This window comes from Furipterus horrens, unplaced genomic scaffold (assembly GCF_987537825.1).
Source record: "Furipterus horrens unplaced genomic scaffold, mFurHor1.1.pri manual_scaffold_36, whole genome shotgun sequence".
NCBI classification, from domain to species: Eukaryota; Metazoa; Chordata; class Mammalia; order Chiroptera; family Furipteridae; genus Furipterus; species Furipterus horrens.
The window spans coordinates 514,074-586,162 of record NW_028327206.1 but is presented as its reverse complement, the minus strand read 5'-3'; the positions used below and the strand labels follow the sequence as shown (position 1 = coordinate 586,162).

At 41.8% G+C, this 72,089-nt stretch overlaps 1 pseudogene; it reads left to right on the top strand.

The window, feature by feature from the left end:
• The first annotated feature begins 16,595 nt into the window (after nucleotides 1–16,595).
• Nucleotides 16,596–55,647, top strand: LOC149990036 (ribosome biogenesis protein NSA2 homolog pseudogene; annotated as a pseudogene).
• The last annotated feature ends 16,442 nt before the right edge of the window (nucleotides 55,648–72,089 follow it).

Sequence of the window (72,089 nt, the reverse complement as noted above, 5' to 3'; positions counted from 1 at the left end):
GAAGTTCTCAGTTTGATTCCCTCACTCTTTGGGCTACAGCAAGTGAGCTGTTTGGTATACTCATTGTGAAGTGAACTCCGCTGAGGGATCAAAAACTGGTTCCAATTTGAATTGAAAATGAAAAGCGAAAGGGAGAAGAAAACCAATGTTCACATGACAGAGAAAGGGCAGGTATATACCTTATGTACATACATAGCAAATTGACTTCTAGAAATTTATTCTAAAGAATTGACAATGAATGTGCCTAAAGATTTACTATAAGAATAATAATTGCAGTTAGTTTATTATAAACCCCTAACTATCTCACTGCATGGATATAGTTAAATAAACAACAATGGAGCCAAATATTTTTATATAAAAACAGGTAATAAAACTGTATTAAAATATAAATTGTAAGTAAAATAATCCAGAAACAAAAAGACAAATAGTAAATGATTCATTTATATGAGGTACCAAAGGTAGTAAAACCCATGGAGGAACAGTAGAATGGTGGTTGTGAGAGGCCAAGGGGAGGCAGGACGGGAGAGTTGATGTTTAATGGGCACAGGTTCCATTAGGAAAGATGAAAATGTCCTGGAGATGGGTTGCACAATAATGTGAATGTACGCACCACTACTGAACTGTACACTTAGAGACAGATGGTCAAGGTGGTAAATTTTTATATTATGTATATTTACCACAGTTAAAATTTTTATTAAGGTATTAGGAGTAGTTTCATTTTCTTTATTAAACTGTCTGCAATTTCTAAATATTTTCTATAAATGTATTTTGTTTATAATAAAGGGGGGGCCTAATTATATTAAGAAAGGAAAACTCATTCTATTTTAGTTAATATTGTTTTTAGTGGCTAACAATTTTGTGTGACAATAATTAGGGATTTTGGTCATTATTTCTGCTAAACATATTTTCTTTTCCCAGAATACTCTCCCTACCACACACTCCCACATTTGTCTACAGAAGATGCACACACTCTTTGAGACCAAATTTGAGCTCAACTTCCCTAGGAAATCTTCCTGTATAACCTCAGTGAGAATTATTCTCATTCTCATTCACAGCATCTGTAATAAGAATAATAACACTTACTGTTATTAGGTAATTCATATGTAGCTAGTACTAAAATTAACAAACTAATTTAAGTAGGTATTATCATCCCCAGTAGACAGATGAGAACAATAAGGAAGAAATACAAAATACCTTGAACTGCAAAAGAGATTACAATCAAGGTTTGTCTACTCCAGAACCCATATCCCTATATTACCTATGATATCCTGCAAGACTATAAAGAATGCTGTGCTGGCTTCACTTAGTTTCAGAAACAGAATATTAGGCAGGACAATATTTTTGAAAATATTTTTCTTCCTCCCAGTATTTCCCATCCCATTTGCAATATACTAAGTTCTGAGCCCCTTGACACTGGGTGGGATATGGTAGATGCAAGAGTAGAATAGAGCTAAAGAGGCTCTTCCTGACTGTGATTTCTGAGGGGTCCAGGATACACAAGACGTCTGCGAGAGGCTTTGTGAAAAAGAGCAGGTCTATCCTCCATCAGCAACCCTATGCACCCACTCTCCCATGTTTTAACAAAGGGAACCGAGGAAGGAGCCTCTGGACAGAAGCACGGAGAGCAGTGACCTCGGTGGGTATCTGGGACTGGCCCTACATTCCACTTCCCAGGTTGGAGGTGGGGCGAGTGAATTAGGTGCCTATATAAGTAACACATAGACCACAGAGAATTTTGGGAAAAAATACTGTGCCCCAGAGGATGATGAACACCTCAAAGTTCTAAAGGAAAGAGAGACTTTGGTCCTAAAGGGGACAGAGAAGGAGCTTCCTGGTGGAGACCAACATGCAACCAGGCCCATCTCTTGGGCAACTGCCTGGACCTTGCACTAGGAGGGAGTCATGGGACACTGCCTCTTACCCGTTTTCTGAACAGCATTAAAATGCAGTGTTATTGTCTATTGTCTGGGATTTGCTTCAAAATAATCTGGTGTAGTGGGAATATAGGTAAAATAAAAATGTATGATTATTGTACCTGGATAATGAATACTTGTGGGTTTACTGCTCTCTGTTTTTTGTAGGTGCTTAATAATATCCCCAAGACCCTAGAAGATGCCAGCAATGTAGTTTCACTTCAACTGCGATTATCTTGGGCCTGTCTGCCCAAGATAGACTGGTTGAGTTGTCCTAGGCCTTAGAGACTTCTAAGGAAGGCCCTGCCAGCACAGATCAATGCAAGAACTGAAGGGACAGTGGACACCTGCATGATATGGAGGATTCATTGTTCTCCTTTCTCTCTTTTCAGTGCCTTGAACCTCATTATATAAGCCCCCTGGTACTTACTAGGTATATTCTAGGAGGAAGGTAGGAACCACAGATTGACTAAGACTGTGTGTTTACATAACTGAAGCATAGCTGGAAAGAAATAGTTATAGTTCTAATACCTAAGCCTATTCTTTGAAATTTTTACTTGCTACAAATATTTCCAAAGTAGACACTATGCACTGCCACTGTATAGTAAGCTAGCCAATATCTGATTCCATTGGCTCCAATCAAATATATGTAGAAGTATACATGTGCATACTTTATATACAAGATAAGGTTATTGACATATCATCCAAAATGGTATCGTGTTAGGAGGCATTTCTGGTTTCTGGAAAAATTCTTATTAGCACTTAAGCTCCACCAAACAAAAACAACCTTGTAATGATGCTTGCCTTCACCTTTGTCATCTGGCTGTTCACCAAATTGGCTTAACTTTTAAGCCTTACTTGTAAAGCTGTTTGATGCAATCTGATAGTAACCCAACAATCTGATTTCAAGCACCAAGATTTTGAAACGAAAGAACAAGATTGGGTTTTTAGCTCTATAATTTAAAAGATGGATGGTTCATGTTTGCCTGGGCAGCCCAGATTCTAAATGCCAGACTGCTCTTGATATGTCAGGACTATGCGAGCTTACCCGAAATAGAAATCTTTCCAGAGCAGCCTGGGGCAACAGGGCACATACTCAGGGCTTGTGGCTGCTGTTGTACCTACTATAAGACCCAAGACCCACTGGAAGAAGAGCTGCTTTTCCTGACAAAATGAGGACTGACGGTCTTCCTTGGACCCCTACCAGGAACCTTTCCAACATCCCCTCTTCCACTGTGTGCAGGTGGTGGTATCTAAGGAGGAGGAACCACAGCCCTTTACTCCTATTGCTAAATCCTTGCTCTTTCCTCCCCACAAGCCTAGAGAGGATAAGAGGACAGCGCTACGGCTTGCTTTTGTTTCACCCGTAACTTGTAAATCCGTTTCCTCTAAGGCCCACTCTGGAATTCTAACCAAACACAGATAGATTTCAAATTGTGTCTCTGGTAGTGGTCATGAGCTACACCCATTCACAAGTATATTTATTTCTTTATTTTCCATGTGAGCAGTAGACTGTATTTACAGGGGTACCAGTGCAAGGTTGGGGCTTTCATCCTTCACAATGAACAAAAATAAAGCTGATTCATGATAGGGTTTTTTGACTAAGAGTATAGGATTTGTAGCCATACCAGCCTAAATTTGAACTCGCATGCTACCACTTTCTAGTCCTATGACCCCTGATAGGTTTTTAATCAGTTGAGGCCTTGGTGATGTAGATATAATACTACCCACATTACTATAAATGTATTTAGAGTACTTAACATACTGTCTAGTTTATAGTAAGTGCTTAATAAATGCTAGCCCTAATAAATAAATATGCCCAGAAAGCTAAAGGATCCAAACCAAAATAAAACCCCACATCTCAGAACATGGTCAAAAAATAATCTCAGGTGGAGAAATGCCATATTCTTTGTATTATTCCTGACTGACATGGTAGGAGGCAGCCTGGAGAGAGGGCAGAATAAGGAGCATCAGTTGGCTTGAGAGTTGAAGATAAACTTTTACACAGAATCTATCATGAAAGATGTACTCCTTTTATGAAAATCTAGGAGAACAGCAAAAACCCTGCATTGAATTGGGCTAGAGTGTGTGTATGAAGCTAAAATGAGTTTTGTATTAATTCTGATGCTTTATATATAACACATCCAACATATATTTTAAAACCCTTTCAACACCAACATCCTCAAAGAGGGAGAGCTGGGATACAAACCGTTGAAGTCGGGGACTTGAACTCACACTCTAAGGGAGCTTCCTGCCATAGTGTTTTGCCTTATCATTCTTAGTAACTTCTAACTCCCAAATCTTATGCGTCAACCTACATCCAGCTAACAATCTAAGAACTTGGCTTCTACCTCAGTATTGCAAATTTAGAAGACACCCACGCAACTCTAGGGTGCCCTTAGTTGTTTCACTCTGGAGGCCAATGACATCATCTTCTAGACATACAGAATGACATGGGAAAAACTTGAAGACAAAGCAACAGTCACAGAACCTATTTTCCACTTGGAAGAAACACAGGGGCCCCTCTTCTTTTTATCAGCTGGCAAAAGCTATATTCTTTTTATCCAAAGAAGAAAAATAGCTATTGAATTCCAACCCCTGTGTCTTTTATATGGAAATGATTGAGGTATTCTGCTCTCTTTGAAAGTTTCTGGTTGCAGTATCTGGAGACTCTTCTTTTTCAAGCACTGAATAGCATATGTCTGACCTATCTTTTTACTCAAAATCAAGTTCTGTTTGCCACTTTCCATTTATGCACAAAATGCACCAATCTTCCAATTTCAGTTGGAAAAAGGGGTGTATGGAAACAACTGTGTATTAAATAAAGACATTTTTATTTCAACTTAAGCATGTATCCTAGTGCTATAGTGTTGGTAACAACAAATTTTCACTGTAAAATATTATTGCACTTGAAAGATGAATAATATATTATCAGTTGACTTTGTTGCCAGTAAATTTTTGTAGTAAATTTTTTATTGAAAGAGCAGGTTCTGGTGTCAAATCCTGGACTCACTAGGGTGTGCATGACATTAGGTAAGATTCACTTTACCCATCTGTAAAATGGGATCTTGATGATGAAGAATATTTTTAATGCATTAAGTTCAAATGAGGATTAAACAAAATCCTCCATGTACATGGCCTAATATAATGTCTGCACTTAGTATATTAGCCATTATGATTAATCATTTGAGAAAAATTACCAAAAGATTCTGACTTTATTTCTCTTTCAGTTAAATCTATTGTAGGTTCTGTGAGATGCTCAGAGTACATATCCTTCATTCAGACTCTTCTTCAGTTAATGTGTTCTGACTCCAAAATCATAGCCTTATTCATTACTGAAGGTGTGCTTTGTCTGTGGGCTTTGAACAATAATTGGTAAAATAGGATCCTTAGTGACTGTAATATAGTGAATTAAATTTTCTCATCTGGAAAAATTATTTCCTTTTTAAATTAAATTTATTTGGGTGACATTGTTAATAAGCTTATATAAGTTTCAAGTACACAATTCTATACTACATCATCTATACGTTGCATTGTGTGCTCACCATTTAAAGTCTAGTCTCCTTTCATCATATGTTTGACCCCCTTTACCCTCTTCAACCTCCCCACACCCATTTCCCCTCTGGTAGACTCTGGTACTATTGCTGTGTCTATGATTTTCTTTGCTTTGGTTTTTAGTTTGTTGCTTTCTGTTTTATGTCCCATATATGAGTGAAATCATATGGTTCTTGTCCTTTTCCCTCTGACTTATTTCACTTAGCAAGATGTTGCAAATGGCAACATTTCATTATGACTTATGTGTGGGTAGTATTCCATTTTATATATGTACCACGCCTTCTTTATCCAATCATCCATCAAAGGACATTTAGGATGTCTTGGCTACTGTGAATAATGTTGCAATGAACATAAGGGTATATATATCTTTACAAATGAGTGTTTTCATATTTTTCAGGTAGATACCCAGAAGAAGGATTGCTGGGTCATATGGTAACTCTATTCTTAAGTTTTTGAGAAACCTCCATACTGGTTTTTATAGTGATTGTACCAATTTACATTCCCACCAGCAGTGTATGAGGGTTCCTTTTTGTCCACATCTTCTCCAACACTTATTTCTTGTCTTATTGATACTAGCCATTCTAACATGCGTGAGGTGGTAGGTACCTCATTGTGGTTTTGATTTTCATTTCCCTTATAGCTAGTGAAGTCAAACATTTTTTCATATATCTGTTGGCCATTTGTATGTCTTCTTGGAAAAAGTATCTGTTCAGGTCCTCTGCCCATTTTTAAATTGGATTATTTGGTGGTTGTTTTTGTTGTTTGTTTTTTTTCTTTGCTGTTGAGTTGTACTAGTTCTTTATATATTTTGGAATATTAGCCCCTTATTGAAGGTATTATTTGTACATATCTTCTCCCACTTGTTTAGTTGTTGGAAAATTATTTCTGTTTCTACCCATGTGGCTTAAAACTTTTCTGAGGTATATATGTTTTGGTTTTATTTTTAATACTTATGGTGTGCATAAGATAATTGGAAAGAGCAAATATTCGAGTGACACAGACCTGGATTTAAGTCCTGTGCCCATAATTTAACAGCTATATGACTTCAGATATGCTGCCTCTCTGATCTTTAGTCTCTTTACCTACAAACTACAGAATAAAAACAATTACCCATTTTTAAAAATGAATCTTTATGAGTTATTTAGTGTTTTAAATAGCACTCTCACTGTAAAATACAAAGAAATAAGTTTAGAAGGTATTGAAAATTATAGCCAGGCCTAAAATATTCATCTTTAAAGATGGTTGTCATCATCAAAGGTATTTTTCACAGAAATTCCGGGAAGATTTTTTATTATAAAATGAAAATGACAGGGAAAAGATATGTCACTTTTGATTCACAGTTAAGTCTTTCTAATAATGGAAAAAGTAATCAGTACCCAAGGCCACAGGCATCTCACTGATAAGCTCACAATGATCATTATTACTGGAAAGGCTCCCTTCTCTGGAGCCATGAAGGCTCTGAGAATTGGAGCCAGCCTTCATCCACTACTTAAAGTTTTAAGAAGCATCTCTTCTTTCTGCCTCTTCCCTGCTCTCTGTGGCCTGGATCATTCACAGACAAGCTTTCTACCATCTCTCTCCTTTCCAGGCAGCCTCCTGGCAGGTCACTGTCTTTAAATACATCCACCTTTCAACTTCAAAAAGCCAGCTTCTTTCCTTTGCTTTTTGTAATAAGGAGCTGTATTCACATTTGCTTACTTAACACAGAAAGGCTCGGTTATTATGGAACTTTATTAGCAACCACATTTCTGTCATTGAAAAAACTCCATTTTTCATCAAAGACCTCCAGTTTCAAGGGACACGTCTGAGTTCTAACTTCATTGGCAAGTGTTGAAGGAACAACATGTGAGCCTTTGGAGGTGGGAGAGCAGAATCTCGTTCCAAAGCTGAAGGGGATGAGCTCATCCCGGGGTAGTGAGAACCGGTGCTTCAGCTGCTCCTCCCTCCACCATCCTGGTCCCCAGAGTGAACTTTGGGAAACACTGTCGTAAGTGTCAGATCATTTTGGCTGGAGAACACCCCTGAATGAGCATTACACTGGAACAATCATCCTCGTTAGGCATATAAGCAATCTTTGGCACAGAATGATGTTCCAGGCATTTCTTCAGAATAGCTGGACCACCGTGGTCACCCTAGAGGTAACCCAGGCCTCTTCTCTCCCGAGCCCTGAGATGTGGCTGAAAACAATGGAAGCCAGGGCCCAGGCTCTTCCAGAGGCTACAGCTCAGGAAACTGACCTCCAGGGTGTTTCTAAATTCAACAGTTCAGACCAAGGAGCAAAGGCAAACAAATAGAAGACTGGTTCATGGCTCCTTAGGAATATTTGGAGAGGAAAACCCTGAGGAAATCCTCAAGTTCTTGCTAAGCCCAGCAGTTGGAAGTCTATAAATCATTGCCATTTGAATACTAATGATTTATAGACTTCCAACTGCTGGGCTTAGCAAGAACTTGAGGATTTATAAATCATTGCCATTTGAATACTAAAAGCCCTGGCTGGTTTGGCTCAGTGGATTGAGCGTCGGCCTGCGAGCTAAGTGTCGCTGGTTCGATCTTCCAGTCAGGGTACATCAGAGAAGGAAAACTCTGACTCCAAAAAACTTCCACTGCCTTGCGGCATACCTCTTCAGGGGAAAGGCTAAGGGAGTAAACCCCGACAGAAAATCCGGAGCCGGAGTCCCTAAGGCGGTTTGACGTTGTAGTCAACACCGGCAACTCCTGCGGCACACCTGAAGCCAAGCTGTATTGACTCCGTCTTTCCCTTGGACCCTTCAGCTGTGAAGAGAGGGGGGGTCTGCTGCATGGGCAACAGCAGACCCTCCATATCACCCTGCCCAGGCTCTGTAGCTTCAGCTTCACTGGAGAGGACACTCCAGCGTCATCGCAAGATGTCGATTCAACACGGGAGGAGACAGATACCGTGTCACTCCCGAGTCAGACTGCACAGCCATTCTCGGCGGTGCAGATAGACTCTTAAGAAGCTACACCATCGTCTCTCAAGACGGACGGCTGCCGACGATGATGAATACTAAAGACAAAGTAACATATTCCCTGCCCTCAAACTAGTAAAGGAAGACATCTCAATTATACTCTTAATGCCTAGATTTAGTTTCTGATAATAATACTTACTCTGTTTTTCTGTGTTTATGTATCAATTCAGAAACTGAATTACATAAACATTTTTGGAGCAACCACTAAATACATTTTGCTAGGTTTTCATCTGTCTGCTCATTCAGGCGCCAACAATTTGCCCATCATTACTCCAGGTGTTACAAATACAAATACTCAAAGAATGGGGAGACAAGTCAATATACACTTATAAGAGGTAATAAAAATTAATACTTAGAGCATTACATAGGATTTGGTGGGATTACAGAAGAGGAACTCATGAACCCTATGTGTGCAGGTAAGAAAAAACTTCTCAGAGCTGAGACTTGAAAAATGAATGAAATGTTGAAGTGAGGAAGCAAAAAGAAGGTGTAAAGAACACCACATGTGGAAACATAAAAGTGTTAGAGAAGAACTGTGAGAGGAAAAATAAGTCAATTCAATACATAGCAGAAACAGCAACAACGGTAGACGGGAAGACCACATTGCAAGGAATCACAAGGTCATGCTCCCTAACACCTTTCCCTCCCTACACTCCAGCTCCAGCCCTACCATCAGTACTAGAAGCTGCCCTGCTTTCTGGTACAGAGCTGTTGAGCATTCTCACTCATTGAGGACAGTGGTGTGGAGAACCACCGTGTTCACAGAATGGTCCAATTGATGCAGGTGTTGATCCAGGGCCCAGAGTGTCCATAATCCACTGTAACTTCCTGGCTTTGCACAAGGAAGAATTCAGACACACGTGAGCCAGCAGAGAGTTTAAGGTTCGAATTCATTGGTGAAGCAGTGAGGCCGGGTGTGCTACTCCACAGACAGAGCAGCCCCCCTTCAGGGAAATTTGCTTCCTTTATTGAAGTTCATTTAATTGAAGGGTAGGGTGTGCAATGAAGGGAAGGAATATTCAGGATCTTCCCAGGAAAAGGGTGGAGATTTCTCAGAGGCACTCCTGCAGCCATTCTGTGTGTACTTTCCATTTCCAGTCATAGTGGCACAGGTGTGTCATTTGGCATGCTTATGTTTACTGGTAGGTGAAATTAGTTGCCATGTTGGATGCAGCTGGTCTCTGCCAGTTCTAAAACATAAATCCGGCAGCAGGTGGTTTTCCTTCTTCTTGACAGTTTCTATAGCTTTTATCGATTACAGCTGTTCTGCTATATACACTATCTCACAGTGAGTTTCAGTTCATTAGAAGAAATTTCTGTTTGTTGCTCTGTCCTACAATCTGGGGCCAAAACAATACATACATATAAGAATAAGTGCATCTTTTCAAAACCAAGTAATCTATTCAATTTGAGGGAGTTGGAGAAAGCAGTGCCTTGCAAGATACAGTGGGAGACAAGGACAGACCCAGAACAGGGTGGATGGAGATCTAGCTGAGCCAACAGCAGGGGGTATTGAGCTAGTCTGTTTCCTTTTCTGAAGTTCTCTTCCCTCACCTATAAACAATCCAGAATTTGAGAGGCAGCTGCCAACTTTCTTCAAGGAAAGGTAATAAAGCCAAAAGAAATATCTCAATTTTAGAGGCTTATGTTTTATTTTAACTTCCAAAATGAAATACAGATCTATCTATAAGTATAAGTAAGGTAGAATATGATTCCAAAAACATCAAAAAAATAAAGGTAACATACTCAAAAGTGTTACAGAGAAACTATGTGGAATAGTCCAGATTTTAAGAACAAACATTCTGCATAAGAATGAATAATTTTGTGGCAAAAATATTTACAGCTTAACAAATAAGCTCTTCCTATTCCTTACATCATTAAAGGGACATTTTCCAACCTTTTTTCCATGCACTCTGAAAAATGTACCATATAAGATGCTAACCTGACTGCAAAATGTATTTCAATGATGGTGAAGGAGCCAAGAAAAATAATTAAACAAGCAAAGACACAAACAAATAAATAAAATTACTTCTTGAGTTCTGAGGCTCCACTCTCATGAATGGAATTGGTGCCCTTATAAAGGAGGCTCCAAGGATCTCGTTCATTCACTTCCTCCATGTGAGGATGCAGCAAGAAGTTAGCAATGCAGACAAGGGACTCTGCCAGCCCCTGGCCTTGCTGGCGCCACTGTGGACCTCCGAGCTTCCAGAACTGTGAGAAATACCAGTCAGGTTTTTGCATATTGTAAGAGCCCAAATGGACTAAGAAATATTGTTAAGTACTCTTTTGTATCTGATGTCGTTCTTTTAGTGTGCTGTTTCTGAGATCATGCATGTTGTATGTATCAGTAGTTTACTTTTATTATTGAATAAGAATGCCTAGATTTTATTAGTCCATTTATCAGTTGATGGGCATTCAGTTGTTACTAATTCAAGGCTATTATTAAGGCAGGATAGTAAGAAGCTAGAAAAATTTCTTAACAAGTGGAATCGGGAAACTGAAACAGATCGCTACACAAACTGGCAGAGCAATTTACAGTCAGATACAAAAGGTCACCTCCCCAGAGAAAACATCTAGGCCTCAGTTGTATTTCAGCTCCAGGCCCAGAAAAACAGCAAAACCTGGACCAACTGCAGCAACTGATGATCCCCCCGCCCTGTCACTAACCCTGTGGAGACCACAACCTGAAAGGGCACTTCTGAAGAACTATTGAATATTCTACTGAAACCTTCCCCTAAGTCCTCCCCTGAAATTCCTGCGTATAGGAGAGAAATAAAAGCCTCAAACACCATATGCTCTCCCTCTGGGAGGAAACAACGTAATTTCTTTTCCTTTACCCTTTTCCTCCCTCACAGGCATGCATCACCTAAACTCTAAGGGTCCCTGCAGACTTGCAGTCAGGGGAGCAATGGGCAGTGGCAACTCATCTCAGGCTAACCCCTGACCTTGTCTCTGACTCCCCAGTGAGCTAAGGCAGCCCAGCCTAGGCTTTCCTGTTGCTTTAATAATGTACCTTCATAGTCACCTAGACTCATGTTGTAAAATCTTTCCTACATGAAGTCAAGAACCCAATACCACTAGCTGGCCCTAGGCAGACTCACTCAGGGCCAGGTCTCCTGTCTGATAACATTATGAATAATACCGCCATGAACATCCACAAATACCTACCAGTGTATATGTAGACATATGTTTTTATTTCTCTTAGGTAGACACTAAGTTAGGGAATGGCTGGATTATGGGAGCCTTATGTTTACCTTTTTAAGAAAACTGCTAAACTTTTCTAAGTGACTGTAGCATTTTGCATTACTAGACTAATTTTTAATTCAGCATATTTTAATTGTCTTTATTTATTGTTTGTTTATAAATGAAATTCTACATTTGGAGCTGTTCTGCATTCTGTAATTTTTCTGAGAGTCTGCTTCTCAGTCTTTCTCTCTCTCTCTCTCTCTCTCTCTCTCTCACATACACACGCACACATTCACACATATGCACACACAGCAGAGCCATGCAAAAATTCCTTACACACATCTGCTCTTGATTTGGAGTATTACAGCCAGTCTAAGCAGTGGAGAAATGAACAATATATTGGATTTAGCCAATGAGTATAATTGATTATTCTTACTTATGTGATTAGCTTCCTTTGCAGACTCAGCCCTAGGACAAAGAACAAAATCTCTTTCTGGACAAACAAATAAAATAGCCAACAAATCTATAAGAAAATGGAAAATGGCCTGAAGCAGCTTGGTCTTATGTGAACCACAATATGATACCAGAGAAGAAGCTCTTTTCAAGAAGAGAGAAAACAAAACAACAAAAGAATTCTTCCTCTGGAGAAAATATTCGCTAACTACACATTTCACCATTTTAGAAAATGCCTTCATAACTGATTGTCATTCTCCTGAAAAACTGTCTTGTAGACTCTTCAGACAGACATGAAAAAGAATATTGAACTGACAAACATTCACCCCAAAGCAAGAGAATGGATTCCTAATGTTTTAAGAAATGCTTGTTCCTTTATATAATAATAAATATAACAATTTCAACCATAGTCTCTTACAATAAAAAGGCTTTTCTCTGGAAGAAAGATTAAAATAGGAATATACAAGCCAACATTTGCAAATTTATGAGCTTCTCAAAGCTTTTTTTTCTCTTTTAGATCAATCTGCGAGTTTGATTTGCTACACTATTTTTAAAAACTAGATGGGAATCATAGGGGATAAAAAAGAATTCTAAGAAGAATTAGCAAAACTGGCACCCTGTCTCATTCTATTACTTTACCTTTAGCCTGATCTTTACTCCTAGTTCTGTCTTATGTTATTTAAGAAGCTACAATCTTCCTTAAGCCAATAGTAACATGTGCTAATAAAAATTTATTTTGTTAATAAGAGAATTTAGGATTACCCCAAATTTTCAATTCTTACCCAAGAATAAAAACATGCCTGTCTTTTCGTGTTTGATAGCTTTTAAAGAGATTTAGATTATTATAAAAGTAACATTAATGACATAATCATATTAGATTAATCCACAATAAGTAAACTACCTTGAAAAATGTCCTTAATAGGAGACTTCCAGCCAAGACGGAGGCATAGCCAGACAGGCTGCCTCTCCCTCCACAACGAAGAAGGAATACAACTACCTCAAAACTGGAAACAACCAGAAGTTCCAAAAAATCAAACTACATGGAAGTCCAGCAAACAAAGATATAAAGAAGAAATACTCATCCACACAGATAGGCGGGATGGAGCTGGGGTGGAGAGGACACGGTATGGTGGTGGCACCAGCAGTGGCAGCAGAAGGCTGGCAGAAAGCACAGTCACACATTTTTAAAAGTCAGGAGGGACACCTGGGGAGTGTTCCCAGCTCCTCACTGGACCTTGAAGCTCATGGTCCCAGCACCAGGGAAAATCAAGCCTCATTGCTTCTGACTGTGCAAACCAGTGGGGGGTTGGGGTAGAGGCAGAACCTGCCGGTCTCTCAGCAGAGTCTGCTTGTTTAAAGGGTACCCATGGTCCTGGAGTGTCCCCAGTCCCACCCACTCTGGGAACAACGGCCAGGGCAGCAGCTAGAGAGGCGCCAGTCCCATACAGAAGTGGAAGAGGTGCCTGAAAAAGGGGCAAGTGCTGGGCAGGCAGCGTTGTTACCACTTGGACCCCTCCCCCACACGGCGCCACAATGTGGTGAAACAAGTCGCCCTGTACTAACGATTCCCTAAGGCTTCGCCCCTTATCACGTAACAGGAGCGACAGTTCTACCTGGGACATGAAGGCAAACAAACACAGGAGCCTGTCAGAATGAGGAGACAGAGAAGTATGGCCCAAAAGGGGGAATGCATCAAGGTTCCAGGGGCAGAACTAAGCAACGAGGAAATAGCCAACCTCACAGATGAGACAGACAACCTAACAGATGCAGAATTCAAAACACTAGTGATGAAGATGCTCACAGGCTTGACAGATATGCTTGAGTATGGGAAAAACATAAGAGAAGTGAAGGCTATGCTAAGTGAAATGGAGGAAAATCTACACAAAACCAATGGTGAAGGGAAGGAAACTGGGGTTCAAATCAATAATTTGGAACATAAGGAAGAAAATAAAACAGTCAACCAGTGCAAAATGAGAAAGCAAGAACTGAAAAAAAGTGAGGAAAACTTCCCAAATTTTGGGAAGGAGATGGACATACAGGTCTATGAAGCACGGAAGGTCCCAGGCGAGCTGGACCCAGAGGGAACCACAATAGGAAGCATCATGATTGCAAGTCCAAAGGGGAAAGATAAGGAGAGAGTCCTAAGGGCAGCAAGAGAGAGGCAGAGAGTTGCCTACAGGGGGGTGCCTATAGGACTATCAGCTGATTTCTCAGAGGACACTTTGCAGGCAGGAAGGGACTGGCAAGAAGTATTCAATGTGATGAAAAGCAACCTACAACCAGGACTACTCTATCCAGCGAGGCTATCATTTGAAGTGGAAGGGCAGATGAAGCGCTTCCCAGACAAGGTAAAGCTAAAGGAGTTCATCGTCACCAAGCCATTATTATATGAAATGTCTGAGGGACTCACTTAACGAAATAGAAGATCAAAACTATGAACACTGAAGTGACAACACACTCACAACTATCAACAACTGAATCTAAAAAATAAAAACAAAACTCAACTAAGCAAACCAGAATAGGAACAGAATCATAGGTATGGGGATCATTTGGAGGGTTATCAGCTGGGAGGGGGAGTGGGAGAAATGACGATATTGTGCAGGAATTAAGAAGTACAATCGGTTGGTACAAAATAGACAGGGGGAAGTTAAGAATAATATAGGAAAGGTTGAAGCCAAAGAACTTATATGCACAACCCATGGACATGAACTAAGGGTGGTGGGACTGCTGGAGGGAAGGGGGGTACTGGGTAGAGGGGAGCAATTGGGAAAAAATGGAAATACTGTAACAACATAATCAATAAAATATACTTTTTTTAAAAGACAGTATAGGAAAGGAACTAGCCAAAAAACATATGTACAACCCATGGACGTGAACTAAGTGGGAATTCTGGAGGGAACTGAGAGTACCAGGTGGAGGGGAGCAAAATATTGGGACAACTGTAGTAGTGAAATAAATAAAATATATATATATTTTTTAAATGTCCTTGGTGTACATTTTAGGCATGGTGGCTAAATGTCCATCTCACTTGTTTTAGGCCATTTGCTCTTTGTTATGAGGGATAACATAACTCCCATCAATTGCACATGTGCTTTTCTGGGTTTTCTATGAGTTGGATGACTTTGACTTGACCCAGTTCTACTCACCAAGCTCTTATGACAAGTATCAGTCATTTATAGAATTCACTTACAATTCAATTACAAATTTTATAGGTATCATCAACAAAGAATTTAGACTTTCTATTTAAGATTATATTGTATATAATACACCTAGAAGTTCTTCTGAATCCATATCATATTCAAGGCAGAATTTAGAAATGTGTTTTGGGCCTCTTGCCCCTCCCTCAGCTATCTTTTCTCAGGACATACCCATGTTTGCAGCTGCTGTGGCCTTATTGTTGCCTCATGACCTCTCCAGAGCCCAGTTCCAGCCTCATCACCAAGTTATTGGATAAAATTAGACACTTGACTAGAGGAATTTAATCCATTGGCTGAACAATAACTATGATTCCCTCTCCAGAGAATTTGAATCAAGAAGCAAAATGCCTATTGGAAAATGGTACAGAGATCTAGCACTGAAAGCTCATGTAGAGGTAAAGCCAGATTTAGGGCAATGTCACACACTGACATTATGAAAGTTTGCAAAATATGAGTGAGCAGAGGAGGGTAACCTACCAAAAGTAAAACAAAACAGAGATAAGAGACCAAACAGAAGGAGAAAAAGAAATAAGAGAGAAGGTAGAATTGATCTAATCCTGACATTGCAATTCTTTTTAGTTTGCAAAATGTTTGGCTATATGTTATTTTCAGATTTCTAGATCACAGATGACTTTAGGATTATTTATCAAGGTCTTATATGCAATGCGTGTACTAATCAAACATAACTCTCAGGAATTAATTGTAACTTAATTTTTTTCTCCTGCTTCCCCCCTACATTTTATTTGGGGTGGGAGAGTTCCTTACTATCTCAGTTTGAAATATCTTTCCTGCTCCTTTTTATATAATATAACATCTTATAGTCAACTCAAATAGTAAACAAAAGTCTCAAATATTGCTATTTAGAAAGTCCTGTTCCAAGTGAGGGACAAAGCTTCCAACTCACTCAAAGTTTTATAGCTGCCTCCTGTGTGATGAGGAAATGGTTCTTCTCCGTGGGCCTCCCATGTTTCTGCATATCTTGCTAGAGGGGCACTGACTTTCCTTTGTTCTGTACTATCTTTTCAAGAATCTTTGTCTAGTGAACAGACTTCAAAGACTGAGATAGTGTCTCCCTGAAGAAGAGCAGACTGATGGCTATCCAGTATAATAAAGATAATGTCTACCTCTGGAGAAAAGGGCAGGCATGTTTGCTGCCTATGAGAAAATATTCAGGCTCCTTCAATTTAGAGTTTTTCTTCTATAATCTACTACATGTTCAGGTGAAATCGGCCCTCTTTGCATCACCCTGTGGAAACTAAGGCTCAGCGAACTATCATAAAAGTACCATTACTGTAAAGAGTAAGTTGTGTGTCACCTTTGGTGCTATGGATATTGTTTAGATTACCACGAGAAAAACAGAAAGAAGGAAAGTTGAGAGGCTCATGAACATTCAAAGAAGGCAAAAAAGATGATCGGTTTGAAGGCTAAGCTCTACCATAAACAACACCATGCTGAGAAAATGCAAATGAAAAAGACCAAGATGCATGAAAATCAAAAGAACAATGAAAAGACTCCACAGGGAGCAGTACCTGCATATCTATTGGACAGAGAGGGCCAGTCCTGAGCTGAAGTACTTTCCAATATGATTAAACACAAACAAAAAGAGAAAGCATGAAAATGGCAAGTCCCTCTGCCCAAAGTTCATGCCCAGGGAGAAATAGAGGTACTAAAAGTTATTCAAACAGGGAAGAGAAGGAAGAGAAGTATGGAAGAGATGGTTACTAAAGTCTGTTCTACTGGAAACCCACCTAAATAAGATTCATTAGAAGACTGGGCTTACATTTCAAGAAGGCCCATGTCACACATCCTGAACTAAAAGCCACCTTTTCCTGCCAAGACTTGGTGTAAAGGAGAGCCCCCAACCCCCACTTTATACAACTTCATGGGTTATTACCAAAGGTACTAACAAGTTGGGCCTTGTGACACAAGGAGGCAAGGTTATTTGGGGAAAATGTGCCCAGCTTACTAATTCTGAAAATGGTAGATGCATAAATGCAGTCTTACTGGTTAGACAGCAGTTTCATACAAGTAACTCCTTATAATTATTGAAGACTACACATCGATCAGGAAAACTCCTTTACTGTGATGTTTCTGAGTGCTATCAAGCAGCTTACGTATCTGCAGTTATCAAGAGAACTATTTATTGTATTGTAGAGAGCATTAAAATGGCCCGGTTTTACCAAAAAAAAAAAAAAAAAAGCTGGACAGTTAGACAGCTCTTCCTGCAGTTTCTCTGATTCAGATAAATGCATCTCTCAACAGGATTACACCACTACTTTTTTTTCTCAGCTCCAAAGTATCCTGTTGTCCACCTTTAGCCTCTACCCACTGCAATCCTATCTCCCATTGTGATGGTCCTGCTGAACAGAACCTAATCCAACATCACACTGCCTCTCGTCTGTGTAGGGTTCACCCTTGACCCTCAGAAGACATGTGTGCACCTTTGCCCTGGCAAATTTGTAGAGTGCAGACTAACACCAGAACAACTAACTGCCTCTCATTCTGCTCTGGCACTAGTCAGTCCAGACACCAATGGTCAGTGTCCTGCTCTATCAGTTAATCCTGTTGAAACTGCCTGTCCTAGGCTTGAAGGGAGAAGCAGAAACCACCTACTTCTATCCTTAGTGGGGCAAGAGGAACAAAGCACATAGCACAGCTCTAAGGAACACTTTTCACAAATTCTGGCTCCTGAATTTTCAGCACCTTAAACTTTATATCCTGTAGTGTTTGGAATTTTTATTTTAATTTACTGTTATATTTGCAATGTCTCATCTTTTCACTTGAGTCAGTTTTAGTGGGTTTCTGATAACCAAATGATCCTTAAAAAACAGATCAACTGTGATAATTTAATTTTTTTGTTTTTGTCCTCACAAACAGTAGGATTTATTTTGCGATGACAGCCCATGGACTTTCATGTGATTTTGATTCATTTTATAAAATGTGTGTTGATAAAAAGTTGTATCTAAATAATAAAATGTAAAAATTGTATGCCAAAATATTAGATACCTGGATGAAAGGAATACTGTAAATTCCTAGAAAGAAAAAAACTACTGAAATGGACTAAAGAAGTAAAAGAAAATTTGAATTGACCTTTAATAGGTAAAGAGATTAAATTAATAATCAAAAAATTCACCGGAAATAAAAGTCCAGGACCAGTTGGATTTACTAGTGAATTTTAACAAACTTTTAAAAAGTAAGTAACACCTTTTTTTTTTTTTACAAATTCTTCCCAAAAATAGAAGGGGGAACACAAGAAAAAAATATATAGTCCAATATCCCCTATGAATATAGACGCAAAAACCCATATCATATCACTAGCAAAATGAATCCAGCAACATATGAAAAGAATGATGCACCATAACTGTATGAAGTATGCCTTTTTATCCTGATTCTTTGACATCTGAGGATTTGCTGACTCTGGAAAGGCTGTCCTTCCCAGAGCTAGCCAAATCCTAGAGATAGTAAACAACACATCTGTTAGTGCTCCTTTGACATACAAACCAAGGAACCCAGGCTACATGTCTACCACCTCCTTTATCCAGCTCTCACAGGGCTCTGTACTCTGGGCCACTATTCACCTACCCCAAATACTCAGCCTGGTACTAACAATAGACTCTACACCCCAGGCCCACTAAATTATTCAAATTAGCCAGCCCTAAACCTGCTTGCCCTGCCTTTTCCATTCCTTCCCATGGAAACCTCAATATAGAGTCTTGCCCACATTTTCCCCTTTTTCTATCTCCTGACTCACCGTGGTGCTTCCCCCATGTGCCATCCCTCCCCCCATGGCATAGCACGCTGCTTCTAACTGGGAAAACTACCTTTTCAATGGCAATTGTCTCCTGGTCTATTGGTCTTATCACCCTGAATAATAAAACCTATGTTTTAAAACAGTGACAAGTATTGGTACTTACAAAATAGTCATGGGGTGATAAAGTACAGCATAAGGAATATACTCAATAATTTTGTAATAACTATGTATGGTGCCAGGTAGGTACTGAAAATATCAAGGGGAACACTTTGTAAAGTATATGATTATCTAACCACTATTTTATACACCTGAAACTAACATAAAATAATATTCAACATAAACTGTAATTTTAAAATAAAATTTAAAATATTTTAAATAATAATAAAAATAATGACAAGTAGAACTTACCCAGGAATGTAAGATTGGGACAACATTCAAAAACCAATCAATGTATAATAATATACAATGTTAGTAGAATAAAGAACAAAAATTACATTATTGTATCAATAGTCATAGAAAATGCACTTGATGAACTCCAACACTCTTTCATCATAAAAAACACTCAGCCAACTTGTAAGAGAAGAGAGTTTTCTCAACCTGATCAAAGGCATGTACAAAAATCCCACAGCTAACACTGTATTTAAGGGTGAAAGATTGAAAATTCTCTCCCTAAGATCAAAGACAAGAATGTTCCATCTTAACACTTCTATTTGCCATTACACCAGAGGTTCTAGACACAGCGATTAGGCAAGATTAAGAAATAAAAATCTAAGGCAGACTTAGAAGCCTAAGGTTAAAGATGGAGAGGCCACAAAATGGAAGGACTCTGGGTCCCTAAATCATTGCTTGAAAGAGGCAATCCATGAGAGCTTCCACCCAGAAACACCCCCGTTAGGGAGTTTAGCAAGGAGGAAATAATCTTTTATAATTTTAAGCCTTTGAAATTGGGGGATATGTATATTTTACAGCAGTTAGTGATAAAGATACAAATGCAATTGAGAATGAAGTATAGATTATACTCCACAACTAAGAAGGAATACAACTACCTCAAAACTAGAGACAATCAGAAGTTCCAGAAAATTGAGCTGTATGGAAGACCAACAAACAAAGATATAAAGAGAAATAGTCATCCAGGCAGGTAAGAGGGATCGAGCCAGGGCAGAGAGGATGCGGTGTGGTAGTGGCAGCAGCACAGCAGCGGCAGGCTAGTGGAAAGTGCAGTCACACATTTTAAAAAGTGGGAAGAGACACCTGGGGAGCACTCCCAGTGCCAGACCAGACCCCACAGCTCACAGTTCAGCTCTGGAGAAAAAAAAACCTCATTGCTTCTGACTGTGAAAACCAGTGGGGGTTGGAGTGGAGGAAGAAAATGCTGGTCTCTCAGCAGAGTCCACTTGTTTAAAGGGCCCCCATGTCCTAGAACATCTGCAGACCCACCCACCCTGGGAACAAAAGCCAGGGCAACAACTAGAGGGGCACCAGTCCCATACAAAAGTGGGAGAAGCTCCTGGAATAGGGGCAAGTGCTGAGCAAGTGGCATTGTTTCCTCAGACCACTCCCACACACAGTGCCACAACATGGTGAAATGGGTCACCCAGTACTGACGAATACCTAAGGCTCTTCCCCCCTTAACTGTATCAGGTGCACACAGCTCTATCTAAAACACAGAGGCAAACAAACACAGTAGCCTGTCAAGATGAGGAGACAGAGAAGTATGGCCCAAAAGGGGGAACAGATCAAGATTCCAGTGGGAGAACTAAGCAACAAGAAGATAGCCAACCTAACAGATGTAGAGTTCAAAACACTGCTGATAAAGATGCTCACAGGCTTGACAGATATGCTTAAGTATGGCAGATGCATAAAGGAAGAAGTGAAGGCTATGCTAAATGAAATGAAGGAAAATCCACACAAAACCAATGGTGAAGGGAAGAAAACCAAGGTTCAAATCAATGATTTGGAACATAAGGAAGAAAAAACGAGTCAAACAGTACAGAGTGAGGAAACAAAAATTGAAAAAAATGAGAGGCTTAGGAACCTCTGGGACAACTTTAAACATACCAATATCCGAATCATAGGGGTGCCAGAAGGAGAAGAGGAAGAGCAAGAAATTGAAAGCTTAAGTGAAAAAATAATGAAGGAAAGCTTCCTAAATTTGGTAAAGGAAATAGACATACAAGTCCCAGAAGCACAGAGTCCCAAACAAGCTAGACCCAAAGAGGACCACACCAAGACACATCATAATTAAAATGCCAAAGGTTAAGATAAAGAGAGAAACTTAAAAGCAGCAAGAAAAAAGCAGAGAGTTACCTACAAAGGGGTGCCTATAAGACTGTCAGCTAATTTCTCAAAAGAAACTTTGCAGGCAAGAAGGGACTGGCAAGAAGTATTCAAAGTGGTGAAAAGCAGGGGCCTACAACCAAGATTACCCTATCCATCAAAACTATCATTTAGAATGGAAGGGCAGGTGAAGTGCTTCCTAGGCAAGGTAAAGCTAAAGGAGTTCATCATCACCAAGTTATTATTATATGAAATGTCAAAGGAACTTACTTAAGAAAAAGAAGATCAAAATTATGAACATTAAAATGACAACATAGTCACAATTATCAATAACTGAATCTAAAAAATAAAAATGAAATCCAACTAAGCAAACCAGACTAGGAACAGATTCATAGGTATGGGGATCATTTAGAGGGTTATCAGCTGGGAGGGGGAAGAGGAAGAAATGGGGCAATGGTACAGGGATTAAGAAGCATAATTGGTTAATACAAAATAGACAGGAGGGAGTTAACCCTTTCAGTGCCAACATCGCTGTGAACAGTGCTAACAAATTTTCCCAAAAGTGCCAGCGTTGCTTCCAGCGACTCTTTTTTCAGTGCCTATAAATGTAAATAACAATGGAATAATTCATATTTTATGTTTTGTTCTCTTTTTTTTGTACCTCAGGTTATATATTGATATAACTTTTTCTCATGTTGATCCAAATTTCAAATTACACATGGCACTCAAAGTGGTAAGAATAATATAGGAAAGGGTGAAGCCAAAGAACTCATATGCACAACACATGGACATGAACTACGGGGGTGGGGTTGCTAGAGGGAAGAGGGGTACTGGGCAGAGGGGAGCAAAGGGAAAAAAATTGGGACTACTCTAACAATATAGTCAATAAAATATATTTAAAAAATAAAAAGAAATTAATGAGGCAATTAATATATGTAAAGTGATTAGCTTTACAGTGTCTAACAGGTACTGTGTTCAATAAATATGTTCAAATAATCTCTATGATTAATATAAATTAATGATGTGATTTTTTTTTTGCCAAAAAAGAAAAATGAATAGATTATAAAATTAATTTTGGCTATTTAACTGTCTAGCCATTAAGGAGAAATAAAATTAGACCCTTATGTCATACACAGTAGTGAATTGCAGGTGGATTAAAGAGTTGGTTTTAAAGCAACAAATCTTGTAAGAAGTGTTGGTGAGTATATACGCAAATTTACTTTTTAATCAAGACTTGAAACTCTGAAGATATTTTAAATGTAGCCAATTACAAGTAAATATGAGAAAATTTAAAACTTTAATGTTATAAAGATTAGAGACTGGGTCATTAAATATTCTGCAACTTCCTCCTCTCCATCTCTCAGGTCACTCACTCTGAGGGCCTTCGCTGCCACGCTGTGAGAGACCCACATGGAGAGGAACTGCAGACTTCCACCCAGCCAGTTCATACATATGTATGTGAGCAGGTGACAGACGCTCTTCTAAGAGCTTTACCTACTTCAGTTCATCTAATTCTCATACCTCTTTGAGATAAGTTTGATGATCTTCTTTTTATAGATAAAAAACTGAGTCACAGAAAGCTTATAAAACTCCCCCAACATCACACAGCTGATATTGCCTCTTATATTCATGCTCTAAATTATACACATGACTAGGTTATTAATATGATTTGGAGGTGAAAGCAGAGAGCTGGAGGGTGGAAGGAGGAAGAAGTTAAATGAATTTAGAAAAAAATGGCTGAATGAAGAAAATATTATAATATCATCAAATTTACACATTTGTAATATTAGTGTATGTATATAAAGCCATTTTTACTAGTAAAAATAAATAAATACTAAAGAATATACCAGAAAAATTTTAAACTGTTTAATCCCACACAAAGAGAAAATTGTCATAATTATAATGAATTCGCCACGGTTCCTATTTTTATTGACATTTCACTCATTTAACAAATATTTAAGGAGCACCTACTGTATGCCAGGCAGTATACTACATGCTGTGAATAAGATATGGCCTCTGTCTACCCAAGGCATTGACAGTAGTGGGAAATGGAGACTAGCAAATGTGCTATACAATGAAGTAATGTGACTCTCCACACATCTGTAATCCCAACAAGACAGACATAATTTGTTTTCAAGTAGCACTAAAAAAATTAATTAAGTGCACATTGATATCTGCAAATCCAGTGTGATAATCAATCAGCTATGCTAACCTTCCTCACCTCCTCCTAGCAAACCTTCCCATGCAGCTAGGCTAAAATAATATAGGTGCAGCTAGCATTACCCCCATGGGCTCAAGCGAACATAAAATCTAAACCAAAAAGGAATGGAACAAGAAGCAAATATTTGATTTGTCAGCTTTTTTGAGATTTCTGAATTTTAGTACATGACCAATGCTTTGACCATAGCAAAAATAAGACGTCATATGTATCCTTTGATCCAAGATTTAAGTTAAGTGGTTTGAATTTATACACAGAAACTAATTCCATAAATGCACAAGTATATGCTGATTCCATTTGGATGGACACTTTCTGCAGTATCATTTCTCAGGATTCACACAGAGAGTGGTTGGAGTCTTTTTCCAGAACCACTCTTCAAATTACTTTATACATCGAAGTCTATTATACTAATAAAGCATTTGCTGAATGAGTATTTTAGAACATCAAATCTGATTTGGCAAAAAAATCCTCCCAATTAAAATCCTCGTGTAGAAACCAAAATATCCCAAGTAAGGGAACATTTGATTATTAGAGACTCACTGGAACAAAGTGTGCTGGTATTTATTCCTATTTCATAAACTACCTTAAAAACAGACATGGAATATGTTTTTTCCTATGAAAGTACATTAAGGCAAAAGAAGGGCATTAAGCACCTCACTGCAAAACAGGCAGGCGAGAAACAAGAGACTAAGGCCCACTGGGCAGGGCATTGTCTCTCTTCAATTTTATAATTCTGGGAATCTTGCAAAAAGAGCCTACAAAAAGGTGTAGAACTTTCCTCTGAAGCACCACCTAGTGCACTGACATGTAGTATTCAACCTTTTTTGAATGAATGAATGAATGAATGAATGGTTCTCCAACTGATTTTTCTACAACTCACCCTTTCTCCTTACAATCCAGTCACACTGGTTTCTTTTGGCCTTTCATGTTCCTCCCTCAGGGCCTTTGCACTTCCAGACTCTGCACCAAAAATCTGTTCCCAATTTGCCCACAGGTCTCCACTCACTATTTCGCATTTTAAAATTTCCTTCCCTGGCTCCCTTATCCAAAGAAACCCCACCTTCCAGACTCACATTCTTTAGTTTTTTCTTGTTCCATTTCCTTTAGCATACATCACTCCCTGGTATTCTCTTTTTCATTTATTTTTTACTTGTATATTGACTGTCTCCTTCCCTGTAGATGGTGAGCTCCATGAGAACAGAACCTTGCCTTGTTCAGTCACTGCTATTAGTGCCTAGCACTTTGCCCGGCACACAACAGGCACTCAATCAATATTTGTTGAATGAATGAATGAATGAATGAATGAGAGAGAGAGAGAGAGAACACTAACATAGAAAGACTGAAAATGCCTGTTGAAGCTCAAGTTAGACACTTCCATGGAATTTTCTTTGAAAATTCACTGAAATACTGGAATAGACTCAGTATTCTATTCTTTTAAAGATTATTAAGTGACTAAATCATGCTGGATTTTTCTACTGGAATATCACAAGGCCAACAGCAGTTTTTGCCTCAGTGCATTCTCTTTTATTTCCTGCCCAATCTGGGTCAAGGTTGAAAAACCAGAAGAAAAGATGAGAGAGACCACTCATTAAATCAACAGTTCCAGTTTTATTTCCCTGTTGTCTAGTCCATTCATGCCGCAGACCAGCCTCTTAGACACCCCACTACTCCACTTTCTTCTTCTCAAGTTGTAGCATTGATACGGCTATTAAGAGTGTTAATGACATCATGTTTCTATAATGCTGACAGGTACCATATAATTTTTTAAAACATAATGAAAATATTGTTTTCTTTTCTTCTTGTTTGTTTTTTTTTTCTTCTTTGTTATTGTTTCTAATACAGGGTCCAGGGTTTCATCTCCTCCCTCCCACAAATGACAGAAAATCACCACCATTATATAATTGCAATGTCAATGGGTCTTGGAGGTAAGTGCCTGTTTTGTAAACCACAGCTCTCCCTGTCTCCTGACACTGAACTAAGGGATATGTTGGTAAGCACGATAATGATAATGGCTCCAAGAGCCTATTCTGTTAGGTGTCATTACTGCAGGAATCAGCAGGCACCCAGGCCACACCTTAGTCACAGAGGCTGATTGCATTCTAACCGTTAACACTGCAGTTATACAAACACTCCTGATGACTTGGTTATTCTCATTATTTTTATCATATGGGGACTCATTCAAGTGTTTTGTTAAAATATTGTAAGTATATCTGCTGATGCATACCTCCACAGATTTTACTCTGCTTTCTGTCGCCTCCACGTTGTTTGGCTTATTTACCAGAACAAGGAAGGGTATGTGCCAAAGGGTTTTCAGTTTGCTAAAAATTCTGATAACTTCTGTGCACTCCTCACAGTAGCTATTCAGACAAGGCATCCACTTCCCACAAGTGGGACGGTCAGTGAAAATGAAAACTTTGCTACCAGTCAGTTGTGGGAAAGCTAATACAGTGAGTGCCGGAGCCTGAGGTTTTTCAGACAGTTTATAGAGTAGCAGCAGCACACTGATCACCATCTGTCAGAAGTCAGGGGTGGAGTCATGTAACCACTGGAGTATCCTAGAAACTGATGTCCAGGATGCTGAACACCTACTCTGGGATCTTCACATCTCAAACATGCCAAGTACCTTCCTAATTCAGGTCCTTCCAAAATGCTTATTTTCTGTCTGCCTGGAACTTGATCTTCTCAAATCCATGAAAACTTAATTTCTGAGCATCTAGGAAGTCTTGGCTGCAGGCAACAGAATGCCCGAGTAAAAGTGTCCTTAACAATGAGAACTGACTTTCCTTACCTAACAATATTCCATAGGCATGTAGTTCTGGATGGACTCAGAGGTTCCAAGTTATGTTAGAGCCAGGGGTGAGCTTCTGCCATTTTCTTCACTTTTCCCTCGTTGTTACAGGTGGCTACCACAGCTCCAAGCATCATGTTCTCACACAACAATATCTAAAGTAGGAAAAAAGGGAAGGGTTTTCTCTCACGTGTTTCTCTCTTTATCAGGCAAGAAAATCTTTCCCCAAAGTGTCTCTGTCCCTGCAAACTTCCACTCAGACAGCATTGAACAGGATGTAATCATATGCCCACACCCTATATGCCAGGGAAGTGGGGGTCTGGCAGTTTTAGTCTCCAAAGTAGGCCAATGTTTTTAGCAAAGGAGAAGGGCTGTTGAGCAGGCAATCAACAATGCCCACCACAGCAGGTTCTTCCATTTATATGTCCTTATGATAATACCCTGTACCTCTCCTTCGTACTTCTTATAACAACTGCTATTATGTAATTAACCTCTTTGAAATGTAAACTTCATGAAGGCAAAGTCTATCTTACTTGTCCATCATTATACTTCTGCTTCTTAGCACAATGCCTGGCCCCAGGCCCAGCTACATAATTTGTAGGACCCATGCAAAATGGCAAGCAGGGCTCCTTGTTCAAAATGCAGGACAGAAGTACTATTAAAAGTATTAAATTATAAAGTGTTTTCTTTCCATGTTCTCCCTCTCTCAACTTGTCATGGTGTTTTTATTTGCTATTTATGATTGTTCAAAGAAAAATTCAAACTGGAATTTGTTAGGATAAATTTTTACCATTCATCTTTATATCATGCGTTGCCAGCTTTAAATGCAAATATAAATTCATCTGAGGCATATGTGGAATCATCAAAGCAACAATTGTATTTTGTAGCTCCCAAGTACAAATGTATATTCTTTCCAGAATAGTAGAAATGCTGCACACAACTAACTCAACTCTTAATTCACTCCTTTATATATGCCCATCCTACTAACACCATCTAACCTGAGTTTACTGAAGAGTAGGGAATGGCTGAAAGGAAAAAGGTCTATCTTTCTCTTTCTATATCATCATTTTCAGTGAAACAAAACTCATAAAGAATATGATAAGTTTCCTGGATCGTCTATGTGTCTTTGAAAGTTCTGGTTTGAATGTATGGCCTCTTGGAGCTGTGAGCACTGTGCATACTTTATCCTGGATGTAACATGCTTCCCTTGCACTTGCTTCAAGTCTCACTGAACTCCTATTCAATATGGGTCTCCTGGAATTCTGTACTCATGGGCATCATGTATGCTGTGTAGAAACAGGGAAGTAAGGAATGAGGGAGACACACATGTTGTGTGTGTATATTTTTTCTTCTCATGTGTGTGCTTTATTATCCCATCAGACTTCACTTACAAAACACATATTCAACCATAAAATTATTAAGAACTTCAGGATGACAATAGCGAAGCATTAAATTAAGTGCAAGTCCTCCTGAGCATGGGAGCCTCTATAACAAGACAGGTCACCTACCCATGATGCTGGGTCTGTCTAGCCCACCTAGGTGCTCAATAAATATTTAATGAATGAGTGAGTGACTGAGTGAGTGAATGCATCTCTTTGAATTGCTTTCTGATTACTTCCATATGAATGAGCTGCTCAGGTTCCTAAAGCATTTTCTTATTCATTAAATTACATTCAGGTGGGAGGCATACTAAGCTCTCAGTAGCTCAAGGACATAGAAATGACCTAAAAAGGGGGAAAAACTGGGCCATAGGGGCTCCAATATGAAGTCAACAGTACAAAGTAAGGGTCCCAAAAGATCACAGAAAACTTGGGTTGGGGCTTCTGGGCCTCAGTATCTGTGGGGGTCCAATCTCTGCACAAGATACCTGAAGTGGGGCCAACAAACTGAACAATTTGGTATCAACTGCATTGACCACCATGTGACTGATGCTCCCTGGATTTGTAAAGTAGTGGCCTGGCCTGAGCATTGTGGTTGCCTGTGATCAGACACACAGAGTTGATAAGGAACAAGAGGAATCTAATGAGCCTGGACAAGATATTAAGATCCTAGCAGAGTGTGCTAATTTTAAGGTGGTATCTCAGTCCATAAAGAAACAGTCTTAAACTAAAAATTAAGACCAAAATCAAGTAGAAAGGCCAACAGTAAATACACAGTTTGACTCAGTAGAGACACAGGTAGTGCCTGTTAAGTTACAAACAAATTAAAAAATAAACAAAAACAGTAAGTGTGGAAGTTATTACCATTTCATACAGGTATCTCTTACCTCCCCAACAAAAGTATAAACTTTTCAAGGACAGGGTCAGCTTTTTAGGCAGGGCCAGCTAAATTTTCATACTGGCTTCTCTATGTTTAATAGGCAAGCTACTATACATCACTGAGCCTTTCTCCTTATCTCTAAAATGAAAAAAGCAATGCTTATATCACAGGATTGATATGATGGCTACATGTAAACCACCAAGCACAGTACCTTCCATATAATAATTCTAAAAACAGATGGTGGCCAGTATTATTATTATTTTAGCTTTTATATTCTCCAAGACACTTGTGAGTTTGATCACTTTAAAGGCTTGTATTATGAAATGCTTAGAGAGAGTCTAAGCCAGAGTATGTATTTTAATATCAAAAAAGCTACTTCTCTGTTCAAAAACTTTCAGCTGTGCAAAATTCTTGCAAAATTAAATTCTTGCCTTGGCATTTAAACCAACTACACCACTGCCCAAACTTATTTTCCTATACATACTTCCTAACAGTCCCTATGCTGCAGTCAATCTTGACAACCCACCATTCTCCTAAATAATGCAATACTAATGGTTTTCTGGTTTTGGTCATGCCGCCTAGATATTTGACTTACCCTCATTCATCACTTTCCAAGGTCTATTGATTCTCTGCACCTGTCTGTAATATCTGCTTCTTCAGTGCCTCACTTTTGCCTTCCCTCATCTATCGAGAAGATTTAACATATATGTTCATTTTTTAAAAACAAATAAGTTAAGGAACATAAAATGGAGTGAAAAGAGCCTCTTCAACAAATGGTGTTGGGAGAACTGGACTGGGACACTCAAGATGAATCAAAGACTTAAATGTAAGCCGTGACACCATAAAAGTCCTAGAGGAAAACATAAGCAGGAAAATTTCAGATATCCCACATAACAATATCTTCATGGATACATCTCCTAAGGCAAGAGAAATAAAGGAAAGAACAAACAAATGGGACTACATCAAACTAAAGAGTTTCTGCTCAGCAAAAGAAAACATCAGCAAGATAAAAAGGGAACCAACCATATGGGAAAATATATTTGCCAATGATACCTCAGGCAAGGGATTGATCTCCAAAATATATAAAGAACTTATATAACTCAACATCAAGAAGACACACAACCCAACCAAAAAATGGGCAAAGGACCTGAACAAACACTTCTCCGAAGAGGACATACAGAGGATCCAAAGACATATGAAAGAATGCTCAACATCACTAGCCATCAGAGAGATGCAAATAAAAAACTACAATGAGATACCACCTCACACCAGTCAGAATGGCCATCATCAACAAATCAACAAAAAACAAGTGCAGGCGAGGATGTGGAGAAATGGGAACCCTACTGCACTGTTGGTGGGAATGCAGACTGGTGCAGCCACTATGGAGAACAGTATGGAATTTCCTCAAAAAACTAAAAATGGAGCTGCCTTTTGAACCAGCAATTCCATTGCTAGGATTATATCCAAAGAATTCTGAAACACCAATTCGAAAGAACCCATGCACCCCTATGTTCATAGCAGCACTATTTACAATAGCTAAGTGCTGGAAACAACCTAAGTGCCCATCTGTAGATGAGTGGATCAAAAAACTATGGTACATTTACACAATGGAGTACTATGTAGCAGAAAGAAAGAAGGAACTTCTACCATTTGCAGCAACATGGATGCAACTAGAGAGAATTATGCTTAGCGAAATAAACCAGAAAGGAAACTACCTTATGCTATCACCTATTACAGGAGACTAATGAACAACACAAACAAATGAGCAAAATTGAACCAGAGGCACATAAACAAGGAGTAGACTAACACTGACAAGGGGGGGGGGGGGGAGGGGAAGGAGGGGAAGGGTCTAGTCAAAGCACATATATAAATGACCCATGGACGTGAACAACAGGATGGGGACTGACTGTGGGAGAAGGGGTGGGCAGGGTGCAGGGAAGCAATGGGGGAAAAAGTGGGACAACTGTAATAGAAAAACAAAAATTTTTAGTGGGGAAAAAAAATGAAAGCAAAATAAATTAGTAAATGAGCCAGCAAATGCCCCCTCCCCACCAAAAAATAAAATAAATAAATAAATAAGTTAGATTTATTTGTACCTTTTCCCAGGTTTTGAATTGGAAACCTCTTTAGAGATTTGCTTGTGAAAATGTCATCTTTCTTTTTTCAGTGTCTACAGTTCTGCATAATCTTTAAAAAGTATTAGAGCCTTCCATTCTTTCTGTTATCTGTGTAAAAAACTACTTTCTACTGTGAACTTCCAAGCCTCATCCTTCAAATATACTCTCACAAGGTATTTTTTTGGCTTCAACCTTCTTGAGAACTAATAAACTCTTTACATCTGAAAAGAGACAAATTCCACCAAAAAATGTTAATTCACTGGAGATCAAGTGGAATTTTAAATGTCCAAGTATTTCTACAAAAGCTATGTTTCCAAATATTGTAAGTCCTCACTTAACGTCATCAATAGGTTCTTGAAAACTGCAACTTTAAGCAAAACAACATATAATGAACCAATTTTACCATAGGCTGATTGATATAAATAAGAGTTAAATTCCTAGGACATATTTCTGGGCACAAAAGTGCCACCAAATAAGACCCCAAACACTTGTAATGTTAAAGATTGAAGTAATGTGAGCTCCACAAGCATTTAAGAAAGATAACTAAAAATAAGTAAGATTATTATTTTCAACCCACTTGTCCCAGTTCAGGATCATGGCGGTAACCAGAGTCAATCCCGGCAGCTGGGGCACAAGGTGGAAACCAACCCTGGACAGAATGCCCTTCTACCACGGGGTGTATTCATACACACACACACACACACACACACACACACACGCACACGCAGACACGGAATATGTAGACACACCAGTTCACCTTGCGTGCATATCTTTGGGAAACACAAGGAAACCATGTACATGGAATAATCCCACACAAACACAGAGGGAATGTGCAAATTCCATACAGACGGTGGCCCCAGCTGGGAGTCATTTTTTTCTCTTATGAACATTACAAAGGAACAACTTTGAACAAAACGTTACTCGAGGGTCTGCTGTACTGAATTTTACTTTACACAGCCATTGGTTTACAAATGTACAAATAAACGTATCTGAAGGGGATATGTTCCCAAGAACCCCAGTGGATACCTGAAACCTCAGATAGTACCAAACTCCACATATAATGTTTTTTGCTATACTTACATACCTAGGATAACGTTTAATTTATAAATTAGGCACAGTAGAGATTAACAGCAATAACCAATAATAAAATAGAACATTTATAACACTATATTATAATAAAGGTTATATGAATGTGGTATCTCTCTCTCAAAACATCTTACTGTACTGTATTCCCCCTGCTTGTGATGCTATGAGATGATACAATGCCTACATGATGAGAAGACGTGAGGTAGGTGACACAGGCATTGTGACGTAGTGTTAGGTTAGATTACTATAAGGGTTACTTGAACACAAGCACTGCAATACAGCAACAATAAATCTGATAACCCAGACAGCTATTGAGTAACTAGGGGTAGGGGAGGAGCCTCTACAGCCTAGAGATGCTGACAAAGGGATAATTCATGCCCTGGTCCGGGAGGAGCAAAACAGTGTGATATTTTATCACACTACTCAGGAAAATGTGCAATTTAAAATTATAAATTATTTATTTCCAGAATTTTCCATTTAATAATTTTGGACCGTGAATGTCGGCAGGTAACTGAAATCAAGGTAAGCAAAACATTGGAAAATGGGGCACGACTGTACTGCTAATCTCCTAATTTAAACATGAACAACTCCCCCCGGCTGGTGTGGCTCAGCAGACTGAGTGCTGTGGCCTGTGAACCAAAGGGCCTCCGGTCTGGTTCCAAGTCAGGACACATGCCTGGGTTGCAGGCCAGGTCCCCAGCTGGGGTCGTGTGGGAGGCAACCGCACACTGGTGTTTCTTTCCCTCTCTTTCTCCCTCCCTTCCCCTCTCTCTAAAAGTAAATAGCAAAATAATCTTTTTGTAAAATGAACAACTCCTTTGAGTTTAAACCTCCTAGGAGAGTTGCCTCTAGTTAAGAACTCTACTTCCACATTCTTAACCTACTCTAGTAGGCCTAGCTTGCACCATATCACAAAGATGGTTCCACTGCGATCTATACTTTGCCAAAGCCGTAGGTCACGTCTCCTTCCTTTTCAGCAGCAGTCCACACAGTTGCCCACTCCATCCTTGAAATACCTCCTTTCTTGGCTTCCATGACATCACACCCTTCTGGTTCTCCTTTTATCTCACTTTGCCACTATATTTTAGACACCTTTGCTGACTATTCCTCTTCTCCCCAACATTAAATACTGGCATGCACTAGGGCTATATATCAAACCCCCTTAGATCTCATCCAATCCAACAGCTCAAATTACACCTGCAAGATAATGAAAACCAAAACAAATCTCTAGGTTTGTCTTAGTCATGAAATTCAAGTTCTTAGATTTACACATCCAATGGCCTGCTGGACATCTCCACTTAGCTGTCTCAGAAACAACATGATTAAAACAACCCTTGACTCCACAGCTCTTCCCCAAACCAATTTTCCTCCAGTTTTACCCATCCCAGCAAAAGGCACCATCATCCTTCTAGTTTCTCCAGCCAAAAATTACCCTCCGTGTCCACTATCTGCTGATCCTGTCTTCTCTATCAAATCATTTCCAGAGCATCCATTTTTCTGCTTTTCCTCTAACCAAAGCCCTGGGTAAGACAACATCACTTCTCACCTGGACTTGACTCTCCCATTCTAATAATTTGTTGCTCTCCTGAAAAATATTCTCCATGATATTTCTTTTTTAAATGTTTGATCATATAAAATGAACGTTACCAGATGCTCCAGTAAAAAGAAAAAGACCAGTTTTAAACAATATGAAATATTTAGAAACTAAACGAGGTTGTCAGTTTCTCAGTATTATTTTTAAGTTGATAAATAGTATTAAATTGTGTTATTTATTTATTTTTAGAGAGAGGGGAATGGAGTGAGAAAGAGAGAGAGGGAAACATACAAGAGATAATTGATCCATTGCCACTCACATGCCCCCAACTGGGGACCTGGCCTGCAATGCAGGCATGTGCCCTGACTGGGAACCAAATGAACGACCTTTGAATTTGCAGGCAGGCACTCAATCCACTGAGCCACACCAGCAAGAGCTAAGTTGATAAATAGTAAATAAGGACAAATATTGAATATGAAAAACATTATTTCCTAGTATTGTTTGTCTTTTACAAATGTAAATGCTCTAATTTTGCTTGTATTTTTCCCCATAAATTCCTTGACTTCAGATACGTTGCTAGAAAAAGGCAGCATTTAACAAAATGAGCCATAAAACATAATGTAGTATATTTATGAATATACTTGTAAATTTTCATCTTTTAAATTTTAACCATTAAAATAAACATCCTAAATGTAAGAAATGATGTTCAATTGTTTAATAAGGAATCTCAATAAATTATATAGAACATTTAGTTCGACAAAAACGATTTTTCATCATCTACCCACTGTTTTATTGTTTTTCTCTTCCACTATTTGTCTGTGTTTTCATCATCTCTAATTAGATAATTGTACTTATCCTGGAAATTAAGACCAGACATTTAGTTGGAAACATCAATATAAAGTATTATTTGCCAAGTGTCTTCAATATTTAAAATGCTAATTAGTATGTATATTTACAGTCACTAAAGGGAAGGAATAAATATTTGGCTTGCATAGTCTTTTATTTTTTATCATTTTTTCAGTTGCTTTTGCTCTTAAGACAGATGATTTTAACACAGATGGAATAAAAACAGGACTGTTGTTTGTTAAGTCATCATCTTTTCCTAGTGCTTACTCCTCACCTTTAAAGCATAATCTAATGGTGCAGTGTCACAGCCTGTCAATGTAAAAACAGGAGTTCTGATGTGGTCTCTCGATATGATATAAAGCAACACTTTGTGCTGCAATGGGTCATATTTTTTTAAAGATAGGAGGTACAGGTGTCATGTGTTTCAAAGGGGCATTGCAGACTGAGAAACATGGTACAAATATAAGACTCAGCTTGTGTGGGTCATTTGGAGAGAACAGCAAATTGTGCTAGATAGGAACTATGAGATAGCCATGTAAGAGCAGCACTAGGGGTTAACCTGTGGAGAATTCTTTTAATTGTAGAGGATTCCACACTCTAAAATTATTGCAGTTAAATGTTTTGAAAAAGCAAGGGTTAGGGAATCAAAAGATGAGAGTGCCTTCAGCTATGTAGCCATAGATTGAAGAGCTGGAAGAGGCCACAGACTGTCTTAAACAAAAAGCTGTAAGAGACAGTGGTTAAGGGTCCATGCTCTAGACTAGGGCCACAGAGCCTACACTTGAATTAAAATCCCACAATTTTAGTTCTGCAAATTTGTCCAAACTATTAGCTCTCCCAGTCTTTTATTCGTCTTCTGTATAAAAAGTTTAATTATATCTGTGACACATATTGAGTGTCAGGAGGGTTAATTAAGCTAATGTATGTAATGTGCTTAACAATACATGCTGTAGAGTAGTAAGTAGTCTATAGATGTTAACTATTGTGATCTGGCCATAAATGAAGCATATGAGACCCAGAGATGCCATGTGATTTACTCAAGCAGTTACTTAAAATTGCCTTTGAATCTGGGTTTCCACTTCTATACTGTGGGATATACATAGTCCCTGAACTTAAGTTGCTAGAGAATGAATATGGTGTACTAGAAAAAAAGTAAAGACTTTTATTGTAGAAACTAGGTTAAAATTCTAGAACTGCTCTTTAAAGCTACATGACCTGGGCCAGAGGTCTGGATGTTTCATAGTGTCAGATTCTTCATTTATAAATTCTGTTATAGGGTTACTGTATCTCTCATGTACTTACATTGCCAGGCACATGGGAGATTTTCAATAAAGGGTTTCTATGGTCTAGAAGGAAAAACAAAATTGAGTTCACATCATGACAGTCTTCTTTCATTCAGCCCCATTCCAAAAGAACCAGAGGGGTTGGGAAGGTACTATAAGATATAGGCCATGCCTTTTAGGTTGTACAGTAATTCAATAAGTTTAATTTAAATTTTGTTTTGAGACTATTTTGCAGGGTTGTGTGATCCTCTGAAGCAATAGTAAGTAGTATGATTGGGACACACCAATATCATATACTCAAATATTAAACCACAAACTACTACTTACAGTGATCCACTAGTTTATAATTGGAAAATATATTGGCAAATAATGTCAGATATAATTGAAAAACCTTATTTTAGTTAGTTTTTATCTCCTCCTCTGCAAATATTTACAAGCTTGCTAACAATGAAAAAAAAAATGTATTGATTTTGACCTTCATTTCCATTGTTACAGGCCAAAAATAAAAATAAAAATAAAAAAGTGAGAAGAAGAAAGCATGAATAACCAGACTAGATACCTTGAGCTGGAAAAATAGAACACTAGTAGTAATAGCAATGTGTCCTGATTCATCAGCTCACTAACCACACAAAGAGAAATCAACATTTAGAAGCTCATTTAGATGCTGTCATCTTAAGGAGCAACTGCTTTTACTCTATCCATTTTCAGCCATGGAGCACTCATTGATTCGTGCCCCTTCTCTCTCTCTCTCTCTCTCTCTCTCACTCTCTCTCTCTCCCCCCCCTGTCCCCCCCTCCCCCCTGCTTCTGAAGAGTTTCTTAGAAAGTACACTTCACATTAATGGTTCTTTTTATTCTTCATAATACTGACTCAGATGAGCTAAAAAATATCCAACCACAGCTGCTTGTCCAGCAACGCTAACAGACTCAGCCTTTAACCAGATATCTATAGCTCCCACCAAGTAGTAGAATTAAACCAATCCTTTTGAAACTTGACACATTTGCCAGTATCATTTGAGAGAATTTTTTAAACCATTCTTTTACTTCACTAACACAACTATTATCTCTTAGCTAGCTCTCCTGGTCAGGGAGTGTTTCTTTATCATCTTAGCCTGGATTTTGATCTAAACTATACTTATTTCCTCAAGGATTGTCAATTTACTAAGCAAAAAATTTCTGAATATCTACTAAAAAGAGGAAGACAATCTATTAACCGGAACTCACAAACCACGGGACAAGTCACAAGCAGTCTCTGGGTGTTCTTGGGCCCCAGGTCATTTCAGTCTCTAAGGCTGATTAAGGAGATGCAGAGAAACAATGTGTGTGGACTCCTGGTCACCTAAAAAAAGAAACGAAATAGCGAAACTAGTGAGCCACATAATGTGGTGCATACTTTACAAGAGAATGAACTATAAGACCCTTTAAGTTGGAAATGTGCAATGGGACATTACTTCTGGGTGTTCTGATGGGTTTTAGAATTCTGAAAATATGTGTGTATGTGTGTGTGTGTTAGAAAGCTTAAATATTATGTGTCTCGTTTGTGATGGACTATTTAAAAAATTCAGGGTCTTTATGTTTGAATGGTAAGTAAGTACGGCCAGAGGCTCAGAGAGCAAGGACCTTTAATTTATAAACGTTTTTTTAAGTAAAAGAAGTGCCTGTGAAGTAGGTTATTTTGGGAATACAGTCTAAGCAATCTTAATGACTAAGTTGTGACAATGAGAAAACTGTATATGAGGTTTTCAAAGTTAGTATTTTCTATTTTAAAACGTTCTTTTGCATTTTAACTTGGACTCATTTTACCTGTACTATGTACTGCATGCAAAGTAAACCACCAGTTCAAGGAGTTAAACAATATTTATAGAACTCAAAAGCATCGCCACATGTTCACATGGCTTTGTTTTCCAAAAACAATAATATGAGTGTGTGTGTCTGTGTGTACTGATATGCTAACAGCCCTTTCTACAGTGAACCCGAATTTGTGTCTCTAAATATTACACCTGAATATAGGATACTAAAAGGCACAAATGACTAAGTTTTCTCTATTTGATCCCCCTGCCTGGAACCATCATGACTGTTGGATAAATATTTCCTGAATAATAAAACTAATGTCAATATTGAAAAGCCCACAGATGTTCATAACTCTTAAAGATCCATGTTTGCATATTGCTTTCACTTAAAGAGAACACTGTTACATTTAGCTCATAAAGAAGTGATTGTTGCCATGATTGTTTTCCAGTTAACAAGATAGGTCATCTTGTCTAAAGGTGTGTTTCAATGAATTTTTAAACGGTTTCTTCTTCCCTGGCTTTTGACATCTTAAACTAGTGGTAGAACCAGTAAGAAAGAAAATTGGGACAAATTACATCAATACATGATTGTATGCCTTGGGCTGAAATAAATATACAACTTCAAAGAGGACAAGGACAAGTAGGGAAAGGTTAGGGGAGAAAAGGGAAAGGCGACATGTAGGTGACAGGACTAGAGAAAAACAGGGGGCACGTGGCTCCTAAGGTGGAATAGGCATACTGAATCTAAGAAATAAAAACTTCACAAAGCACTTTTACAGACATCGCTTCACAGCAGCTGAATGAAATAGAGAATATCTTGGTCTCAGAGATGAGAAAAGGGGCTCAGAGAGACTGAGTGATCTGCCCAAGGTCACACAGCTAGTACAGAAGTAGTAGAGGTGGCATCTAACCTCTCATGTCATCATTGCCATCATCATTGTGATCATCATCATGCCAGACCACTATTTTTTCTCTGAGTACATGATTAACCTCTATGCCATTCCTTTGATCAAATATTTGTAGACACCACAATTAAATATATATGTTGAAGTACTACTTAATAAAGGATGTCTATAATCATGGGACAAGGACAAACTTTATAGATATCAAGAAAGTTATCATTCCTTATTTTCAACTATAAAGTGTATATATAAGAAATAAGCTATGAGAGATAATTAACATTTTGAAATCTCTATGCATATATAGTTTGAAATATAAAATAACCAATAACAATAGTAACATAGTGACAGCTCAGTAACTTTAATTATCTGTATATATTTTATTATAAATTTATTCAACTTTATATTATGCCATTAAAGATGTTTTTAATTGATAAATTCTTTAAATGGCTTAAGGGCATCAAGTCCCTATAACATTTAAAAAATAGTTATATATCTTTTTAATTACTAAAGCGAACATAACCCTGGTGTAAAAAAATTAACATTAAATATACATGAGGCATATAAATATATAAAAAAGACAATTACTGTACAGTCCTGAGTAAATTCAGCCACTCTGCGCCATAATTACTATTAACACCATCAACTCATTTTAAACAATCTCAATTATAATGAACTCACTTAAATTTGAGTCCTAAACCTTCAGCAATGCACATTTACAATGTTTGGCTAATTGCACCCCCTTAAGGCTTTTCAGCAATGACAGCAGGTAGGCAGCACGCAGATGAATTCAGTCAGTGCAATGAGCATTTCACCGAGGGCTTTATGTGACCTGCATCCATCAGTCTGGCCCAGGGTCCCTCCCTCACTGGGGTCCCGGTCAGCATCAGCACAGCTGTGCCAGGTAAGCAGCAGTGGTTGATTCAACAACACTGCAAGGGGAGGGAAAGGAGGCCAATGGGAGGAGCCAAGTGGAGCAAAGGAAAAAGAGAGAGAAAACAGCAGGCAGACCAGGATGCTTTGATGTTCTTCAAAGAAAATCAAGAAAGCCGTTCTTTTGTTTCTGGGATACAGGCTCTGAAGAAAATTCCAGAGGAGAAACTTCCAAAATATTTGAGTAAAGCTAAATTCATTCAGCACATAATAATCATCACCTATTGTCCTATTCTATGCCAGCACTGTGCTCAGTGCTAGGAATGTAAAGATGAGCCATCTAGACGTGCTTCCCAACACATGATGCTTACAGACAGTTATTACTGAAATAATTGCACAAATATAATGTAAAATTAAAACCGTGATAATTGTTAAGGAAACTTATACAGTGATATTTTGAAAAGAATCTCATATATAAGACTAAGTTGCTGTGTGCTATGAGTAGGGGAAAGTTACGTATTATCTTAAAGGTAAAACTCACATTCAATCCTTTACCTGACTCAGTAAATAAAGAGGAAAGCTATGCTTTTGTGATGCATGAAGTGTAAGTACAGAAAACACACCAGACGCGTGACTGACTTGATTTTGTGCATCCAGGGCCCAAAGCAATCTTGGGCGCCTTTGAATTTGCCCACAAGTCAGCTCCAGCTTTTTGATACTGATAAATAGCAATGCAGAGGGGGATCAAAGAGTAGAAAATGAATATGGCAAGTGAGGTTTAGATCAAGCAAGTTAAAAGGCAGGTGTGTTTTGCATAACATCAGAGACCAGGACGAAGCTGCTAAAATGACAGTTCAAAAAAGCAGTTGCTGCTATCAAAAACAGAAGACAAACTACTTGATTTCCAGGGCTTAGATCTGATACAGGGAAATTTATGAGAAAGGGGTCTGTAAAATAGCAAGCAATAAATCAACTTCTCAAAATTCCATCAAGTGAAATTACCTCTCCCCTAAGGAGACAAATTTTTCCAACTATATGAGTCCACCTGATTTGCTACAGGAAAAAATAAGATTTACATGTACTGATCTACATAATATTAAATATACCTGTGAATGATCAATTTATTAGGCTATTTACATCCAGAACTTTAAAACTGTGCAGGGTTTAGGTGTTCCATCTGTATTTTAATAGGGATTTGAGAACATTTTATTTTTAAAAGCTGGCATCGAGCTGTTGTACAGGACAATACCTTTCAATTTCAAAATTTCTTCTAGGAAACTGCTCTTGCCTCTGTCTGAGGTCGCAAACCCAGAGTACAAAGGTAGACTTCAAGGTGTCCACAACCTTCTGAATTTTCCCATCATTAGGTACTTTCTTAGGAGAGGTTTCATAGCTGTCATCAAATTTGCAAAGAGGGCATAATTCAAAATACATAGAATCTTGAATAACACCATTTATAACTTTCAGAACTTTCCTCGCTGATATAATCTCTCTTAAGTATGAAAATTGTCTTTTTGTGTGGCATGTAGAATGGTGTTTATAAATATACACAAATAAATCTTTTTCTCCATGCTTATATGTGTGTATGCATATGTACACTAGAATGTTATGCATGTATGAGTATATGTCTATGTGAGTATGTGCATATATATACACATGAAACGTGAAGAAATTTAAAATAATTGTAAATATGCGTGACATATAAAATTATAACATTCTTGTTTTTATGACTAATAGGTCCTCCCAATGATTATAAACATCTTGAGAACAGAAAGTACATTTCATTTGCCAGTTATATAAACACCTTGCCTAGCAAATAGTGCTCAATAAAATAAACTTTAAAATAAAATGAATTACCCAGTAGATCCCGTCTAAAATAATACATCTAAGAAAAAATGGAATTTGTTCATGATCCTTTGATTTTATTTATTTTTCCTTTTTATAGAATTTTGGGGGTAACACTGGTTAACTAAATTATACAGGTTTCAGGTGCACCATCCCACAAGACATCATCTGTGCCCTGTATTGTGTGTTCACCACCCCAAGTCAGGGGTGGGGTTAGGGAGGCTGGGTGAGGAGATGAGAGGGAGGGTTTGAGCATAAAAGAAAAAAGAAAAAGAAAAAGAAAGGCACTCATGGACATGGACAACACTGTGGTGATTGCTGGGGAGGAGAGTGGAAAGCGGTGGAGGAGGATATAGCAGGGATAAATGGTGATGGAAGGCAACTTTTATTTTAATATCAGAAACATGTTAGAACACAAAACATTTTGTTTATTTGTTTTTAAGGGTTTTACAATGGAATCTTATTGAAATATATTTATAAAGCTATACTCTGGGTGTCTCTTAAAAGCCGCCTTTCACTTAGCCGCATGGGAAATGCGGGATGACTTAGGAGATCAGTCATACAATTACCACTCCACAATCCAGGCATCGCTTTTCAATATATTAACTCTGTACAAAGGGTTAACAACAAATACAGCTTCTTAAACATTTATTGTTTTTATTTTATTTTTTTTTCAGATTTAATGTGTTTTATTGATTAAAATATTACATTTGTGCCAATTTCACTTCCCTCTGCTCCCCTCCACCTGGTGGCCCCCCTCCCTCCCGTTGTCCCCCCCTTTTAGATTATGTCCATTAGTTGTGCATACAGTTCCTCCCAACCTCTCTCTGTCTATTCCATTCCCTCCTACCATGATCCCCAATTCCTATATCATCTCCCTCCCTCTCCCCACTCCCCCTCCCTGTTGACCTCCCCCCAATATGCTTCCCGTACCCACAGTTCCTTTTCCACTCTCGCTGCCTGTTTAGTTTGCCTTTGTTTCATCTCCCTAGCTTCTGTTTTTTAAACCAGTCCCTTTAACATCTCATATAACAGTGGTTTGGATCTAATGAACTCTTTCAGTTTTATTTTGTCCTGGAAACACTTTCTCTGTCCTTCTATTCTGAATGACAATTTCGCTGGATAGAGTATTCGTGGTTGTAGGTTTTGGATTTTCATTACTTTGAATATTTCTTGCCAGTCCCTTCTTGCCTGTAGGGTCTCCCTTGAGAAGTCAGCTGATAGTCTAATTGGGACCCCTTTGTACATAATTCTTTTCTTCTCTCTTGCTGCTTTTAAGATTCTCTCTTTATCTTTAATTTTTGACATTTTGATTATAATGTGTCTTGGAGTGGTTCTCCCTGGGTCCAGTCTCTTGGGAACTCTCCTTGCTTCCTGGACCTGCAAGTCTATTCCCTTCCCCAAGTCTGGGAAGTTCTCCTTTATTATATTTTCACTCAATTTTTCAAGTTCTAGTTCATCTTCCTCACTCTCTGGCAAACCAATGATTCTTATGTTGGGCCTTTTATAGCTGTCCCAGAGGTTTCTGATCCTCTCATTGTTGCTTCCCATTTCCTCTCTCTGCATTGGTTGACTGCTTGTTCCTTCTCCATATTCCAGTTTGTTGAAATGAACTCTGGATTTTTTTTCCTCACCATCTGTCTCGTATGTGGCTTTGTTCCTTTCGTTATGAAAGTTTTTCGCTTCTTTCTTATCTTTTTCCTGCTCTTTTGTGAATTCTGTAAGCCACCTGATAACAATGGCCCAGAACTGAGCCTCTGACAGGTTTCTTATCTGTTCATCTGTCAGGTTCTCTATCTGTTGCCTGGTGAGCTGTGCCACCGGGATTTCTATAGTTGTCTGCCTCATTTTGACAGATGCGTTTTGTTTTCTTGGGCCGGCTGTCCGGGGCAGTGCCTGTGTATGCGTCACAATTCAGCGACCGGCGCCTGTCCGCGACCTATTTCGCAGCCCTGTGGTGCTTTCTTTGGGGGCGGGGGTCCAAGATGGATTCACACAGTTATTCAGCTAGGAGACCGGGATCCGTCCTCCCGCCCCCCTGGGCCTCACTGTTCAAGGCGATGCAGTGGCTGCTTTCCCCAGCGCTGGGGTCGCGCACTGCCAGGGGCTTGACTGCAGCCGGGATTTTTCGCCGCCCCACCACTGTCCCAGGTGCGACCGCAAACAGCGCTGCCCTCTTTAACTCTTACCTGCCCAAATGGCACCGCTGGTTTATAACTTCATATGTTGGGCTTCCGTGTAGTTTTATTTTCTGGAATTTCTAGTTATCCTTTGTTTTGAAGTAGTTGTATTCCTCTCTAGTTGTAGAGGGAGACCTAGCGTGTCCGTCTAAGCCTCCATCTTGGCCGGAAGTCCATTGTTTTTATTTTTAATTTTAAATTACCATTGACATACAATATTATTTTACTTTTAGATGATTAAACATTTATATAACATATGAAGTGATCATCCCAATAAATCTAGTACCCATCTGACACCATATAGTCATTACAATATTAGTACCTGTATTCCCTATGACTATTCTTTAACTACCAATTTTATTTCTTAATCCTTCATCTTCTTCACCCATTCCCCAACCCCTCTCCCATCTGATAACCATAAAAATGTTCTCTGTATCTATGAATTTGTTTCTGTTCTGCTTGTTGGTTTATTTTGTTTTTTAGGTTCCACATATAAGTAAAATCATCTGGCATTTGTCTTTCTCTGTCTGACTTATTTCATTCAACACAATATCCTCTAGGTCCATCCATGTTGTTGCAGATGGCAAGGTTTCATTTTTTTTAAATGGCTGAGTCATATTCCACTGTATATATGCACCACTTCTTTATATAGTCATCTATTGATGGGCACTTAAGTTGCTTTCATATCCTGGCTTTTGTAAATAATGTTGCACTAAATATATGGATATATAAGTCTTTTAGATTTATTGTTTTGGGTTCCTTTGGATCAATACCCAGTAGAGTTTCTGGGTTCTTCTTTATCTCTTGTTACAGCCTTTGTTTTAAAGTCCATTTTGTATGGTATAAGTATTGGTAACCCAGCTATCTTAGTTCGATTTCCATTTTCATGAAATATCTTTTTCCATCCCTTTATTTTCAGTCTGTATGCCTTTCAATCTGAAGTGAGACTTGTAGACAGCTTATGTGTGTGTCTTGTTGTGTTATCCATGCATTCACCATATATCTTTCAATTAAAGGATTTAATTCATTTGCATTTAAAGTAATTGTTGAGGGGGTGGGTTGGGTGGGGGAGAGAAATTAGGGGAAAAAGGGGACAACTGTAATTGAAAAACCAAAAAAAAAAAAAAAGATTAAGGAAAAATGTTGAAATAGAAAAACAGAAAATACTAATATGTACCAACCAATCATAGAATAGCATTTTTGAATAGCTAATTAACGTATAAAAATCAATCTCACATGTATTATAAAATGCAAATAAAAAATGAACTATCAAAAAAAAATAAAGTAATTGTTGATAGATGTGTATTTATTGCCATTTTATTATTCATTTTTTTAAATCTTCTTTTTCTATTTATTCTTTAACATGACCCTTTAACATTTTTTGTAATACTGTGCTGGTTTGGTGGTGATTAACTCCTTTAGCTTTTCCTTGATTTGGGAAGCTCTTTATCTATCCTTCAATTCTAAATGATAGCTTTGCTGGGTACAGTAATCTTGGTTGTAGGCCCTTGTTTTCTCAATCACTTTGAATATTTCTTGCCACTTCCTTCTACCCTGCAAAGTTTCTGTTGAGAAATCAGCCAATGGCCTTATGGGAGCTCCCTTGTAGGTAAATAACTGCTTTTCTTTTGCTACTTTGAAAATACTCTCTTTGCCTTTTACCTTTTGCATTTTAATTATGATGTGTCTTGGTGTGGTCCTCTTCAGGTTCATGTTGTTTGGGACTCTCTGTGCTTCCTGAACTTGTGTATCTATTTCCTTCACCAGGTTGGGAAAGTTTTCTGTCATTATTTTTTTAAAATAGGTTTTCAATTTCTTCTCTATGTTTTCCTTCCAGCATTCCCATGATGTGAATGTTGGTATGCTTGAAATTGTTCTAGAGGGTCCTTAAACTATCTTCCTTTTTTCAGATTCTTTTTCTTCTTGCATTTCTGATTGGGTTTTTGCTGCTTCCTTATATTCCAAATAACTGATTTGATTCTCAGCTTTGTCTGCTCTATTGTTGAATCCCTGTAAATTATTCTTCATGCTAGTTAGTGTATCCTTAATTTCTGACTGGTCCCTTTGTATGGTTTTTATGTCCTTTTTTATGCTGAAGTTCTCACAAATTTCTTTGGGCATCCTTATAACCATTGTTTCTCATTCTGTACCTGGTTGTTTGCTTGCCTCCATTTCATTTCATTTTTTTTCTGGAGACTTCTCCTGTTCTTTTGTATGGGGCATGTTTCTTTGTCTTCTAATTTTGGCAGCCTCTCTGTGTTGGTTTCTATGTACTAGGTAGAGCTTCTACATCTCCTGGGCTTGGTATAGTGACCTTATATAGCAGGTGTTCTGTAGGGCCCAGTGTACAGCCTTCCCTGTCAACTGAACTAAGTGCTCCAAGATACATCCCTGTGTCAGCTATGTGCACTGTCCTGTTGCAGCTGAGCCTTGATTGCTGTTGGCATGTCACCCAAGACCAATTGATTTAGAGGACCAACTGTGACTACTGTGGAGGAACTGCTCTGCAGAGGCCAACCCTGTGGAGTAGGACTTGCTTCAGTGGGGTTTAAATGCCCACTGAGTTAACCCTTTGAGTGTGTTGCTCATGGAGGTGGTTGAATTGTGATCTGGCATGATCTGAAGCTGTCCACTGGGTACCCTGGCTCTGGGGCCTCCTGAGAGGTGCAAAGTCAGCCACTGTAGCATGAGCTACAGAGATCTGCAGATGGCTGATACTTGTGCTGGGTTTAGAGATGCCTAGGAGAGGCTAAGCTATAAACTGGGGCTGGCTGCCACTAGTGCCATGGCTGGGGCCACTTGGCAAGAGATATGGGGTATGCTGAGGCCAGATGCTGCTTGTCTGAGAGATTTTAGGGAAGTCCAAAGCATAATCCAAGAGAGGCCATTTGTATGAAAACCACTGGAAACAGTTCAGGTGGGCCGGCAAGTTGGAGAGGGGTGAGTCTCAGGGAATCACCAAGGCAGGGATAACAGTGATAGCCAGGTTAATGGAGACTCAGATATAGCACCCACCTGCTGGCTCTGTGGAAAGAGGGCTCAAAACGGAACAATGAATTCAGCCAGTACTTCAGTCTGGGAGAAAGCTGCCCCTCCAGCTCTTAACCTGAAGCCAGACAATTCAGTCCCTACCCCCACCCCCAGTGTCCCAGACACCTTTAGAGTTGCTGTCCAAGCATGGGAGCTCAGAGTGAGTGAGTCCTAGTATGTCCCTGCATGGACCATATAAGAGGAACGCCTTGGACTCCCACAGCCCTATGTTTTCACTTGCCACAATTCTGACTCATTTTCACAGCTAGAAGTTATGGGGACTTCTCTTCCCAGCACTGGAGCCTTGGGCTGGATGTTCTGGTGTTAGACTGGGACCCCTCCTTGCTCAAGGGGACCTCAGCAGCCATCATATTTCTCCCATTTTTATCTGCCACACATGGGCTTGGTACCAGCCCATCCCAAGTCTCTGCCCCTCTCACTAGTCTCCATGTGGCTTCTTCATTCTGTAATTCTGATATGGTTGTGGGAAGTTCTAAGTACTGCATTTACCAATGCTGCCATCTTGACTGGGAGCTTCTACAAATACAGCTGTTTATCAGGATATGACATGAGGAATACGAAAAAGAAAACCCTGAAAAGGAAATAGTCTCTTTTTTCAGTAAGTTCCCAACCCTCTTCCTGATGGAGCCCTTGCTGCTTCTCCTTTTTTTCATCTTCTTTCTCATCCACCTTGGCCTCCTTCCCCTTGCTCTTCCCCATGAGCGTTAAAAATAAAAAGGAAAGAAATTCAATCTAGTTTATTAACTCCATACAAAAATTGTAGATTAAAAAATATTTAATTGCATACTTGAAAGAGAACTTAAATTTCCAGTTCATTCCACTCATTAACAGATGAGAAGGCTGAGTCTCACAAGTATTGACAACCATCATTCAACTAAAGGAATAAAAACAGAGTTTTTAAGTAATCTAAAATTTTCATTACCCCCATGATACTTGCATCTTCTATTACTACGCACAATCAACTAGTAAATACTGATTGATCTGCCCATAACTATAAGATTTGATGTGTGACAGACAGTAAGTTTACTGGCGCTCAGGAAGAAAGAGTTCACATGGCTGAGTGAGTGGTCCGGGGAGGAGGGTGGAGAGGGGGAGGGAAAGGCTGGGAAAGGCAGCACTGCCAGCTGTGTAAGGGCAGGGCTGTGCTTCTCCCATTGGCAATACTGAGAGCAGAGCACATAGCACACAGGTTCTAGCATGCAAGGCACTTTCAGTCCATGTTGGTTGACTGAATAAACAGAAAATGGAGAGCTGGAGTGTGAAAAACACAGTATTATCAAAGTCAGAGAGGTGGGAGTGTGCATAGTGTTTAGGAGAACTGCAAATAGATTGATGTAGCACAGAGAGTTTGAATAAAGAAGTAATGGGAGTTAAGTTAGAAAAGCTGGTATCTTTCCTCTGAACTGCCACAGTATCCTCAGTTAACTTTTATTACATCCTTACCACATTGTATTGGGAACAATGTTTTGCTCATCTCTCTCCCTCTGTAAAAAGTGAACACTTTGCTTGGTGGGCAGGAACCATGAACTCTATGTATGCCTAAAGTTTAGCACAAGGAATGGGCCAGCAAGATGTCAATAAATCTATACAGAATGAGTGAATTAATGAATCAATTTATGTTATCTTATATAATGCTCACAATAATGGTATATACCCTGATGTCAGACCAAGTTTGGGTTTCATCTTGAGGGCAATGGGTAATCAATAAATATGTTTGTGTGGGAACATAATTTGATCTAAGTGATGAGGCTCAAGAGGATAACATCAGCCCTGGCCATGTTGCTCAGTGGGTTGGAGCGTTGTTCCATGTTACCAAACAGAAATTGGGGTCCCGTTGCCTGCCTCCACCCTCTAGGCAGAATTCCAGAGGCAAAGGTTTGGTGATAAAGGAAAGGAGTCCTTACAACACTGTGAAGTTTTGGAATAATAGCTTTCCACATGAATTAGTCACTTAGGCCTATAATTAAGGCAAAACTCTGTTTAGATACAACTTTAATTACTTAAGCCTATCAATTAAGGTGAAACTCTAACACCCGGGTTCTCCTAGCATTTCCCCCCTGTTAGTTTTAATTATCTTATTTCAATAGAGTTAGTTTATAAACTGAAACATCATAAGATACAAAAGCTACACAGTTTTGGAAGAATGGCAGGCTCCTGCCTCAGAGCCTGTTCCCTCTAGAATACCCAAAGAATAAATTTGCCACCCTCTGCCAGGCCAGCCCAATTCTAGGCTATGCCTGGAGTTCCTTCCCATCCGTTTCTAGCTACTACCTACATTATAAAAATATCCCTATCCATTTTGGGTTCAAAATATTTCTGGCTCTTACCTTTGATTGTCTAGACCTTTTATTTTCCACAGTACAATTATCTAGGGAACACTTATATCATGTTCCATCATATCTTTGAAGTCTGACAAGTACACTATAATTTTATTTAGAGAAAGAAAGGAAAGAGCCCTACTACTTAACCTGATAATTTCTATTGATTTTGTCAACAGAATCATCATCAGACAATGGGAAGACAGATTAAACCAGGTCAATAGACCTTGCTTTAGAATGAGAAAACAGAATGTTCCAGAACCTTAAATTTTTGTTATGGAAAATTTCTTACAAATTTCTTACCATTGAAAAGCCAGAAATGAATAGTTCACCTTGATCTAAAACTTATAGCTGATGTAGACCTAGTGGAATTTTCAAATGCTGGAAAATCCTATTTGCTAGGTCAAATTTCTTATGCAAAACTTACAATAGCAGATTATGCATTTATAACATTAAACCCTTAACTTGGAACAATTATGTATATTTGACAGATGCCCAAAATAAGTTTCATGTACTGATGAACCAACTCCAGAGTCCTAAATGTTCTCTGCATTTATTTGAAAAACAAACAACAACAAAAAAAAAACATGATTCCAGAGAAAACAATGTAGTTCCAACATTATCATCCCTATCACTGAAATTACTGGAGAAGAAATTGACAGGTGAAAGAACTGTATTAGGAAATCTCTGGATGAATATGCAAACTAGGAAAATCATGCATATCATAAGAAACAGTTGCTTCATTTACAAATTTCCAATACAGTATCTTATAGTGAGCCCCTATCAAGAATGCTGTTGTTAGTTCCAGAATGAATATAATTTAAATCTATTAAACATGATATTGAAACTGTGTTCATTTGAAAGATTTTCCACAGACATATATATTTTAGATATTAGTTATTACTAACCTTCTGACATATACACCATCACTTGAAGGTCATATATTTTTAAGTTGTTTTATAGTTAATTGTATCAACCATAAAAGAGTAACTGAAAGCTAAAAATGACAGTTTATAATTTTATGGCCAATCCACCTATAATAAAATCCTCTGATAGTCCTGCAGAAAAAGTTAGCATTAATTGAAAATTCAATGACAATGAGATCAAGCAGTAATACTAGGCATGAATAAATGCCATTCTGCTATCATCCCTTTAGAGAAATTGCCCAGTACTGCAGGTGTTAGATGATGCCCAAATTATCAAGCCAGAGTTTCTCCAGGCCAAGTTAAGAATTCCACTTTTATTTGGATTCTGAAGGCAGAGGACAGGTCACCCTGACACTGACTGAGGCTTTTTTTTTTTTTTTAAGGTTTTATTTATTTATTTTTAGAGAGAGGGGAAAGGAGGGAGAAAGAAAAAGAGAAACATTGATGCGTGAGATAAACATCAATTGGTTGCCTTTTGCATGTGCCCCAGCAGGGGACCAAACCCACAACCCAGGCACGTGCCCTGACCAGGAATTGAACCAGTGACCTTTCACTTTGCAGGATGACATCCAACCAAATGAGCCACACTGGTCAGGGCTGGGTGAGTTTGCACACGGTACACAGATGCTCAAAGTTCCACATAGGTATGGTAGACTATTTATTACAGAGCCTGGTTCTTTCTTAGCCTTTGGGATCCAGATGTTGTTCAGTTGCAATGATATTTCTTCCACATGGGAGAATTCAGCTCCAGAATGCTGCTATAAGAGAATTTATATAGGATCACAGCAGCATGCATCTTGTATGTGGGATTTGTGTGCAGCTGCTTGTAATAAAATTTGAGGAAACAGTGGCTTAAGCCAGTTCCTTGTAGGAAGTCCAGACGTAACCCTTTAGGGTTGGTACTGTAGTGTCATTAAGTCCTCTGGGACTCTTTTGCTCAATCCATGCTAAGTGTGGGGAGAAATACTCTGAGTATAGTTGAGTTTTTTACATGGGAAGTCCTGAGACCCCAGATCATGACATTTAATTCTTAGACTTTGGTTTACTAGCTCAAATGAAGTCTTGAGTATTCATGTCAAAATGGGGCTTTGAGTTCTGTTATTTGTTTCACTAGAGCAGTTTATTCTACTCCAGACTCTGAACATTCAACAAAAACAAGCCTACACAATCAAGAGACCTGCCAGAACTAACTTTTGTTGCTGTAGGTCTTAGAAGCTTCCTTAAATTGAGTGATGAAGTTTCAGTACTTGCCAAGCTAAGGATGTGGCCCTAGAATTTGACAGTGCAATAAGGACTTCAACTTAGCCACAAACTACTGGGAGCCTGGCACTGCAGATGCTTTGGTACTAATATCTAACATTTACAACAGTGCCAAAAGGTAAGAACTTTTTATTTTCTACAAAGAAACTAAGACTAGAGAGGTTAAGTGATGCATCCAAAATTGTGATACTAATAAAAGCTAGAATTGTGATTCAAATCTAGTCATTAGTCTAGTTTGAATAAAATGTGTGTGAGGAAGGTACAAATTACTTGGAAAGATAGCAAGATATTACTCCTTAACCTTCCTACTTCACCTTCTGCTATTAGAAGGCTAATCCCACCCCTGAATTCTCACTCATATCTTAATAATCTAAAGGGTGGGTCTAGAGCCAGGCTGAGTATTGTTCCTGCATTTTGTTTATTTTTTGTTTATTTGTTTCCCTAACTTCCATAATACATATGTGGAAGTTAGTCTGTTGGCACCAAATCCATACACTTTCCTCAGCTCCAAATGTTCCTCAAATCAATCCACTTAGTTCATACTCCTTTGTTCCTTAGTTCTAACTACAGGAAAAAATCACTAATAATACCAGGGTTTCAATGTCAAAGCTACTACACAAACCAAAGTTGGTACACTCATTGGGTAAGCTTAAAGAAAGACTGGCCTCCCCAGAAACTGAGGTGATAAAGCCCTATAGTCATAGCTGTGGAAGGGGTTGGGATTTAGCCACGAACCACTGTCAGGAGTCTTGGAAATCCCAAGCCTCTCTAGGTCCAGACTAAACAACTAGGACCAACAGGATTAGATTAGAGCTTGGGCAAGTTATCACTGCTGAACAATTTTTTGTTACAAAAAGGAGGCAACCAGATGTCAAGCTTTAACAATACAATGACAAAGAGAAAACAAGGTGACAGGTGGGATCAGAAACTCCTTTGTGGTGGTGACAATCTAAATGGAGGATCTACTTAAAGACCCCAAGAGTCAGAATACAGAATTGTGACATTTCTACATCGTACCTTGTTACTAGGTGCTGCCTTTAGTGGAAAGCTCATGGTTGGCCTGGGTATCACCACCCAGAGATGAACCTTGTGTTGGGTTGTTCTAAAGTCAACCTAGTGAAGCTAGAAACTACATTTTCCAGAATTTCTTGCCCTGTTTGGTTTCAAGTTAGCCTGAACTAAAAGAACTTGTGTTTTGGGAGACAGAAGTGAAATCATGGCTATTATTGTCCAAAGGCCTTTGCAGTCTGAATGACAGAACGATGCTTAACTTGAGGTCTTCTAAATTTGGGAAACATTGGGTTAAGCACCGTAAAGCAAGTGCCTTAGCTGTAGTAATTCTCAGAGTCTTTAATAGGCTAATCTTCAAGTTTAAGGTCCTTGGGGATGTCACAGGATTATTGCCTGAGAAACAAACTACAATGAAGTCTGCACCAGAGCAAGATATAGACTCACAGGGCAGAGCTGCAGAGCCTAGTGCAGGTGAGAAGACTACAGCAGGGTGACTGGGGCCAGTTGCAGTGGGAGGGTCAGACCAGATAACCACTGGTAAGAGAGAGACACAAGAGGCAAAGTCCTGAGTGGCATTTAAGCAATAACAGAGTGGGGCTATTCATAATCAAATTCCCTGTTAGGTTGAACTCCCTTGGCAGAAGATCGAACCCTGGTTTCAAGTCTCATGAATCTTACAGTCTAAAGCTGTCCTCTCTGATACAATGAGTACTAGCCACAGGTGGCTACCGAGCACTCACAATGGAGCTAGTGCAGACTGAGAAACTGAATTTTTATTTCACTTAATTTTAATTCACTTACATTTAAATTAAAAAACTGAAATAGTATAAAATGTTTCCATTAAATATAAATTTATCATTTAGGAAGAACTATATTTCTCTTTAATCACTGAAAAATTAACATCTGAATTGAATTTACGCTGTTAGTGTAAAACACTGGATTTCAAAGACAGTATTAAAAATTTTAAATATCTCATTAATCTTATGTTGATTGCATATAAAATATTTTGGATATATCAGCTTAAATACAATTATTAAAGTTAACCTAATTGATTTCTTTTTACTTTTCTTTTTGTTTAATAATTTTTTTTTTTTTTGGGTTTTTCAATTACACTTGTCCCATTTTTCCATTTCTCTCCCCCACCCAGCCCACCCCCTCTCCCGCAATCATATCCCTCCCCGTTGTCCGTATCCATGACTCATTTATACACGTTCTTTGACTAAACCCTTCCCTTACTTATCCCCCTTCTCTCCCTCCCCCTCCCCCCTATTGACTGCTATTCTGCTCTTTGTTCTATTTAGTTCTTTTGTTTGTGTTGTTGTTTAGTTTCCTGTATTAGGTGATATCATATGGTATTTTTCTTTCTTTGACTGGCTTATTTCACTAAGCATAATTCTCTCTAGTTCCATCCATGTTGTTGCAAATGGCAGGAGTTCCTTCTTTCTTTCTGCTACATAGTATTCCATTGTGTAAATGTACCACAGTTTTTTGATCCACTCATCTACAGACAGGCACTTAGGTTGTTTCCAGTACTTAGCTATTGTAAACAGTGCTGCAATGAACATAGGGATGCTTACGTTCTTTTGAATTGGTGTTTCAAGATTCTTCGGGTATAATCCTAGTCGTGGAATCGCTGGTTCAAAAGGCAGTTCCATTTTTAGTTTTTTGAGGAAATTCCATACTGTTTTCCATAGTGGCTGCACCAGTCTGCATTCCCACCAACAGTGCAGTAGGGTTCCTGTTTCTCCACATCCTCGCCAGCACTTGTTGTTTGTTGATTTGTTGATGATGGCCATTCTGACTGGTGTAAAATGATATCTCATTGTGGTTTTTTATTTGCATCTCCCTGATGGCTAATGTTGTTGAGCATTTTTTCATGTGTCTATGGACCTCCTGTATGTCCTCTTTGGAGAAGTGTTTGTTCAGGTCCTTTGCCCATTTTTTAATTGGGTTGTTTATTTTCTTGATGTTGAGTTGTATAAGCTCTTTATATATTTTGGAAATCAGTCCCCTGTCTGTGATGTCATTGGCAAATATGTTTTCCCATATGGTTGGTTTCCTTTTCATCTTGCTGATGTTTTCTTTTGCTGAGCAGAAACTCTTTAGTTTGATGTAATCCCATTTGTTTATTTTTTCCTTTATTTCTCTTGCTTTAGATGTATCCATGAAGAAATTGTTACATGAGATATCTGAAATTTTCTTGCCTATGTTTTCCTCTAGGACTTTTATGGTGTTATGGCTTACATTTAAGTCTTTGATCCATCTTGAGTTTATTCTCGTGTGTGGTGTAAGTTGGTGGTCTAGTTTCATTTTTTTGCAAGTCCCAATCCAGTTCTCCCAGCACCATTTGTTAAAGAGGCTCTGCTCACTCCATTTTATGTTCCTTCCTCCTTTATCAAATATTAGTTGACCATAGAGGCCTGGGTTTATTTCTGGACTCTCTATTCTGTTCCACTGATCTATATGTCTGTTCTTATGCCAGTACCAGACTGTTTTGATCACAGTGGCTTTGTAGTATTGTTTGACATCTGGTGTTGTGATTCCTCCTGCTGTGTTCTTCTGTCTCAAGATTGCTTTTGCTATTCAGGGTCTTTTTTGGTTCCATATGAATTTATGGAGTATTTGTTCTAGGTCTGTGAAATATGTCATTGGTATTTTAATAGGGATTGCATTGAATCTGTAAATTGCTTTGGGTAGTATGGCCATTTTGATGATGTTGATTCTTCCCATCCAAGAACATGGTATTTGCTTCCATTTATTTGTATCTTCCTTAATTTCTTTCTTCAATGTTATGTAATTTTCAGAGTACAGGTCTTTTATCTCTTTGGTTAAGTTTACTCCTAGGTACTTTATTTTTCTTGTTGCTATAGTAAATGGTATTTTCTTTTTTGTCTCTGTCTCTGATATTTTACTGTTGGTGTACAGAAATGCCTTAGATTTCTGTATATTTATTTTGTACCCTGCTATTTTGCCAAATTCACTTATTATATCGAGTAGTCTTTTAGTTGAGTTTATAGGATTTTCTTGGTATACTATCATGTCATCTGCATATAATGATAGTTTTACTTTTTCTTTCCCAATTTGGATGCCTTTTATTTCTTTTTCTTGTCTCATTGCTGTGTCTAGGACTTCCAACACTATGTTGAATAGGAGTGGAGAGAGTGGACAACCTTGTCTAGTTCCTGAATTCAGGGGGAATGCTTTTAGTCTTTGTCCATTGAGTATGATGTTGGCCTCAGGCTTCTCATATATAGCCTTGATTATGTTAAGGTATGCTCCCTCTATTCCCATTTTGCTGAGTGTTTTCATCATAAATGGGTGTTGTACTTTATCAAATGCTTTTTCTGCATCTATTGCTATGATCATGTGATTTCTAACGATTCCATTTGAAAGTCATTTCCAGAAGACATTTCTTTTGCCTTTTTTTTTTTTAAATGAGCATTTGCAAGACGTGTGGTTTCCTAACTCTACTTTATCATACGTTGGCAACCTTTTTACATCTAGAAGGCCTAGATGTAGCAAAGTTTTCTTCTCAAAGGTTAGGGGGAAAGTTGAGAGCAGCTTTTTCATATTATATACACAGGCCTTCTACAAATGGCCAGTAAATCTTCCCAAAGGGTGGTGGGCGCTTCCTATTCAGCCAAATGTGGTATGTTCTTCTGCCATTTCTCTCTTCCGAAATCAAGGTCTGTAGTAGAACGAAGACCAACCGCACGATGTCCGGCTAACATTCCACCAGTCGCTGACTGGGGCTCCGCTCACCTTCCGGGCCTGTTAAGGGCTTTGTCCATCGTTGTCAGGACCAGGTGGTCTCGTCCAACTGGGGCATAAGGGTCACCCCAGGTGCCGCATCCCCGCGGTTCCAAGGCCTAAGGGTGGGCAAGCTTTCGTCCAAGTAGACTCGCCTTCTCCGCCGCCCGGGAAGGCCCTAAGGGCCCTCCGCGGCATTCCAGGGGCTGCCATTCTTCCGGCTCCGCCACGCCCTGTGCTCAAAGGCAGTGCGGTCCAGCCCTCGGTGGCTGGCCAGGGAGGCCGCTTCCCTTAGGCCCTGCAGGGGTAGACCTGGACACCCAGTGGTCCGCACGGCAGGATGCGGGCTCGGAGGCCACCGTCATCAGGTCGTGGAGATGGAGGAGGGGGTTGGGGGGGAGATGTTCGCTGCTGCTGCTTCAAAGCCTGGGCCCAGCCAGTGGGCAACCGCAGGGAGGGCTCTGGGTCTTGGCAGCACAGAGTCTGCTGCCTGTCCCCGGGCCCCCCAGCTCACCCGCCGGCCAGAGGCCAGAGGGCCTGGAGGGCCCGGAGGAGCTCAGAGGAGAAGGCCGCACTCCGCTCCTCACTGTGATCTCTGCCGTAACTTCTTTTTACTTTTTTTCAGTGTGACTACTAGAAAATAAAGTTTCATGTGTGGCTCCCATTACATTTCTATTAGATGGTGCTGTTTTCACATCTTGTAAGACCAAACCCCAAAACCAAGTTCTCCTCCCCCAGGTCAATAATACGTCTTCAGATGCGCTTTAACAAAGCAATTGTAACTAATCAACAGACCTAGGGCAAAAGTGAAAGAAAAAAAGGAAAACCAATTAGAGATCTACTAATTAGAATGCTTCTGAACTTAAGTAACTTGAATCCATTTTTCCTTTGCCTTCCTCCTACAAAGTAGTACCTGCCAACAAAAGGTAATGTGTTTGAACTTTACAAGAATGCATAAAATTTGCATGCTATGACTTTTCTAAATGATATGACAGGATCAAACAAATTTTCACCCAAGGAAAGACAGCTAAATCAAATTATGCTGCATCCATAAAATGAAATACTTCTGCAGACATGAAAAAGATTGAAGTAAGTTTATAAGTACTAATTTTGAAGTCATTTCTCCAAGATATATTACATGTTCTACTGTTTCTTATCCACAATTCGAAAACCAAAACATTCCAGAAACTACTAAAAGCTTCTTTTGAGACATAATTGGTGGAAAAGCCTGACCAGTCCTAAACTCGTGTGACAGCAACTATCTACCTGTCCTGGCATGAAATATGTAGTCTTAATTGATCTCACTTGGTGTGAATAGAATATTCATTCCTTCCAGTGAAAAACAATTTAATGTGTTTAATTATGGAGAGCTGCCTCAGATTCCACCAGCTGTGTTATGTGATATTTGGTATGTGCACGGCATCACTACTCTAAAACCCAAAAGATTCTGAATTACTAAACTCAACTGACCCTCATCAAGGAATCATGGTCTACACTAAGTGAACATACAAGATGCAAAATAGGGTCTGTTAAGATGATCCAGTTTGCACAATTTAAGAAGACCCATGCTGGTTTATGACTGGAAATTCTGAAAGGAATATATGTGTTTTATAAAGAAAGAATTTACATTGATTATTTCTAAGGAGTAGAACAACTCTATTATCGATGGAACCAGCTCATCCTCTGGGGCCCGGGGAAGAGGAGAGAGCTCCTGAGCCTTTCTCTGCAGAGTTGCCATGAGATTTTTTTACTCCAAGCTCCTTGAAGCCTGTTGTGTCCTGGCTCAAGATTTCATGCTCTGGAGACAAAAAAATTGATTGACCCATCTTAAGCCACACACCCTGTGGGTGGTGGTGGAGCGGAGAGATGAGAGGAAGTCTCCTTTGACTGACAATGCAGATGGGACCTCCCCCAAAGAGGCAGGGCTGAGGCTCTTACAGAGGGATGAGAAAGACCTGCGAGGGCAGACAATTAAAGCAGATGTCAGCAGCACAGGGCACAGAACTTGATTGGACTATGTATCTGCCACTTATTACCTGCCTATAGTAACTGAGTAAACATCTTAAGCCTTCTGGGCCTCGTTTTCTACGCAGCGAGGGTGAGAGACCTCCATGCTCTTGCAGCTCTAACAGTTTGAGGTTTGACTGGACACACCATCTCTCAGACTTGAAAGTATATATGAATCATCTAGGGATCTTGTTAAAAATACAGATTCTGATTCAGCAGGTCTGGGGTGGCCTGCACAAGCTCCCAGATGGTGCTGAAGTTGCTGGTGAATCAGACCACACTTTCATAGCCAAGTCCCAGAACACTGCTGTGCTGTGGCTTTGCAGGTGATGGGACACAAAGCCAAAGTTAACACATTTGAACTTGGAATGTTTTGCTTTATAGTATTGATACACTGACCAAAACGTCCTTGGTGGCCCAGTTTATTGCATACATTGAAAGTATAGACATAGCACTAATGTGGTTGTCCTTTGGGAAGGCAAATGACTTTCATTTAATCATCAATCATTAATCAGTAAAGCAAGACTATCCGTATATTATTACTCTGAAGCATAACCTAAGAGCTTTACCATCAACCATAGTAGGTACTTAAAAACAAGTGATTCTAATTTTGGCTTAGAGCTAATACAAAAATTATAACTTTTCGAGGTTTTTGATTAATGTGAACTTCAGAGTTGGTTTTCTTTTCTTTCTTTCTTTCTTTTTTTTTTTTTTGAGCTGTAGACCAATCCATTGTCCAATAATACCAGGATATTAACCAACAGAACCTAGCTTGGGGGCCCATGAGGAAGGCCTAGGTTTTCATTTATGGCTGTTCAGAGTCAAGTACACAGATGGGTTTCAATAAATAATTTATTCTAATGGAATTTATCTAAAGTGAGTTGAGTACAGTACTAAAAGTGTCACAATGAGTTTGTTTATCTAAAGTTATTCCTACATTAGGAAGTCAAATCCCCCTATGATAGGTTTGATGGTGTTTAGCCTACACTAGGTATAATTTTAGACGTCAAGTACTCTCCGGCTTGACAATGGACCACCTAACAACATCTCGAAAAATGACCACCCGGCAGGCACCACTGTTGAGGCCCTGAGAGCCCCTGCTCTTCCTGTCATCTCGCAGCAGTGTGGGCAACCAGGACCTGTGCCTGGCCGGATCTGTACACCACTATTGAAGCCACCTGGGTCCCACTGTAAGTCAACTATCTCCAACTGTCACCTAGAATGTAGTACCCATATTAAGAGAACCCAGTCAGATGGTCTGCACTGTAAGGAGTCTGTGTCCAACGGTGAGGAATGGAGGGAGATTGGGATAAATTGTGGGAGTAGTTACAACCCGCCTACCTAGAGAGTTGCGTGCCAGGCAGACAGGGAGCACGAACTGTGGCTGGCCTGGGTGGAGGAATGCTCTCTGAACACACATGTGCTGGAATATCTGCTGGGAGGGTTCCAGGTAGGGTTGTTAGTTTGGCTTCACTGGCAGTGCTGGTGGTTTACTTTTGGTGGCGGGTCATTCGAGATGTCTGTGTGTGCACTTTGTCCTCTCACAGCGCCAGCTAGAGCCCAAAAGCTCCGTCGGGACGATGGACAACCTGGAGATGACCTAAACAATGATCTCCTGGTGGGTACCAGTTTTGAGGTCCTGATCGCCCCTGCAGTGCCTGTCACCCGCCATCCGTTTGGGCGACCAGGGTATGTGCCTGCCCAGAAGAGAACACCTATATTGAAGCCGGGGACGTTCCAGTACAAGTCCATGATCTCAGGTGGTCACCGGGAAAGTGGCCGCCACAGTAAGAGAACCCCATTAGATGACCTAACATCTATGGAGTCTGTGTCCAAGGCTGAGGAGTTGAGGGAGACTGGGACAAATTTGGGGAGTAGTTACAACCAGCTGACAGGGAGAGTTGCATGCCAGACATGCAGGGAGCACCAAGTGTGGCTGGCCTGGAGCGGGGAATGGCCTCTGATCAACTGTCTGCTGGCATGTCTGCAGGGATGGTTTCTGGGATTGGTTTTGAGTGTGGCTTCTCTGGCAGTGCTGGCTGTTTACTTGTGGTGGCGGGTCATTCCAAACGTCTGTGTCACTTTCTCCTCTCTCAGCTCCAGAGCAAACCCAAAATCGCCGGCTTGACAACGGACAACGTAGCAACATCTAGAACAATGACCACCTGGCTGGCACCACTGTTGAGGCCCTGAGAGCCCCTGCTCTTCCTGCCATCTCGCAGCAGTGTGGGCAACCAGGACCTGTGCCTGGCCGGATCTGTACACCACTATTGAAGCCACCTGGGTCCCACTGTAAGTCAACTATCTCCAACTGTCACCTAGAACGTAGTACACATATTAAGAGAACCCAGTCAGATGGTCTGCACTGTAAGGAGTCTGTGTCCAAGGGTGAGGAATGGAGGGAGATTGGGATAAATTGTGGGAGTAGTTACAACCAGCCTACCTAGAGAGTTGCGTGCCAGGCAGACAGGGAGCACGAAGTGTGGCTGGCCTGGGTGGAGGAATGCCCTCTGAACACACATGTGCTGGAATGTCTGCTGGGAGGGTTCCAGGTAGGGTTGTTAATTTGGGTTCACTGGCAGTGCTGGTGGTTTACTTTTGGTGGCGGGTCATTCGAGATGTCTGTGTGTGCACTTTGTCCTCTCACAGCGCCAGCTAGAGCCCAAAAGCTCCGTCGGGACGATGGACAACCTGGAGATGACCTAAACAATGATCTCCTGGTGGGTACCAGTTTTGAGGTCCTGATCGCCCCTGCGGTGCCTGCCACCCACCATCCGTTTGGGCGACCAGGCTGTGTGCCTGCCCAGAAGAGAACACCTATATTGAAGCCGGCGACGTTCCAATACAAGTCGATGAACTCAGGTGGTCACCGGGAAAGTGGCCGCCACAGTAAGAGAACCCCATTAGATGACCTAACATCTATGGAGTCTGTGTCCAAGGCTGAGGAGTTGAGGGAGACCAGGACAAATTTGGGGAGTAGTTACAACCAGCTGACATGGAGAGTTGCATGCCAGACATGCAGGGAGCACCAAGTGTGGCTGGCCTGGAGCGGGGAATGGCCTCTGATCAACTGTCTGCTGGCATGTCTGCAGGGATGGTTTCTGGGATTGGTTTTGAGTGTGGCTTCTCTGGCAGTGCTGGCTGTTTACTTGTGGTGGCGGGTCATTCCAAACGTCTGTGTCACTTTCTCCTCTCGCAGCTCCAGATAAAACCCAAAATCAACGGCTTGACAATGGACAACGTAACAACATCTAGAACAATGACCACCTGGCAGGCACCACTGTTGCGGCCCTGAGAGCCCCTGCTCTTCCTGCCATCTCGCAGCAGTGTGGGCAACCAGGACCTGTGCCTGGCCGGATCTGTACACCACTATTGAAGCCACCTGGGTCCCACAGTAAGTCAACTATCTCCAACTGTCACCTAGAACGTAGTACCCATATTAAGAGAACCCAGTCAGATGGTCTGCACTGTAAGGAGTCTGTGTCCAAGGGTGAGGAATGGAGGGAGATTGGGATAAATTGTGGGAGTAGTTGCAACCAGCCTACCTAGAGTGTTGCGTGCCCGGCAGACAGGGAGCACGAAGTGTGGCTGGCCTGGGTGGAGGAATGCCCTCTGAACACACATGTGCTGGAATGTCTGCTGGGAGGGTTCCACGTAGGGTTGTTAGTTTAGCTTCACTGGCAGTGCTGGTGGTTTACTTTTGGTGGCAGGTCATTGGAGATGTCTGTGTGTGCACTTTGTCCTATCACAGCGCCAGCTAGAGCCCAAAAGCTCCGTCGGGACGATGGACAACCTGGAGATGACCTAAACAATGATCTCCTGGTGGGTACCAGTTTTGAGGTCCTGATCGCCCCTGCGGTGCCTGCCACCCGCCATCCGTTTGGGCGACAAGGCTGTGTGCCTGCCCAGAAGAGAACACCTATATTGAAGCCGGCGACGTTCCAATACAAGTCGATGAACTCAGGTGGTCACCGGGAAAGTGGCCGCCACAGTAAGAGAACCCCATTAGATGACCTAACATCTATGGAGTCTGTGTCCAAGGGTGAGGAGTTGAGGGAGACTGGGACAAATTTGGGGAGTAGTTACAACCAGCTGACATGGAGAGTTGCATGCCAGACATGCAGGGAGCACCAAGTGTGGCTGGGCTGGAGCGGGGAATGGCCTCTGATCAACTGTCTGCTGGCATGTCTGCAGGGATGGTTTCTGGGATTGGTTTTGAGTGTTGCTTCTCTGGCAGTGCTGGCTGTTTACTTGTGCTGGCGGGTCATTCCAAACGTCTGTGTCACTTTCTCCTCTCGCAGCTCCAGAGCAAACCCAAAATCACCGGCTTGACAACGGACCACCTAACAACATCTCGAAAAATGACCACCCGGCAGGCACGACTGTTGAGGCCCTGAGAGCCCCTGCTCTTCCTGCCATCTCGCAGCAGTGTGGGCAACCAGGACCTGTGCCTGGCCGGATCTGTACACCACTATTGAAGCCAACTGGGTCCCACAGTAAGTCAACTGTCTCCAACTGTCACCTAGAACATAGTACCCATATTTGAGAACCCAGTCAGATGGCCTGCACTGTAAGGAGTCTGTGTCCAACGGTGAGGAATGGAGGGAGATTGGGATAAATTGTGGGAGTAGTTACAACCAGCCTACCTAGAGAGTTGCGAGCCAGGCAGACAGGGAGCACGAAGTGTGGCTGGCCTGGGTGGAGGAATGCCCTCTGAACACACATGTGCTGGAATGTCTGCTGGGAGGGTTCCAGGTAGGGTTGTTAGTTTGGCTTCACTGGCAGTGCTGGTGGTTTACTTTTGGTGGCAGGTCATTCGAGATGTCTGTGTGTGCACTTTCTCCCATCACAGCGCCAGCTTCAGCCCAAAAGCTCCGTCGAGACGATGGACAAACTGGAGATGACCTAAACAATGATCTCCTGGTGTGTACCAGTTTTGAGGTCCTGATCACCCCTGCGGTGCCTGTCACCCGCCATCCGTTTGGGCGACCAGGGCGTGTGCCTGCCCAGAAGAGAACACCTATATTGAAGCCGGCGACGTTCCAGTACAAGTCCATGATCTCAGGTGGTCACCGGGAAAGTGGCCGCCACAGTAAGAGAACCCCATTAGATGACCTAACATCTATGGAGTCTGTGTCCAAGGGTGAGGAGTTGAGGGAGACTGGGACAAATTTGAGGAGTAGTTACAACCAGCTGACATGGAGAGTTGTATGCCAGACATGCAGGGAGCACCAAGTGTGGCTGGGCTGGAGCGGGGAATGGCCTCTGATCAACTGTCTGCTGGCATGTCTGCAGGGATGGTTTCTGGGATTGGTTTTGAGTGTGGCTTCTCTGGCAGTGCTGGCTGTTTACTTGTGGTGGTGGGTCATTCCAAACGTCTGTGTCACTTTCTCCTCTTGCAGCTCCAGAGCAAACCCAAAATCACCGGCTTGACAACGGACCACCTAACAACATCTCGAAAAATGACCACCCGGCAGGCACGACTATTGAGGCCCTGAGAGCCCTTGCTCTTCCTGCCATCTCGCAGCAGTGTGGGCAACCAGGACCTGTGCCTGGCCGGATCTGTACACCACTATTGAAGCCACCTGGGTCCCACAGTAAGTCAACTGTCTCCAACTGTCACCTAGAACGTAGTACCCATATTAAGAGAGCCCAGTCAGATGGCCTGCACTGTAAGGAGTCTGTGTCCAAGGGTGAGGAATGGAGGGAGATTGGGATAAATTGTGGGAGTAGTTACAACCAGCCTACCTAGTGTGTTGCGTGCCAGGCGGACAGGGAGCACGAACTGTGGCTGGCCTGGGTGGAGGAATGCCCTCTGAACACACATGTGCTGGAATGTCTGCTGGGAGGGTTCCAGGTAGGGTTGTTAGTTTGGCTTCACTGGCAGTGCTGGTGGTTTACTTTTGGTGGCGGGTCATTCGAGATGTCTGTGCGTGCACTTTGTCCTATCACAGCGCCAGCTAGAGCCCAAAAGCTCCGTCGGGACGATGGACAACCTGGAGATGACCTAAACAATGATCTCCTGGTGGGTACCAGTTTTGAGGTCCTGATCGCCCCTGCGGTGCCTGCCACCCGCCATCCGTTTGGGCGACCAGGCTGTGTACCTGCCCAGAAGAGAACACCTATATTGAAGCCGGGGACGTTCCAATACAAGTCGATGAACTCAGGTGGTCACCGGGAAAGTGGCCGCCACAGTAAGAGAACCCCATTAGATGACCTAACATCTATGGAGTCTGTGTCCAAGGCTGAGGAGTTGAGGGAGACTGGGACAAATTTGGGGAGTAGTTACAACCAGCTGACATGGAGAGTTGCATGCCAGACATGCAGGGAGCACCAAGTGTGGCTGGTCTGGAGCGGGGAATGGCCTCTGATCAACTGTCTGCTGGCATGTCTGCAGGGATGGTTTCTGGGATTGGTTTTGAGTGTGGCTTCTCTGGCAGTGCTGGCTGTTTACTTGTGGTGGCGGGTCATTCCAAACGTCTGTGTCACTTTCTCCTCTCTCAGCTCCAGAGCAAACCCAAAATCGCCGGCTTGACAACGGACAACGTAACAACATCTAGAACAATGACCACCTGGCAGGCACCACTGTTGAGGCCCTGAGAGCCCCTGCTCTTCCTGCCATCTCGCAGCAGTGTGGGCAACCAGGACCTGTGCCTGGCCGGATCTGTACACCACTATTGAAGCCACCTGGGTCCCACTGTAAGTCAACTATCTCCACCTGTCACCTAGAACGTACTACCCATATTAAGAGAACCCAGTCAGATGGCCTGCACTATAAGGAGTCTGTGTCCAACGGTGAGGAATGGAGGGAGATTGGGATAAATTGTGGGAGTAGTTACAACCAGCCTACCTAGAGAGTTGCGTGCCAGGCAGACAGGGAGCACGGAGTGTGGCTGGCCTGGGTGGAGGAATGCCCTCTGAACACACATGTGCTGGAATGTCTGCTGGGAGGGTTCCAGGTAGGGTTGTTAGTTTGGCTTCACTGGCAGTGCTGGTGGTTTACTTTTGGTGGCGGGTCATTCGAGATGTCTGTGCGTGCACTTTGTCCTATCACAGCGCCAGCTAGAGCCCAAAATCTCCGTCGGGACGATGGACAACCTGGAGATGACCTAAACAATGATCTCCTGGTGGGTACCAGTTTTGAGGTCCTGATCGCCCCTGCGGTGCCTGCCACCCGCCATCCGTTTGGGCGACCAGGCTGTGTGCCTGCCCAGGAGAGAACACCTATATTGAAGCCGGCGACGTTCCAATACAAGTCGATGAACTCAGGTGGTCACCGGGAAAGTGGCCGCCACAGTAAGAGAACCCCATTAGATGACCTAACATCTATGGAGTCTGTGTCCAAGGCTGAGGAGTTGAGGGAGACTGGGACAAATTTGGGGAGTGGTTACAACCAGCTGACATGGAGAGTTGCATGCCAGACATGCAGGGAGCACCAAGTGTGGCTGGCCTGGAGCGGGGAATGGCCTCTGATCAACTGTCTGCTGGCATGTCTGCAGAGATGGTTTCTGGGATTGGTTTTGAGTGTGGCTTCTCTGGCAGTGCTGGCTGTTTACTTGTGGTGGCGGGTCATTCCAAACGTCTGTGTCACTTTCTCCTCTCGCAGCTCCAGAGCAAACCCAAAATCACCGGCTTGACAACGGACCACCTAACAACATCTCGAAAAATGACCACCCGGCAGGCCCGACTGTTGAGGCCCTGAGAGCCCCTGCTCTTCCTGCCATCTCGCAGCAGTGTGGGCAACCAGGACCTGTGCCTGGCCGGATCTGAACACCACTATTGAAGCCACCTGGGTCCCACTGTAAGTCAACTAACTCCAACTGTCACCTAGAACGTAGTACCCATATTAAGAGAACCCAGTCAGATGGTCTGCACTGTAAGGAGTCTGTGTCCAAGGGTGAGGAATGGAGGGAGATTGGGATAAATTGTGGGAGTAGTTACAACCAGCCTACCTAGAGAGTTGCGTGCCAGGCAGACAGGGAGCACGAAGTGTGGCTGGCCTGGGTGGAGGAATGCCCTCTGAACACACATGTGCTGGAATGTCTGCTGGGAGGGTTCCAGGTAGGGTTGTTAGTTTGGCTTCACTGGCAGTGCTGGTGGTTTACTTTTGGTGGCGGGTCATTCGAGATGTCTGTGTGTGCACTTTGTCCTCTCACAGCGCCAGCTAGAGCCCAAAGCTCCGTCGGGACGATGGACAACCTGGAGATGACCTAAACAATGATCTCCTGGTGGGTACCAGTTTTGAGGTCCTGATCGCCCCTGCGGTGCCTGTCACCCGCCATCCATTTGGGCGACCAGGGTGTGTGCCTGCCCAGAAGAGAACACCTATATTGAAGCCGGGGACGTTCCAGTACAAGTCCATGATCTCAGGTGGTCACAGTGAAAGTGGCCGCCACAGTAAGAGAACCCCATTAGATGACCTAACATCTATGGAGTCTGTGTCCAAGGCTGAGGAGTTGAGGGAGACTGGGACAAATTTGGGGAGTAGTTACAACCAGCTGACATGGAGAGTTGCATGCCAGACATGCAGGGAGCACCAAGTGTGGCTGGCCTGGAGCGGGGAATGGCCTCTGATCAACTGTCTGCTGGCATGTCTGCAGGGATGGTTTCTGGGATTGGTTTTGAGTGTGGCTTCTCTGGCAGTGCTGGCTGTTTACTTGTGGTGGCGGGTCATTCCAAACGTCTGTGTCACTTTCTCCTCTCTCAGCTCCAGAGCAAACCCAAAATCGCCGGCTTGACAACGGACAACGTAACAACATCTAGAACAATGACCACCTGGCAGGCACCACTGTTGAGGCCCTGAGAACCCCTGCTCTTCCTGCCATCTCGTAGCACTGTGGACAACCAGGACCTGTGCCTGGCCGGATCTGTACACCACTATTGAAGCCACCTGGGTCCCACTGTAAGTCAACTATCTCCAACTGTCACCTAGAACGTAGTACCCATATTAAGAGAACCCAGTCAGATGGCCTGCACTATAAGCAGTCTGTGTCCAACGGTGAGGAATGGAGGGAGATTGGGATAAATTGTGGGAGTAGTTACAACCAGCCTACCTAGAGAGTTGCGTGCCAGGCAGACAGGGAGCACGAAGTGTGGCTGGCCTGGGTGGAGGAATGCCCTCTGAACACACATGTGCTGGAATGTCTGCTGGGAGGGTTCCAGGTAGGGTTGTTAGTTTGGCTTCACTGGCAGTGCTGGTGGTTTACTTTTGGTGGCGGGTCATTCGAGATGTCTGTGTGTGCACTTTGTCCTCTCACAGCGCCAGCTAGAGCCCAAAAGCTCCGTCGGGACGATGGACAACCTGGAGATGACCTAAACAATGATCTCCTGGTGGGTACCAGTTTTGAGGTCCTGATCGCCCCTGCGGTGCCTGCCACCCGCCATCCGTTTGGGCGACCAGGCTGTGTGCCTGCCCAGAAGAGAACACCTATATTGAAGCCGGCGACGTTCCAATACAAGTCGATGAACTCAGGTGGTCACCGGGAAAGTGGCCGCCACAGTAAGAGAACCCCATTAGATGACCTAACATCTATGGAGTCTGTGTCCAAGGGTGAGGAGTTGAGGGAGACTGGGACAAATTTGGGGAGTAGTTACAACCAGCTGACATGGAGAGTTGCATGCCAGACATGCAGGGAGCACCAAGTGTGGCTGGCCTGGAGCGGGGAATGGCCTCTGATCAACTGTCTGCTGGCATGTCTGCAGGGATGGTTTCTGGGATTGGTTTTGAGTGTGGCTTCTCTGGCAGTGCTGGCTGTTTACTTGTGGTGGCGGGTCATTCCAAACGTCTGTGTCACTTTCTCCTCTCTCAGCTCCAGAGCAAACCCAAAATCGCCGGCTTGACAACGGACAACGTAGCAACATCTAGAACAATGACCACCTGGCTGGCACCACTGTTGAGGCCCTGAGAGCCCCTGCTCTTCCTGCCATCTCGCAGCAGTGTGGGCAAGCAGGACCTGTGCCTGGCCGGATCTGTACACCACTATTGAAGCCACCTGGGTCCCACTGTAAGTCAACTATCTCCAACTGTCACCTAGAACCTACTACCCATATTAAGAGAACCCAGTCAGATGGCCTGCACTGTAAGGAGTCTGTGTCCAAGGGTGAGGAATGGAGGGAGATTGGGATAAATTGTGGGAGTAGTTACAACCAGCCTACCTAGAGAGTTGCGTGCCAGGCAGACAGGTAGCACGAAGTGTGGCTGGCCTGGGTGGAGGAATGCCCTCTGAACACACATGTGCTGGAATGTCTGCTGGGAGGGTTCCAGGTAGGGTTGTTAGTTTGGCTTCACTGGCAGTGCTGGTGGTTTACTTTTGGTGGCGGGTCATTCGAGATGTCTGTGTGTGCACTTTGTCCTATCACAGCGCCAGCTAGAGCCCAAAAGCTCCGTCGGGACGATGGACAACCTGGAGATGACCTAAACAATGATCTCCTGGTGGGTACCAGTTTTGAGGTCCTGATCGCCCCTGCGATGCCTGCCACCCACCATCCGTTTGGGCGACCAGGCTGTGTGCCTGCCCAGAAGAGAACACCTATATTGAAGCCGGCGACGTTCCAATACAAGTCGATGAACTCAGGTGGTCACCGGGAAAGTGGCCGCCACAGTAAGAGAACCCCATTAGATGACCTAACATCTATGGAGTCTGTGTCCAAGGCTGAGGAGTTGAGGGAGACTGGGACAAATTTGGGGAGTAGTTACAACCAGCTGACATGGAGAGTTGTATGCCAGACATGCAGGGAGCACCAAGTGTGGCTGGGCTGGAGCGGGGAATGGCCTCTGATCAACTGTCTGCTGGCATGTCTGCAGGGATGGTTTCTGGGATTGGTTTTGAGTGTGGCTTCTCTGGCAGTGCTGGCTGTTTACTTGTGGTGGCGGGTCATTCCAAACGTCTGTGTCACTTTCTCCTCTCGCAGCTCCAGAGCAAACCCAAAATCACCGGCTTGACAACGGACCACCTAACAACATCTCGAAAAATGACCACCCGGCAGGCACGACTGTTGAGGCCCTGAGAGCCCCTGCTCTTCCTGCCATCTCGCAGCAGTGTGGGCAAGCAGGACCTGTGCCTGGCCGGATCTGTACACCACTATTGAAGCCACCTGGGTCCCACTGTAAGTCAACTATCTCCAACTGTCACCTAGAACGTAGTACCCATATTAAGAGAACCCAGTCAGATGGCCTGCACTGTAAGGAGTCTGTGTCCAACGGTGAGGAATGGAGGGAGATTGGGATAAATTGTGGGAGTAGTTACAATCAGCCTACCTAGAGAGTTGCGTGCCAGGCAGACAGGGAGCACGAAGTGTGGCTGGCCTGGGTGGAGGAATGCCCTCTGAACACACATGTGCTGGAATGTCTGCTGGGAGGGTTCCAGGTAGGGTTGTTAGTTTGGCTTCACTGGCAGTGCTGGTGGTTTACTTTTGGTGGCGGGTCATTCGAGATGTCTGTGTGTGCACTTTGTCCTCTCACAGCGCCAGCTAGAGCCCAAAAGCTCCGTCGGGACGATGGACAACCTGGAGATGACCTAAACAATGATCTCCTGGTGGGTACCAGTTTTGAGGTCCTGATCGCCCCTGCGGTGCCTGCCACCCGCCATCCGTTTGGGCGACCAGGCTGTGTGCCTGCCCAGAAGAGAACACCTATATTGAAGCCGGCGACGTTCCAATACAAGTCGATGAACTCAGGTGGTCACCGGGAAAGTGGCCGCCACAGTAAGAGAACCCCATTAGATGACCTAACATCTATGGAATCTGTGTCCAAGGGTGAGGAGTTGAGGGAGACTGGGACAAATTTGGGGAGTAGTTACAACCAGCTGACATGGAGAGTTGCATGCCAGACATGCAGGGAGCACCAAGTGTGGCTGGCCTGGAGCGGGGAATGGCCTCTGATCAACTGTCTGCTGGCATGTCTGCAGGGATGGTTTCTGGGATTGGTTTTGAGTGTGGCTTCTCTGGCAGTGCTGGCTGTTTACTTGTGGTGGCGGGTCATTCCAAACGTCTGTGTCACTTTCTCCTCTCTCAGCTCCAGAGCAAACCCAAAATCGCCGGCTTGACAACGGACAACGTAGCAACATCTAGAAAAATGACCACCTGGCAGTCACCACTGTTGAGGCCCTGAGAGCCCCTGCTCTTCCTGCCATCTCGCAGCAGTGTGGGCAAGCAGGACCTGTGCCTGGCCGGATCTGTACACCACTATTGAAGCCACCTGTGTCCCACTGTAAGTCAACTGTCTCCAACTGTCACCTAGAACGTAGTACCCATATTAAGAGAACCCAGTCAGATGGTCTGCACTGTAAGGAGTCTGTGTCCAAGGGTGAGGAATGGAGGGAGATTGGGATAAATTGTGGGAGTAGTTACAACCAGCCTACCTAGTGAGTTGCGTGCCAGGCGGACAGGGAGCACGAACTGTGGCTGGCCTGGGTGGAGGAATGCCCTCTGAACACACATGTGCTGGAATGTCTGCTGGGAGGGTTCCAGGTAGGGTTGTTAGTTTGGCTTCACTGGCAGTGCTGGTGGTTTACTTTTGGTGGCGGGTCATTCGAGATGTCTGTGTGTGCACTTTGTCCTCTCACAGCGCCAGCTAGAGCCCAAAAGCTCCGTCGGGACGATGGACAACCTGGAGATGACCTAAACAATGATCTCCTGGTGGGTACCAGTTTTGAGGTCCTGATCGCCCCTGCGGTGCCTGCCACCCGCCATCCATTTGGGCGACCAGGCTGTGTGCCTGCCCAGGAGAGAACACCTATATTGAAGCCGGCGATGTTCCAATACAAGTCGATGAACTCAGGTGGTCACCGGGAAAGTGGCCGCCACAGTAAGAGAACCCCATTAGATGACCTAACATCTATGGAGTCTGTGTCCAAGGCTGAGGAGTTGAGGGAGACTGGGACAAATTTGGGGAGTAGTTACAACCAGCTGACATGGAGAGTTGCATGCCAGACATGCAGGGAGCACCAAGTGTGGCTGGCCTGGAGCGGGGAATGGCCTCTGATCAACTGTCTGCTGGCATGTCTGCAGAGATGGTTTCTGGGATTGGTTTTGAGTGTGGCTTCTCTGGCAGTGCTGGCTGTTTACTTGTGGTGGCGCGTCATTCCAAACATCTGTGTCACTTTCTCCTCTCTCAGCTCCAGAGCAAACCCAAAATCGCCGGCTTGACAACGGACAACGTAGCAACATCTAGAACAATGACCACCTGGCAGGCACCACTGTTGAGGCCCTGAGAGCCCCTGCTCTTCCTGCCATCTCGCAGCAGTGTGGGCAACCAGGACCTGTGCCTGGCCGGATCTGTACACCACTATTGAAGCCACCTGTGTCCCACTGTAAGTCAACTATCTCCAACTGTCACCTAGAACGTAGTACCCATATTAAGAGAACCCAGTCAGATGGTCTGCACTGTAAGGAGTCTGTGTCCAATGGTGAGGAATGGAGGGAGATTGGGATAAATTGTGGGAGTAGTTACAACCAGCCTACCTAGAGAGTTGCGTGCCAGGCAGACAGGGAGCACGAAGTGTGGCTGGCCTGGGTGGAGGAATGCCCTCTGAACACACATGTGCTGGAATGTCTGCTGGGAGGGTTCCAGGTAGGGTTGTTAGTTTGGCTTCACTGGCAGTGCTGGTGGTTTACTTTTGGTGGCGGGTCATTCGAGATGTCTGTGTGTGCACTTTGTCCTCTCACAGCGCCAGCTAGAGCCCAAAAGCTCCGTCGGAACGAAGGACAACCTGGAGATGACCTAAATAATGATCTCCTGGTGGGTACCAGTTTTGAGGTCCTGATCACCCCTGCGGTGCCTGTCACCCGCCATCCATTTGGGCGACCAGGGTGTGTGCCTGCCCAGAAGAGAACACCTATATTGAAGCCGGGGACGTTCAAGTACAAGTCCATGATCTCAGGTGGTCACAGGGAAAGTGGCCGCCACAGTAAGAGAACCCCATTAGATGACCTAACATCTATGGAGTCTGTGTCCAAGGCTGAGGAGTTGAGGGAGACTGGGACAAATTTGGGGAGTAGTTACAACCAGCTGACATGGAGAGTTGCATGCCAGACATGCAGGGAGCACCAAGTGTGGCTGGCCTGGAGCGGGGAATGGCCTCTGATCAACTGTCTGCTGGCATGTCTGCAGGGATGGTTTCTGGGATTGGTTTTGAGTGTGGCTTCTCTGGCAGTGCTGGCTGTTTACTTGTGGTGGCGGGTCATTCCAAACGTCTGTGTCACTTTCTCCTCTCTCAGCTCCAGAGCAAACCCAAAATCGCCGGCTTGACAACGGACAACGTAACAACATCTAGAACAATGACCACCTGGCAGGCACCACTGTTGAGGCCCTGAGAACCCCTGCTCTTCCTGCCATCTCGTAGCACTGTGGACAACCAGGACCTGTGCCTGGCCGGATCTGTACACCACTATTGAAGCCACCTGGGTCCCACTGTAAGTCAACTATCTCCAACTGTCACCTAGAACGTAGTACCCATATTAAGAGAACCCAGTCAGATGGCCTGCACTATAAGCAGTCTGTGTCCAACGGTGAGGAATGGAGGGAGATTGGGATAAATTGTGGGAGTAGTTACAACCAGCTTACCTAGAGAGTTGCGTGCCAGGCAGACAGGGAGCACGAAGTGTGGCTGGCCTGGGTGGAGGAATGCCCTCTTAACACACATGTGCTGGAATGTCTGCTGGGAGGGTTCCAGGTAGGGTTGTTAGTTTGGCTTCACTGGCAGTGCTGGTGGTTTACTTTTGGTGGCGGGT